At 38.7% G+C, this 69,820-nt stretch overlaps 11 protein-coding genes across 11 annotated transcripts in view; 5 read left to right on the top strand and 6 right to left on the bottom strand.

Moving 5' to 3' along the window:
- Positions 1–625, bottom strand: part of LOC106649100 (chymotrypsin-like elastase family member 1) — a 1,112-nt gene extending 487 nt beyond the window's left edge. The window contains exons 1-2 of the mRNA XM_014366372.2: positions 194–625; positions 1–119 (exon numbers count right to left, since the gene is read on the bottom strand). The exon at positions 1–119 is cut by the window's left edge and continues 172 nt beyond it. Of these exons, the coding sequence (XP_014221858.1) occupies positions 1–119; positions 194–586 (512 nt within the window). The 5' untranslated portion in view covers positions 587–625. The remainder of the gene's footprint in view (positions 120–193) is intronic.
- A 10,154-nt stretch (positions 626–10,779) lies between these two features.
- Positions 10,780–12,234, top strand: LOC111693497 (zinc finger imprinted 3-like). The gene is made up of 3 exons (XM_023458196.1): positions 10,780–10,821; positions 10,895–11,009; positions 11,083–12,234. The coding sequence occupies exons 1-3, from the start codon at positions 10,787–10,789 to the stop codon at positions 12,064–12,066; spliced, it is 1,134 nt and encodes a 377-aa protein (XP_023313964.1). The 5' UTR covers positions 10,780–10,786; the 3' UTR covers positions 12,067–12,234.
- Positions 12,235–13,831: 1,597 nt separating this feature from the next.
- LOC111693503 (zinc finger and BTB domain-containing protein 17-like) lies at positions 13,832–15,376 on the top strand. The gene is made up of 3 exons (XM_023458217.1): positions 13,832–13,909; positions 13,981–14,095; positions 14,163–15,376. Exons 1-3 carry the CDS (start codon positions 13,875–13,877, stop codon positions 15,135–15,137), a joined length of 1,125 nt encoding a protein of 374 aa, XP_023313985.1. The 5' UTR covers positions 13,832–13,874; the 3' UTR covers positions 15,138–15,376.
- A 5,385-nt stretch (positions 15,377–20,761) lies between these two features.
- On the bottom strand, positions 20,762–22,627 carry LOC106649099 (zinc finger protein 90-like). Its single transcript, XM_023458168.1, has 5 exons — positions 22,443–22,627; positions 22,259–22,373; positions 21,591–22,187; positions 21,215–21,328; positions 20,762–20,782 (listed from the first exon to the last, which is right to left on the bottom strand). The coding sequence occupies exons 1-5, from the start codon at positions 22,466–22,468 to the stop codon at positions 20,762–20,764; spliced, it is 873 nt and encodes a 290-aa protein (XP_023313936.1). The 5' UTR covers positions 22,469–22,627.
- A 13,744-nt stretch (positions 22,628–36,371) lies between these two features.
- LOC106649225 lies at positions 36,372–38,064 on the top strand. The gene is made up of 2 exons (XM_014366525.2): positions 36,372–36,562; positions 36,632–38,064. Exons 1-2 carry the CDS (start codon positions 36,544–36,546, stop codon positions 37,594–37,596), a joined length of 984 nt encoding a protein of 327 aa, XP_014222011.1. The 5' UTR covers positions 36,372–36,543; the 3' UTR covers positions 37,597–38,064.
- A 224-nt stretch (positions 38,065–38,288) lies between these two features.
- Positions 38,289–47,428, bottom strand: LOC106649098 (chitinase-3-like protein 1). Its single transcript, XM_023458167.1, has 7 exons — positions 47,420–47,428; positions 46,558–46,618; positions 46,220–46,479; positions 43,284–43,344; positions 39,424–40,010; positions 39,041–39,330; positions 38,289–38,972 (listed from the first exon to the last, which is right to left on the bottom strand). Exons 1-7 carry the CDS (start codon positions 47,426–47,428, stop codon positions 38,312–38,314), a joined length of 1,929 nt encoding a protein of 642 aa, XP_023313935.1. The 3' UTR covers positions 38,289–38,311.
- A 223-nt stretch (positions 47,429–47,651) lies between these two features.
- LOC106649193 (zinc finger protein OZF-like) lies at positions 47,652–49,612 on the top strand. Its single transcript, XM_014366480.2, has 3 exons — positions 47,652–47,903; positions 47,979–48,093; positions 48,165–49,612. The coding sequence occupies exons 1-3, from the start codon at positions 47,878–47,880 to the stop codon at positions 49,365–49,367; spliced, it is 1,344 nt and encodes a 447-aa protein (XP_014221966.1). The 5' UTR covers positions 47,652–47,877; the 3' UTR covers positions 49,368–49,612.
- A 2,477-nt stretch (positions 49,613–52,089) lies between these two features.
- Positions 52,090–53,574, bottom strand: LOC106649194 (endochitinase-like). The gene is made up of 3 exons (XM_023458229.1): positions 53,518–53,574; positions 52,669–52,729; positions 52,090–52,590 (listed from the first exon to the last, which is right to left on the bottom strand). The coding sequence occupies exons 2-3, from the start codon at positions 52,727–52,729 to the stop codon at positions 52,175–52,177; spliced, it is 477 nt and encodes a 158-aa protein (XP_023313997.1). The 5' UTR covers positions 53,518–53,574; the 3' UTR covers positions 52,090–52,174.
- Positions 53,575–54,881: 1,307 nt separating this feature from the next.
- On the top strand, positions 54,882–56,525 carry LOC106649097 (zinc finger protein OZF-like). The gene is made up of 4 exons (XM_023458166.1): positions 54,882–55,029; positions 55,101–55,215; positions 55,287–56,157; positions 56,494–56,525. The coding sequence occupies exons 1-4, from the start codon at positions 55,004–55,006 to the stop codon at positions 56,523–56,525; spliced, it is 1,044 nt and encodes a 347-aa protein (XP_023313934.1). The 5' UTR covers positions 54,882–55,003.
- A 1,909-nt stretch (positions 56,526–58,434) lies between these two features.
- Positions 58,435–63,329, bottom strand: LOC106649095 (chitinase-3-like protein 1). Its single transcript, XM_014366367.2, has 6 exons — positions 63,281–63,329; positions 63,098–63,209; positions 62,549–63,028; positions 60,036–60,096; positions 58,993–59,950; positions 58,435–58,928 (listed from the first exon to the last, which is right to left on the bottom strand). Exons 1-6 carry the CDS (start codon positions 63,313–63,315, stop codon positions 58,448–58,450), a joined length of 2,127 nt encoding a protein of 708 aa, XP_014221853.2. The 5' UTR covers positions 63,316–63,329; the 3' UTR covers positions 58,435–58,447.
- A 3,100-nt stretch (positions 63,330–66,429) lies between these two features.
- Positions 66,430–69,820, bottom strand: part of LOC106649094 (homeobox protein slou) — a 14,238-nt gene continuing 10,847 nt past the window's right edge. The window contains exon 2 of the mRNA XM_023458136.1: positions 66,430–68,823. Coding sequence (XP_023313904.1) covers positions 67,907–68,823 — 917 coding nt within the window. The 3' untranslated portion in view covers positions 66,430–67,906. The remainder of the gene's footprint in view (positions 68,824–69,820) is intronic.

The raw sequence follows: 69,820 nt of genomic DNA, 5'->3' as shown, positions 1-69,820 counted from the left end.
TTGGAAACGCCAAAGCCGAGCATGGTGGCGTCGAAAGGTGATGCCGGTGGGTATGAGAATCGCTGCGCCACTTGAGCTCTACCTAGTCCACTGGCTCCGAGTGGGAATGGTTTTGCCAACTGCAAAATGAAATGTATAAAGTATGAACGAGCATTTAAGAAAAAAATACAACAATTATAAGATTTAAATATACCTTTAACACTGCAATGTCGTGAACCGATTGACCATGTTTGTACGAGTTCGGTATCCATATCTTAACGACCGGCTGCTGATGTCCGCTCTCCTTGTCCTCGAGATTCGTCGTTCCGGCCACGGCGACGATGGGCTCGCGAATGAAATCGCGATTGGGGCCGGGTCGCGTCACGCAGTGCGCCGCCGTCACGACGTACACCCCGGTGACGAGGGTGCCGCCGCAGAAGCTCACCGTGCAACGGTCGGCGCTCTGCAGAATCTGCAGGGACACGTGATACTTGAATCGGCCCTCCTCGGCGAATCTGCTGCCGACCATTCTAGGCTTTCTTCCATTTGCCCGGCCTGCGATGAGACACAAGCCGAGGAAGAGGCACAGGATCGAGCGGGTCTTCATGTTTGATGCGGAGATGGAGAAACTAGACTGGTTTTTAAGTTGGTAAGTTATTTTCGAGACTTCTTTTGTTCTTACTGACGATTTTCGACGTTTATGAAATTTTACAGCATGACATTGGCTTAGCAATACTTATATTTTTTAATGAGACACGACAATTTTGCGTGTTTTTTTATCGAAGTGACGTCGAAGCTATAAATGTAATAATGAACACATTATATACTTACTTACTCTCGTTGAAATTATAGATTTATTTTAAAAATATTTAAAAATGTTTTTTCTAATCTTGATAGTCAAGCTCGATGTCCGTGCTATTTAAAAAGACCAAAAATATTTTAAATTTATGCTCACATTTACACTTCTTAGTTATAGACAAACGTCTGCAAGTCCTCGACCCGACGCGTTCGCCAAAACAAACGACAATGAATCTTGACTAGATTTTGAATAAAAAATGTACGAGTATAGCCAAGAGCGGTTCGGACAACGATTAACTAGACATCTCGGTTCAAGGTCCTCTTGGATTTTCGCATTTTTTTTGCCAGAGTGGGGAAGTTGGTCTATTCGGTCATTCACCGCGCTCGCAGTACGTCTAACGTTTTTCTATTCATTGTTTGATCTATTCATTCGAACGCAACATCAAGAAGCTACATACATCTATTAGCTCTACAAATGGTGAAAGCGTATTTCAATAATATATATATCGTTTTCATCGTACATTGGGAGCGCGTTGCCAAGCCGTATCTCATTTCAGTATAATTTGTAAGTTTCTATCGAGTGGGAGAGGTTTAGTCGATTTGTTATTAAATGGTCTCAATTCAAACGAAAGATTCGTGCATTACGCAACGGTTTTTAGATTAGTTAATAATACAAGTAGAAGTGTTTTTTAGCATTGTCATTTTTAATATTTATTATAACTTTTTTAATAAAAAAATGAAGAAATTCTTAACACATAGAAGTAGCATAATAACCAAAAAATGACAATAACAAATGTTTTTAAATAAATCGCGCTATTGGCATGTTTCAGGGATTTTACTGCTACGGTTATAATACAAATATCAAGTGAATTTTAAATAATCAGAAAAAATAATTTCAATTGTCTATTTTAAAAAATTTCGACTCGTTTTCAATTATTTGAAATCTCTACTACTAGAGGGCGAGTACCTTCATTTATAAACCTGCAAGTGGCAAAGTGCAGACAATTGTATACATCAAAGCATAGTTTTCGATTAATTTGAAATTGTATATATTGCCAACAGGTGGCGTGTACATAAATATTTAGAAACTCACAAGTGATTAACATTACATTCTTATATAAGTGTTTTGATATTAGTAAGTAACCTGTAATCATCGCAATTTTTGCCCAGGAATTTATCCTCAAAGATTCAGTCCCTAAAGTGTCCTTAGGATCCCACAAACGATGCGCATTGCTTCTTTCCAAAAGTTTGAAAATATCATTCATCTCGAGTTGTTGCAAGCACAAACTTCGCGCATACAAATTATGAAATATGTCTTCGATCGTCCATTTTAACATGATTGAAATTTATATATGTTTTTTTCTTGTTCAAGAAAATATTCAGCAGCGGGGGTAATGGACGAAAAATGACGAAGAGACGGCGCCGCGCGTTTGGTAGAAACAAAAGAATCAGAGACGAGATGGAATAATCCTACGTCCGCCAAAAATGTAACGCACGCGTCGTCTACGATAGATGGCAAAAATTCACACGAATGGATTCACGAGCACATGCACACATCGCGAGAGAGATAGACAAAAAAGCTCGCTGGCGCTGCACACACACACTCGTGTGGGTGTATATTATTTATGGAAAAAAAGCAAAGATTCGTGATGCACAATATTACACACGTACACACATACACACACAAATAGACAGGGTGGCGGTGGCGATGGTGAAACGAAGCGAATACGTGCTAGAAAAAAAATGAGAGCGAGGTGGGTACAGAAAAGAATGAAGAATGCGAAAGTCGAAGAGTAATGGTGGAAAATAGAGAATCGCAGATACAGCGGCATCTGCCCAGCTCTCACACCCTCTCACGCCAACGAGCTGCCGCTACTATTACTGGTACGTATATAGCACGTACGTAGGTGGCAGCGAAAGAAGCATCAGCGAAAAGAGAGAGAGAGAAAGAAGCAAAAGGGTAATAAAAAAATTGAGAACAGAGAAAGAGCCGTATCAGGCGTTGAAAAAAAGAATCAACGTAAAAACAACAACAACGACAACCGAGAGAGCAGCAGCAGCAGCAGCCCCGGAGCTTATATTCGTGGATAAATTCGGGGGAAAGGGTATTTATATATATATAGGAGCCCCAGCCTGGTGAGCGAGAGAAAGAAGAGCGAAGATAGGGTGACATGCAGCTAATCAGAAAATGTAGGAGTGCCCCGGCACAGGAGAGCGGAGCGGCGGTGTACTGCGAGAGAAAGAGAGACTAATAGAGAGTGAAAAGGCATCAAATAAACAAACAGCAGCAGCGGCGGCGGCAGTGTGCGGGTGTCGACGAGGTGTATATCTCTTCGCTGTGTAAGTGTGTATGGGTGTGTATATACATCGAGAGGGGTAAAGAAACACAGTTAGAGAGAGGATGGCTTTCGGGAAAATCGCGAGAGATAGGGGGCTATTACTACGCTATACCGCTCGGTCGGGCGCGCGCGCGGGGGGGTCGCTGCTGCTGCTGGAGAGCTACAGAGCACCGCCCCGGCTATTAGAGGGTCGTTTCTCGCTTGCTGCCCTCAGCTGCTGCGTCTCTCTCCCTCCCTCCCACCCCGCTATATAGATATATAGAGCTTGGGCTCGCTGCCTGCCTGCGCGCCTCTAAACATCCACTCGCTCGGTATCTCGCCTTTTATATGCTGCTGCCTCGTTGTGTGTGTGTTTGTATCTCTCTACTGGATGCTACTCGCGTTCGTCGTCATCGTCGTCGTCGTTCAGAGAGTCTCTCGCTTTTACAACGCGGATATTCGAGGCAGCAACAACAGGCAGTAGCAGCAACCCTATGTTTTGTCCCTAGGCTCGTTTAGAGCCCGAGGTTGCAGCAGCAGAAGCTCGCTCTCATTCCATCGTTCTCGCGGGGATGCACACGTACACATATAACAGATACACACACGCACATGGCTCCATTCTCTCGTTCTCGCTTTCGACTCGTCGCTCTGCTACTGTATTCGACGCTCTCTCTCGCATTGTGGCTTTTCCTTGCGTGATCTCTCTGCGGTGTTTCCGGCAACACTTGCGCCCCTGTACATACTATATATATACGTATATATCTCTGCTGCCGCCTGCACACATGCCCGTGTGCGTTCATTAATACTTTGATGGCTCGTGGTCAAATTTTCGATCGCCGCGCACGCTCGAAATTTAGGGAATTAATCCATATATACCTTCTCTTCGTCCCTAATTCCTTCCATCGTAGGCGGTAACTGCATAATTGACTCGAAGCTCTTGCGAGGATTATAAAAATTCACGAGCTAGCTGTATCTCGGCTAAAAGCTCGCGTAGTCGTCGTCGTCGCTTGTCTCGCCATTAAAAATTCCCCATCCTACCACCTTGCCTATATAGCAGCTTCGGCATCTCAGAGAGTATGTGTAAGGGTATATATTGCACCTATAGTAGCGCGAGCATATTATCCATACCACTATATATAGTTGGGTTTTAAACAAGCTTTCCTCGACCGAGCTTGACACTTAGCTGTTCTCTGTGTGTATATAAGTTGTACCTTAAACAAAAAGCAGCATACGCACGTACTTGAAAGACGTAAGTATATACACAGGTGTATATCTACGCGCGTGTGTGTGTGTGTGCGTTCAGCTAGCTCGTGGATCGCGCGCGCAAGTGAGAGAGAGTGAGGATTCATAGCGGAGCACAGCCCTGAAGGACTTGCTGGTTGCCATGGGTTACCTGCAGCAGCAGCAGCACCCCGTGTGTCGAAAGGGGGCGCAAGAGAGCGAGCGAGGCGATATAGGGGAAATACACTGGCTCCTGCTCCGCTGCTGTTGCCTTTAATAGCGTATCTTGCCTCTCTCGCGAGCGACGAGCTCCTATATAGATATAACATGGAAACGCCGTCGGGGCTCTCTCTCTCTCTCTCTCGCGTCGGGATCATCCATTCCCGCCCATATGTCTCTCTCTCTCTCTCTTTATATACGTCTCTGTATATACAGCATCGTCGTCGTCGTCGTCGGTGATGGAGGAAGACGTGTGCAATGCGGACACTGGATTGGGTGGCAATTCAGCGGTCGTCTTTTTGCGCCCCTTGTAGCTCTCTCTACTACTACCTATATCTATCTCTCGGGCTATGCCGTACGTTACGTTTATACCATATAAACACCCATACATACATACAAGCTTTTCTTTATCAGCTACCTACGCGCCGAGCTATGTACTACTACTGGTACTACTTCCAACCCTACGCAGTACGTTGTAACCTTTGACATTTGTAGATGGGTACATTATACTTTAGCGCAATTTACTTCGACTCTTTTTTCCACTTATATAATATACTCCCCTGGCGCGCCTATTTATTATATCGCCGCGCGCGCGTGCGCTTCGGTTAATTACTTTTACCTTTTTTTTCTTTATTCATTCGTATAACGGGTATCGACCGATGAGTGCACGCATCCTGTGACTTTTTCTTTTGACTTTCGTGCCTTTCTTTTTTTTTTTTTATTTATTCATCGAAAGCTCGAAACCGTTGGAAACTAAAATAGGCATAACGCATCAGAGAGAAACGAGCGAGGGTAGAAAGAGAGGTGAGAGTTATAACAGCGAGAGAGAGAGAAAAAAAGAGATAAACTGAGGAGAGAAGCAGAGCAGTCAGACCGTGAAATGCGTACGTGCTGGGAAATGATCAATTCGTACAAGAAAGAAAAAGGGGGAAAAAAGCATATGAATGTACGGAAGGGGGAGGAATCGAAATAATCAAAGCGAGGAAATGGCTATCGGTCGAAAAGTCCCGCGTACCTATACATATAAATATTCCACGTTGATCGCACGTGCATACATATCCGATGCAAGACGAGCTATGTATATAGAGTGCATACAGCGATGCCATGGTGCTGGTGCATATGTATACGATCTATAGTAGCTGCATCCATACATCGCCAGACACTCGGTATAAATAGTGAAAAAAGAAAAAAAGAGAGAGAAGAGCCTCGGGGAAAAAAGATAATAGGAAGAAAGGCATATCACGCGCGCGCGAAAGGGCGTGAGATAAAAATATGAATTTTTTCCTCGTTTTCTTTTTTTTTCTGCCAGATACCCGCTGCTGAAAATAAAAAAAGTTGGTCGAGATGGAATGGAAAATGGGAGCGGAGAAAGGAACGAAAAAAATTGTTGCGAGCTTGTGTACGTGTGTATATTATAAAGGATCGAAAGAGGAGGAGGTGAGTCATTGGAAAATAATAAATAAAAATGCGGATCGAGTGAGCTTGAGCGCAAGCTCTCGCGCGTATATTTACAGAGTTGATCAGCGCTGTATAAAACAGTTAAATTGACTATAAATACGAAAAATCTTTTATTTTTTTTTTTTTTTTTTTTTTTAATCATCATCATCGTTCGTCGGTATACAAGTATAAATTATCACGATTATTTAATAATTTCCATTTGTATCGAGTGATATAATGTCACTGGTATACATACACGTTTCGATTTTCCGCGCGCCCGAATCGAGGTGAAAAATTAACGCTCGCTCGAATTTTAAGGATTCCAGAACACGCAAAGCAACTCGGCACGCGTGTACGGCAATATTATTATAAATAAATCAACGCGTATTTTCACGGCGATGAATATTTTGTGTAACGACGCGGGCGTATTCTCGAATTCCCGCGTGCGAGCGCGCACGTATTTCGGAGCTTTTGTTTTATATCAATTTACAATATCTGCCGGAATAATTTTAATTAATAGCCGCAAAGGGTAAATATGATTCGTTCGAAAAATCTCCGATGTTACGTGTACAAATTTGTAAAGAAGCCACAGATCGAGGCTCCATCAAATACAAAAGAGCGCAAAGAAGTCATTGCGGATATCTTGTTGAATTCAAAACTAAAAAAAAAAAATAAATAAATAAATAAATAAAAACTCCACAAAGAAAAAGAATCGTGCGGGGCGCACGTAACGGCAAGCTATTACACAGCCGAAGCGACGCGAACGAACGAACGAGCAAGCGCAGCAGCTAGCGAGAGAGAAGAAAAGAGAGTCAGGTCGTATAACAAGCCCGGTGAGCTTCGAGCCGTTGTGTGCGCGCCGTTGAGAGTGAGAGAGAGAGATAGTCACGCGCGACAGCTCGTCTAAATGCTAATGGCTTTATCGACTGTGACTCTGAGTCCGGGGGCTGTGTGCAGCGCAGCTCTCTCTCTCTCTCGCTCTTTCGCGAGCTTTCGATTTTTTCTCCACCCGCCCAGCGAGTCGTCGCGAGCTTTTTTTTACCTTATATAGCATGTGCGGTCGATGCATCGGTGCATGGTGTATAGACACACCTGCGAGTATACACGTATCTATACGCGCGACGCGAGTTTTTTTTCTTGCCGATGCTTCGTATAAATATATACCGTAGGTATAGATATACCTTTTTTCGTTGTTTTCATGCACTCGCGCGAGCGTGGAATCTTGTTTACATTTTTTTCATTCCAGCGGCAGCGGGAGTGGCGTACGAGGACAAAAGAAGTACCCGCGTAGATATACGTCAATTTTTTCTCCCTCAACGGTGCGTAGTATACACGAGACACGTATTTATACATAAATAATGTATATGGATAATAATAATAATAATAATAACAATGATAATCTAGTTTTTCTTTCGGGTTGAAAATAATTTTTATTTTCGTTTTCTCGTTTCGATACCTGCATCGTTAATGAATGTTGAATAAAATTTATTATTTCAATCGAGTTAATTCGAGCGGCATACATCATCGACATCATCGATTCGAAACACCGCAAGTATAATATAGAGACTCTACGTGCGTGCGCCTATTGGGTATTTTGCGCTCGGCTAAGCCTCCCCGGCCGCGCGCACATGTCTCTATTTATCTATCTCTCGCGCCTATCTGACGGCATTTATCATCGATTAACTTGTAAATAGCCAATCTGATCTTTCTTTACGTTCATGTACTTGTGTGCGAGTGGGGGGTACAGTCGAGCGAGCACGCGCCATTATATATACGACGACAGATGCGACGACTCAGCTCGAGTAAGTATATATGATGGCAGTGCATCAAGAGATCGTTCGATGAGCCCAAAAGCTGCTTTAGGAAACCTGAAAAGGGTTCACGCCGTGAACTGTGGGGATAAGATCTCGTTTTTTTTTGCTTCTCGTAGTAATATGTGTGTGTATGTATTAATGCGAAGCTCGTTTTGATTGCTGCTTGGAAATGGAGAGTTTTATATACTATGGATCGAAGGCAGAGCAGAGAGCAGCTACTATATAAGCATTGTTAATTATGTCACTGCTCGCGTGGCGCAGGAAGAAAAATGAAAATGTTCAGGAGACGTTTAATCAGAAGTTAACATCGAAGGCAGCGGCGACGCCCCTACAGCTTAAACGTACAGAGAGAGAGAGAGAGTACAAATGTCTTTTCACACATCCGCAACACGCAAAATCAGAGATTACGTCTCTTTCTTTCTCCTACTATACTGTATAAATAGTGTGCGCGTATAGTGCACGAGGCAATATAATGGCAAGTGCGCCCGTGATCGACTGTAATATGTGCTTCTTCGTCGGACGAGTCCTGGTGTATAGCAATATAGAGCCTAACATGTTGTGCTGCATCTCCCGTCTGTCCATCCTATAAATGTAGCTCGTCTGCTCATCAGTGGCGCGTTCGCCAACTGGGAGCTGCTTTTGTGTTTGCATTGACGACTGGTCCGGTGGGGGACATATAAGTAGGCAAAGATCGATCATCTCGCGTTACGAACGTAGCTATTTTTTTTTTATTTTTTGCGGGACACTTTTCTGATTTTACCTCGACAGTAGCAACGAAGGATATAATAATTTCGGAGCGCGTAGATCGCGGGTGGGTGACCTTTAATATTACCCCATGCGCACGCCTCGTTAGCCATACAATATAGATATAGACCTCTCGAGTTTATATGATATAAATGTAATAAAGGTCCCGCCGCCGCAACCTCGTCGTCTTTTTATCGAGCCGTTCGATACGTTTTGTACAGCGAAGAAGTGTATATAGTATATAGGGGGGTTCGCGTCGCTCTCTCTGTCTCTCTGTATGATAGATAGGCGGTAGGTGACATATAAATCGTTTAGTGGCTCCCGAACGCGCCGCTATACAGGACTTTTCGATTAAGATCGCTGCTCGTCTCTAGCCGAAAATTGCCCTGCACACACAACGTCGTCGTCGTCGTATGGTCGCCACCGCCACTAGTGGGTGGTTTGTTTTTACGACTCGGTGCTGTAACAGCAGCAGCAGCAGCTATTTTACCCTTGTGCAGAGTGCTAATGGACCTATGGGCGCGCGCGCGCTCGCAAGCCCTTATTATTAAATATCCAACTGGGTGGGCGTTGTGTTGTGAGTGTGCACGCATTACCGATCCTTAATCATCGTTAATCGATGATCCCCTCCTGCAAATTTAAGAGTAAACGTTAGATATCGAGATTTTTCAAGTACGATTTCTGATCGAAGAATTATATAATGTAAGTCGAGAGTTTTTCCAGAAGGGGGAAGGATGCAATAAGCCGTAAAATAGGCAATTATGTAAAATATTCATGGGCGAATTTCATATTCCCTCGCACATGTCATGCATGAAGTCTGTACACACAACATCCTTTTCGCGCGTGTACATACTCGGTTCACGTAATACGTTCATATGCGTACTTTAATGCCCTAAATCGTGTGCTAGGCACACATGTGTGATACACGTATACATGTGGCGCAGGTCGAGCTCACACGAGCGTCCACGACTCGAACTACTGCTTCGAAATTATACAAGTACAAATCATTATTATAATGCGCGCAAACGCACACAATGCTCGTGTACGTATACTTATTATACGCGTATAGCATTTTGAAACTGATCGTTTGGCTCTCGTCGACGTCGTCGTAGTGTACGCGTGTCGCCTCTAGGATACGTGTGCATATAAACGAATATATACAGATGCCTAACCCGGAGCGCGCCCGAATCGAGTAAGAGAGAGAGAGCGAGAGAATAGGAACCAAAGTATAATAGTGTCGAGTTTCCGTGCGTCGGGGCTTTAACGGGCCGTCGCCGAGTCTGTAACAGTAGACGAGCTGCTACTGCTGCTCGTCGAGGAGTGCATGGCTCGGCAGGCATCTACACATACACACACGATTGAAGCGCGCCTGCTCACGACGGGTTGTTTAGGGAAAATCGCGGCGTTTTATTATAATGCATGCGAGCGAGAGAGAGAGAGATTTTTAGCCTATGAGCGATACTTATAAAGGCAGCTAAAGAGCTTTGGCGCTTGTACGTACATAGTTCTATTTTCTGTTTTTTAATGCTAGTTACGAGTGAACGAAAAGGAGTGTATATCCTGCGGATATCGGACAAAATGCGATTATCGCACTTGCATTTCTACGTTTGGCACGCATAATAATATGCACGCATTATGCTTTTTCTTCTGCGTGCCCCTTTTTTTATATATTTATTGTGAGCTTGTGTACTTGACGAGGGCAGCGACGAAACGATATCCCTCGTACATGTCTCGAATGGATCCGATTCGATTATCGCTCCGACAATGCCTCGCGACATTGCGAGTGTAATAATACCCATCGATTCGTTCTTCGAGAATAAATTAATCTCGAATGAGTCACGTTGAAGCTTAAGTACTTGACTTTTTGAATTTATATGTATTTTTATTTTTTATGGAAAATTGTAATCGACGAGAATTACGTGATTTGAAAGAGCTGCGGTAGAAATTAATGGTCGTCGAGATTAAACTATAACTTAGGTTGAAATTTATGAATGATCGATTTCAATATCGCAAGAACTTGAGCTAGCTGTATAAAAACTAAATCATGCTATTTGAGCATAGAATTTTCTGTATTTAGAGATGTACATACTTTTCGTGCGTCGATAAGTTACTTTAATAGTACAAAATAATTGTGTTCTATTATGTTATCTTGACCAATTTAAAATTTCAAATCTTAGTTAGTAAATATTATTGAGTTCTGTTAGTGAGTATTACTAAATGAAATATCAGTCACAACCGAAATTCTAAGTGAATAACATGGAATCCTACGATTTATTCAACGGTGCTGTGAGGTGATTTCTATTACACAAATGAAAGCATACAAATATTGAGAAATGAAAATTAATTTTATCGGATATTTTCCAGAATCAAAAAAGAGCCCGTGGACGAGTCATTTACAGTTAATGATGGGCACGAAGTAACTGAAAAGACATCCACTATCCACAACTTTGAGGCCTTTACAATTAAGCAGGAGAATTCGGTAAAAATTAATAATTTTATAAAGCTGTTATCGTCATGATATTTTTATTACATAACTTTAAATTTTCTGACAGACTCACAAGCTTCAAAAATGTGACGAAAATCGTAGAATTGACCTAGACGATTTGTCAATTGAATTCGAATGTCAGGAAGAGAAACCCAAGTTTAATTCTTGGCTGAAAATTGAAGATAGTTCTGAAAATTATTTTCAGAAAATGAGCAGAGATTGGACCAATAAAAAAGATGTTAAAGAAGAACGTGTGGTAGAAGTGAAGAAAGAATCTGTTGAAGATAATGCTGACAACTTAGTTACAAATGACCAAGGTGATTTACGTAGCCAAAAGAAATTGAGAACCAGCATTGATACGAGGCCTAAATGTGTTATTTTTTCTTGTCATACGTGTAAAAATACATTTAGACATAAGATAAGTCTTAAACGTCACATCGCATCAGCTCATGAAGGTATCACCCACGGATGTGATGTATGCGGAAAATCATTTGCTCATCAAGGCAATCTCAAAAAACACATTGATTCAATCCATAATGGTGTCACCCATGTATGTGATCTATGTGGAATGATATTTACACGAAAGGATAATATCAAAATCCATATCGATTCAGTGCACAACAAAAGAACTCATGAATGTGATCAGTGTGGAAAGATATACAGAAGAAAGGATAATCTCAAAACTCACATCGATTCAGTACACAGTAAAATCAGGCATAAATGTGATGTATGCGGAAAGACGTTCCCATATAAGTTTTATCTCAAAATCCACATCGATTCAGTGCACAACAAAATAACTCATAAATGTGATATTTGCGAAAAGAATTTCTCACAAAAGAGCAATCTCAAGATCCACATAAATTCGAAGCATCGTGGTATTAGACATTCTTGCGATGTATGCGCAAAGAAATTCACACGAAAGGATGACCTCAAAGTCCACATTGAAGGATTTCACAATGGTATCAATCATTCGTGTAATATATGTGGCAAGAAATTTTTGCGTAAGCGTAATCTCAATCTGCACGTCAAATTGTCGCATCGCAGTAACTAAAAAGACTGAAAAATCTTAAAATGCATATCTAGATACGATGCATATAACAGTGTTAATTTCGCATGATATGTATAAGGACACGATGACAAATTAGTCATTTCAAACTTTAAGTGACGATGCAGTTAGCAGTGGTACCAGCCAGGAAAGTAGAAATTATATCAAATTAGAAAAACAAGCCTAAACTCGATATTGAAGCAGTGTGTATAAACATGTTCTAATGCACACTAAATAAGGATTGTATTGCAGTTTTTTTTTTAATTTTTTAAATAATTTTATTTCAAATACTATACATGTTAATTTGATGCAAATTTTAAGTTATATTTAATCAAGTAGTAATTACATTTCTAAACTGTATTGAAATATGAAAAATTTGAAACTAAACTTAATGAAATAGCTTTTAATAAAGAGAAGCTAAAAAATGTCAAAGAAATTAAAAGTTTAATTTATTTCAAATATTCTATCAAAGTAATATGCTAATAATATTATAAATCTCTCTAATTGAAATTAATCAGTTTATATGCATGAAAAAATTAGAATCATTAAAAACTCGATACAGCTACACTCAATTTACAATTCGCAAAACCAACATCACATCAAATGTGAAAAAAAAATCATAAACTGTTAAATATTTGGTCAATTTATTTAAAGGTCAGCAACGGAAAAATAACATCGTACGCTTCAAACAAATGCAATTAGTTTATCAGCTCGACAGTGGCTCGCAACACTTCGAGTGCAATAATTTTCATCGATTTGTCCATTTCTTGTAAATTGACATCATTCTTTACTTAAGCTCTTTTTTCTTGTTGTTAAAAAAATTAATCGAAAAAATAACCTTATCCAAATGAACCGCAGCAAAAACATACTCGTTAGTGCAGTCACTGTTAATCGTAATTTTAGGATTCGCATCGCGACGTTTTGAAATTGTTCGCTGGTACGCACAATGGCTGCGACGATGAAAACAAAAACCACCCCCAGCACACTCGGACTTGGCTGCAGAAGACACGGGTGCATCACTTGTGCTAAGTGCCGCACCAAAATCAGCGCACGGTGCACCTCACAAATATAAGAGATCATGTAATGCGCTATTATCATTCCGAGCGAATGCGCATTATAAAAATGAAAGCGAGAAGAAGTATTTTTTGAAGATCGTAATATTTTATTAATCGTGCGGAGAGTAATATTAAAACTTCTTTAATTGTACAGTTGTTTTAAAAAAAATTTACGATAAGAAATAATCATTGAGAATGACAGAATAATTTAAAAAGAACCATTTATTCAGGTAAATGCGGGAAGATTTATGTTAAAAATATGTGCAATTTAAAATACCCACGAAGCAAAATGTTTCGATAAATGTATCCAGCTATGTTTACATCTAATAGGTGTATTCAACCATTAACACGGCTAATTTACACAAAACAATTTACTTCTTTTTAAACGAAGTATAGTATAGCATACACCAAAAAACTTTGACATGAAAAACCAAACACTCCGATAGTAAAATACTCTCAAACGAAAGTTACCATAACTAAGATAAAAATTTATTTCAATAGTACCAAAATACCAGCCATTTTTTAAACACTTTGAGGGAATAAAAATGATACAATTAATTGTATGATATGTTTATTGATCATTGTGCGGACGATTCTTTCGATAATATAATAACTTAGTTTTGTTCTGTTCCTATATTGACTATTATACATTTTCAAATCATGATTGGTAAATATTATTGAACTTTATTTGAGTTCGTGTGGAATTTCAAATCAGCACAGAAAAATTATTAGTATCCAACTGAGTTCTATGAGAATAACATGGAATCTTTCGGTTTATTTAACGGTCCCGTGAGGTAATTTTTGAACTAATGAACGCATAAAAATATTTTAACATGAAAATTGATTTTTATTGGATATATTCCAGAATCAAAAAGGAGTCCTTGGACGAGTCATTTGAAGAAAATGATGAGCACGGAATAACGGAAAAGACATCCACCATCCAAAACTTTCGGACCTCTAGATTTGTGCAAGAGAATTGGGTAAGAATTAATAATTTTATACAATAGCTATCATGCTATTTTTCACATTACTTCAATCTTTTGATAGACCTACGGGCTTCAAAAATATGACGAAACTCATGAAATGGAATTGGATGATGTGAGAATTGAAATTGAATGTCAGGACGAGAAGCCCAAGTTGAATTCTTTGCTGAAAATTGAAGATGGTTCTCCAAATTATTTGCAAGTTATGGACAGTGATTGGGCAGAAGGAAAAGATATAAAAAAAGAAGGCGTGGTAGAAGTGAAAAAAGAATTAATTGAAGATAACTTGGTAAAAAATGACAAGTGCGATTTAGGTCGGCAAAAGAAATTAAGAAAAAGCATTGATACGAGGCCTAAAGGTGTTACTTTTCCTTGTCATAAATGTAAAAAGACATTTAAACATAAGCCAAGTCTTAAACGTCACATCGAATCAGTCCATGATGGTATCACCCACAGATGTGATATATGCGGAAAGTCATTTGCTAATCAAGGCAATCTCAAAAAACACATCGATTCAGTGCACAACAAAATAACTCATAAATGTGATGTATGTGGAAAGACGTTCCCATATAAGTATGATCTCAAAATACACATCGATTCAGTGCACAACAAAATAACTCATAAATGTGATATTTGCGAAAAGAATTTCTCAACAAAGCGTTATCTTAAAAATCACGTCAATGTAATTCATCATGGTACCACACATGCCTGTGATATTTGCCAAAAGACGTTCTCACAAAAAAGCTATCTCAAGATCCACATAAATTCGAAGCATCGTGGTATTAGACATTCTTGCGATGTATGCGCAAAAAAATTCTCAACGAAGAATAAACTTAAAGACCACGTCGATATAATGCATAATGGTGTCAAGCATACATGTAATATATGCGGAAAGAAATTCACACGAAAGGATAACCTCAAAGTCCACATTGAAGGATTTCACAATGGTATCAATCATTCGTGTAATATATGTGGCAAGAAATTTTTGCATAAGGGTAATCTGAATATGCACGTCAAATCTTCGCATCGCAGTAACTAAAAAGACTGAAAAATCTTAAAATGCATATGTAGATACGATGCATATAATAATGTTAATTTCGCATGAATATGCATAGGGACACGATGACAAATTAGTAATTTCAAACGTCACGTATCGATACAGTTTGAAGTGGTACCAGCCATGAATAAAGTAATTATATTAAATTGGAAAATCAAGCCAAAAATTAATATCGAAGCAGTGACTACAGGCAGCTTCAACTGCAAAGTATCACGACAAGTAAATTCAACAAAGAAAATAAAAATATCAACAAATCCATCGATATCGTTCTTAAAGGACTGAAGACTTATAAGTTTTGAACAATTTTTTTTAATATCATTCTAATAATAAACCTGAATTGTTACTCTGAGACAAATATTTACTCGACTATAGACTAGTCTCCTGTCCCTCTTACTTCTCCGATATATTAACCAAAACGATACACGAACGTTGACACATTCCACCTCGTCACTTAACAATCCCAACGAAGATCCGCTTCAAAAATCTTCCAGGCATCCACGCGGCTCATTCCTTTTCTTTCATTACAATACATACACAAGGAACTATATGCGTTACGCATATTATAACACACACACCCACACACATCCTCACGTCCTTGGGAATACGCAGCTTCTCGACGATCTCTCGGCGTGCAAAATATTTACGCGTGTATATAAGCAGCTTTAGCCTCTGCGACTAATCCACTTAATTAGACGCTAATAGTGCCCCGGGCGGGCAGCGGCAATCGGAAGTGCAGCTCCCCGCCGCCGCCGCCGCCAGTGCCGCAGCAACGTGCCACCCCCTGCAGGGCGTGCGATCGCTTCGTACAGAGAGTATTATTTCTCTCGCTTTTTCGAGCACGCTACCTACTATACTTTATGAAGCGCCGCGAGCATAATATAGAGAGAGAGAGAGAGAGAGAGAGAGACGAGGTTTTTATGTATTATGATACACACAACGCAACATTTTCCTCAAAGACGCTCGCGCCGGGCCGATGGATTATGTAAGCCGCTCTCTGATCTTTCTCTCCCTGGATGTTTGTGTGTGTGTGCGTGTAAGGCAAGGATTATATAGACATAATATGGCGAAGATGAGTCGAAAAGTTTAGTCGACGATCGTCGTCGTGCCGAAACACGTTCCGCGCGGCCTATTATAACATACAAAAATCCTTAAATGACCGTACGATAATGCGCCGCTACTTTAAATATCTTTCCTGTTTAGCCAGCTATAAGCGACAACTCGAATAACGACGAAGAAACGATCGTTCGAGACGCGTCGCATTTTTAATAAAGACATCTTCCTCTTTGTCGCATCTCGAGGCGATTAGCCGTGAAATGAGCTGTGTAAAACGCTTAAAGGATATATGTATACGGGTACGATTGTCGAGGCTGTGACATCCGAGGTTTTGTTCCCGAAATGACGATGACGATTCGCACTCGACCGAGCAGCAGCTATGCACGAGATGCGACTCGTCGATCGGAAAATTGATATGAAATTACGGCCGATTATCTTTTATATACCTACGCGAGCGCGTCGACGAGAGTCAAAATGCAGCATTGGCAGTACTAGGCCTATTATACAATAATAGACTTATAATGCAACATCATTCCTACTCAACACCCCTGCGCTTCTCTCTCTCTCTCTTTGCACGCGATGGTAATCCTCTCTCGCTGCTCTTGCTTTCTCTCTCTCTCTCTCTCTTTCGTATTAATCGTGATTATATACGAGCACCCCGCGTACACACACGTGTTTGTGTGTATGTGTGTATTTATTCGAGCGAATAATAACGATTCGAGCCTACGCAGCGCACGGACTATTACGTCGTTAAGAAAATTTTCAGATCGTCGCGTGTCTGTATGCGTTACACAAAAATCTGGGCAACTTTTTTTTTCCAGCAACTCGGTCCGAAAGTTTTTTCGTTGTTGTTGTCGTTGTCGTTAACGCTTTTAATTAGAGTTACAGAGAGCCACGCGACCGGCTATTATTCTCTCTCGGCTCTCTTGCTCAGCTTGGCTCGACTCTTGAAATCGAGAGCACTGATGTATTGTGTATGATACACTGCGCGCCTCGAGGTATATTATAAAAGCCATAGGCACCAGGCAGGCAGCGAATGTTAAATTGGAGATAGGGCGTACAATAATATAATACATAAAATGCGAGCGAGCGAGAGCGCATATATAAGTGTACGGCAGAGAGATAGACATCGGTACATTACATATACGACGCTTTCTGAATTGATTGATTATATTATGCTGCCGCTGCTGCCGACCCGTGAACGATGAGTGATTGCTTTTGTTAATTGTTTGATACATTACGCGTGTGTTGCGCTGCCGCTGCATGATTATTCCAATTTGCGCGTATATCCGACGAGCTTTCGAGCGAGCGATAATTTTCCATGAATTGTTTTCGAAGGGATTTGTGCTGCAGTTTCCGCGCGCCGACTGCGGGCGAACAGCAGCAGCAGCAGCAGTAGCAGAGATAGAGAAGCTATATATATATTATTATTGGTATTGTATCAGCTGAAGCAACGAGAGATAGAGATGCTGATTATTACTTTAGCTCGATTAATGAAAATTGGCAGTTCTCGGGCGTAGTGTATACGTATAACGCGCCGCGGCTCATTTTCTGACGATTCTCTCTTGATTTTTAGTGTAAGAGCCATTTATACGTGTGTCCTGTAGCTACTAACCCACGCTCAAAAATATTAATTCGTAGCAGTTTAACGACACCCTGGTTAAATCCAGATAAAATTCTCATATATTATAGTAATTTCAAAGATAGGCCACTAGCGAGTTCTGCCGAAAATCCACGCTTCGCCATCTATCGGTGCTTCATTGACCTAAACGAAGTCACCGAGTTTTGTTGGCTAATGATTACAGTAACATTTCGTAGTGAACATAGTATCATTCGATACTTGCATAGTAATTCTTCTAAAAGTTATTGTAAAAAGTTTCATAATCATCGATATAGTTTTATCGATTACACCTACTCAACGTATACGCGCATATACTCTTGACCATTATATATAACACAGTCGAGAAGAGAAAACGAAACAAAACCGTACGGAGTTAAAAAAGAAATAGAAAACGGAGTGCATCGATTCTCCATCTTTTATCCGTCCGCATGAACGCCAGCTACGAATGAGCGAGCCACCGCCGCCGCGCGTTATCACACATCGCTTTATTACAATGGGCGCGCGCGCCGAGCTGCTTCTCATTTCAGCGGTAAGCACTCAGCAGCAGCAGCAGCAGTAGCTTTATAGCTCTGGCACTACTGCTGCTGCGCGCGGTCGAGTATATGAAAATCACGACACACAAAGTCTCCCCCTTACGTATATACTGTACACGTAGCGCACTCGAGCATCCCCCCGCTATAAACATACGTATATATATACGCACCGCCTGTTTGTATTTGTACCTTATCCTTAATGAAGTGCAATACGCACTTGGTTTCTCTCTCTCTCTCTCTCTCTCTCGTTCTCGCTCTGTGTTGCCTGCAGCGCGGCTGTATATAGCTGCACATGCACGGCGCACTGCATCTACTTATATACTACTGCGAGACTCGGGCATTTATCATCGATTAACAGTCGCGCTGTACCTTCCCTATGTGTATGTGTGTGCGTGGATGTACGTACGTATGTATATGCAGTTTACCGTCGCTGATAGGGAGCAGTAGTAGTGGTGCTGGTAAATAGCGTAGGAAGCCACTCGGGAGTCGTATTAAATGCGCACTCGCGCGTGTAAGAGTGCGAGAGCGAGAAAGATATAGAACGAGAGAGAGAGAGGGGGCAATAATAAGGCTGCTGGATAAATACGACACTCGTTTTGCCTATACACATATATATATACGCGCTTTTCCAGCCAATTAATTTTGTCGTTGTTTGTGAGCTATTGTATATAGTATATATACCTATACGCGCGACGCTTGTTTATTTTCTTCGAAATAACACTACACCTGTATATCAACGATCTTATGGGTGTACTTTGCTACTTCATTTATTTTTCCCTCTTTTTTTTCTTGTTCTTTATCGAAGTGCGCCTGTTCGATGATATATCCTCCCTGGAGTTATTTACTGAATAACGATGTGTGTTTGAATATAATTTTGTCACGTTCAAAAAACGAAATATGCGCATCAAGTATGATCCTTTTCTTGAAAAGTGACAACAGTCCTAAAGCGTGTCACCGCAGTAAAGGTGTTGACGATTAAAATTTTCCTAGTGGCAGAATCGACAAAAAAAAAATGTGTGTAATCTCTCTTAAATCAGCCTCGTCTCTTATACAGATTGTTCCTTGTTTCTGAGTGTTTTGATCTATGTTCCAAACACGCTGATTCTGATTTTTAAGGTATAAATGTAACACTGCATTCAAAACTAATAACTTACAAGTGTCACAATTACGGACCCGGTGCATATTTTTTTTATTACATGCTGATCCAAATTTTACCAATCAGGGGTGATTGACTCCTCTGTATATTATTTTCGAGCTCGTGACGATAAAAATGTTTACAGTGTTTTGCCATTTCCAACGTTATTTACTGTTGCTCATTTTATATATAATTTGAATAAGTAAATTCAAAATTATTCTCTCACAGTTAGAAAATTTTCCCACCATACGAAAAATCGCGCGCACGTTTTGGGATCGTTACCGATCTTTGTTGACAACACGTCGATCCAAACACGAGAGGCGTAAGAGTAGTCAATCGCAGTAGTCAGCGTAACGCGGTGACGTCGTGGAAGCAAAACGGTCCAAAATTTCTCGCATCTCTCGCAGCGCCTCGCCCACGTTTTTCATTTTTACACGCCGTGTTGCATGTGTACAGTCGGCACGCGTTACGACGCCGCAGTGTGAGCAGTTAAAGGGCGAAAATAATTAAAAGAAGAAATTAACACGAGAAAGATCGTATTGACAGGGGCAAGTGATTTCCGTGAAAAATCTGAAAAAAAACTGAAAAATATCTTTTACACATTTAGAGTTGTGTATACAAGTGCGTGGGAAAATGTCCGATTATTATGAAGCTATTTCTGCAGCTTATTGCCAAACTTACTTTGCCGAAGGCGACGAAATATTCGATGAATATCGTGGAGATTTTTCACAAAAATTGGAGCTAATAAAATTACGAGAACAAGTCAATTGGGAGGTAAAAGAAGAGCGATACGTTCTTATCGATCAAATTGATACTTTACTGAAAGGATGGAAGGGCCGAATTAACCTCCACGACATTTTCCTGCCCGATGAAATCGAGACTATTGTCCTGGACTCCATGGAGAAGGCCATGCTTATTTTCGTGGACGAAATTTTGAATTAGATGGAAACAAAAGAGAACAATTAGAGAGATGGACCGTAGCAACTGCTTAAGAATTGTGACATTTTTTTCGAAAAACGATTTTCGTTCGAGATGTCAGCAGATTGCCAGAGAAAGGAACGAGACAACGACGAGTCCGCAAGAGACTGTCGCTCTACGACTTGACCCCATAGCTATCGACTCAAAAAGGCAACGAAACTGCTCACACACATACATATAATTTTGTATATTTTTATCATGTTATATATATCACATTATATAACAAAAATCTTGTATATTTTCGGCACCAAAAGAAATAAATTTGAAACGTGATTAGAGATTTTTTTTATTCATAAGCACACGATACCTGAAGTAAGACATTTCAAATTATTTAATCATTATCGAATCATTCTATAAAAGCATAAATTAAAAAAAAAGATACTACTTTTCGATTTGAATGTGTCTACAAACCCCTAAGGCAGTTAAATGATAATTACAAAATAATTTAACTCTCTATCATTTTTTATCGACGATTACATTTGTTATGTTTATGAAAATCAGTTGTGGAAACATGTTGATGAATAATTATTGCTGTGAGGCCCAGATTTTTACATGCATGGCAAGTGAGTACCGACGATTAAAATCTTGAAGGATAGGTTTAATATTAACACCATGAATAACGAATCGAATAAACTAGTACAGTTTGAAATATTTTATTGTTTTTTTTGAAGATCATGTTTTGTCATAATATGCCTTTTGAGTATATTCTGGTATATAAATGATTTGTGACAAATCTAACATTCGAAGGGTTTCCTTTGATCATGAACTGTAATTTTGTGATGTTTAAGTAGAGATTTGTATCAAAATTATTTGCGACAAATCTAGCATTCAAAAAGTTTGCTCTGGTTATGTACTGAAATCATGTGTCCTTTAAGGTTATCATTTCGTCCAAAAGATGTGTGACAAATCTCACATTCAAAGGGCTTACGACGATCATGTACTGACTTTGTGTGACGTTTGAGAGTACATTTTTGTCCAAATGATTTGTGACAAATGTCACATTTAAAGGGTTTGATATGATTATGTACTGTATTAATGTGTCTTTTGAGGTGAAAAAATAGTTCAAATGATTTGTGACAAATATCACACTCAAAGGGTTTACTATGATTGTGTACTGTATTTATGTGAGTTTTAAGAGAATGTTTTCGACCAAATGATTTATAACAAATTCCACACTCAAAGGGTTTGTTACAGTTATGTACTGCATTTACGTGAGATTTTAGGGTACCTTTTTGTCTAAATGATTTGCGACAAATATCACATTCGAAGAGTTTGCTACGAATATGTACAGAATTTATGTGAACATTGAGGTTGCCTTTTCGTCCAAATGATTTTTGACAAATGTCACACCCAAAGAGTTTATGTTGATCATGTTTTGCATTAATGTGATTTTTGAGCTTACTTTTGTATGTGCACGACGGCTGGCAAATGGCATATTTGTCAATCTCCCATGGAGATTTTTCTAGAAACTGACAATTATTTTCATAATCGAATCCTTTCTTTATTAAAATTATCACTTCTTTATCATTCGGAAGATTGTTCTCAATTTCCTTTTTAACTTTCACTTCAGATGGATAACTTTGATCCTCAGTTTTACAGATGTTTGTCGATGGAAACGGTAGTTCGGGTTTAAAATCTTTGCACTCTACAACAATGAATATTTTTTCATCTAAATTTTTCTGTAACGCCATAACCTCGTGCATGTGAGTTGCCTGAAATGAAAAGTTTGCTACAGACTTTGATACTCGAATAAATTAGAACGTAATTCAAATCGCCAACTCACCGATGGCTTATGTAACGTAAATGTTTGAAAGTTTTTGGCTTCGTAAACGTTCAGCGAACCGATACTATAACCGTGTTCTGCATCTGTCCAAGTATCGTTAGGTTCCTCCTTTACCCTGAAGAATTTTCAAATTTGATTAAGTGATCGCTTAAAAAAATATAGCAAGCAAAAAAAAATGTTTTACCTGACTATGTCCTCACTACTTTCCATTACTCGCTTGATTTTATGTAAAATCACTGTGAATTTTTACGATGTACACTGAGAAAATTTTTGAGGTTAATCGCCTCGAGCAGCCAACACTTAACCTTGATTTCACAAATTCATAAACACTTGCTTTACTCACTGCAGCAGGAATTTCGCTCCTCGATAGCGACTGAACGCACTACTCATGCTTATTTGCGAGAAGACCTCAGGTTTGCTTGCGATAGCTTCTGGGCCAATCGTTCCCCCTCTACCTTCAAATTACTGTTTTCTCAATGTACTGTGATATACAAAGGCATTCGTTTAAGCTACACAGAAATTGTAATGAAAACGTCATTCATCCAGGCGCAAAATTTGCCGACTCAAACATGCGAACTCATATTCATATTCGATTTATGCGGTGAAAAATTTACGAATATAAAAAAGTATCTCAGAACCCAAACTAATACAGTGCGTGCTATTAAATGCGAATAAATGTTATTAAAGTTATTGAAGTTAAACAGAGTAGTAAAATAATTATGGCAGTCACGTTGATAATTTTATTAATTAAATTTTTTTATCATTTTAGTCTTATAGGAATTTTAGTCATATCATTTATTGGTCGCTGAATTAGGGAAAATGAGGTGCGACGTATCGAGTGCGACTTTCGAAATTCATCGAGAACAGAATCATGGTTCATGCTCCCTGAAAAATGATTTCATTTTTATAAAATTCTCCACTCACGATATAATTATTACCCGAAAGATCATTAGCGTAAAATCTCATCAACTGCTTGCAAGCTCACGCGCGCATCTTATTAAATTGCCACTTCTCCTCTCTTTTCCTCGCGAGAATTATGTCTATCCATCTATTACCCTAGCCCTCCCTCCCACCGCCTCCGCGCCGGAATTCAAACTGCGTTTTATAGTGTATAACGTGTATAATGCTAAAACTGTTAAACTCGAGTATATATATATACAGCATAGAGCTAGCTCATTGACGTAACGTTCCGTGATGCGGGTTTTTGGCTTTGAAAAGTCGAGGAGCGAGAGAGATAAGGGATGTGCGGCGCGCTATATACACCGGAGCGAATTAGCAGATAGTAGCTCGAGCTAGCTGCTGCTGCTGCTGCAACGAACTCGCTCAAGGGAAGAAGGTAGAGGACCCCCTCTTATTCCAGGGAGCCGCCTCTCGCGCAAGGTAGTGGCAGCAGAATCTTAAATGTAGAAACGAAGTTTACGTCGTATTATATATACTTACTTAGCCTTTAATTCATTCCAAGCGCTTCGCTTAACTTCTCTTACTCTCTCTCCCTCTCTTTCTCTGAGAGCTCAAAGTTATATACGAAAATTTATATAAAGGGTCCGAGTGTATACTGTATACGTAATGTATACAAACGGACGAGCGCAAAGAAGACTAAGATGAAAAAAAAAACAGAAAATCATCAAGATGTTAAGTACTGGTCATACTTTTGGGTGTATTGCCATTACGGACCAGTAGGGGGTATAAGCGAGTCCTATTCTTGCGGGCGTTTAATTCGCAAAAAGCCACGAGCATCAGCAGCAGCAACAACAGCAGCAGCGGGTCTATACAGCCGCAAAATTTTCAATCAACAGAATAGCGACTCGCTTGGACAGTAGGCATCCACTACTGCTGCTGGTGTCGAGACTCGAGAGCTATATAGCTCAGTCAAACCCACCCTTTCTATATATCTATACACGGATGGCTAGTGCACGTTTCAATGGGCTATCCATTAACGCTCGATCATCTAGACACAGGCGCACACAAACACACATCTAGACACAAGCGGGCAGCGTATAGTGTACACAAGCAACCAACCACCGAGTCGAGAATGACCTTTGATGCGGCTAGTTCGCAATCAGTGCGCGCTTCTTCTCTCTCTCGATGTGTCTATAGCTATAAAGACTCACAATGTATTATATATATACACCGCTGGGCAGTCAGGTCTGTTTTCTTCTTTATTTCTGTATCCACGCGCCGCCGCTGCTGCTGCGGGCTTTTTACCTCGATTGTGTATATACTGTACTATAGCTGTCCGTTTTTCATGTAACAGACGCGCCGTGGCGCGCGTGCGAGGTAAGTAGCCAGAAGTTTTTTGGAGGCAGACCCCCACTGCTTTCCCATTTATTATAAGAAAATGTATATCGATTTGCGCGCCGCGCCGCGTTTTTGGTAACTCGAGTAAACGACTGTACGAGCGATCTCGGCTATTTTATATATTTACATTATTAAAGCTCGATCAGCCGTACTTGAGAAAGTTAATGAAAAGGGATGCTGCCAGCGGCGGCGTTTAGAATTATCTGAAGAGTGAAAAAAAAAAAGTAAAATTCAATCGAAGAATCATCAGCATCTTATTCGTCGTTGTGCGTCTGTTCTTCCGGGCGCTATAACATCGTTGTTGTTGCCGCCGAGTTTGCTGATATTTCATCCCTTGTACGTATATAGCTATACATGACGCAACTTTTACAGCGCGTAAATCTTCATCATTCAAGAAGCAGCAGTAGCAGCAAACAGCGCGTTATACAAGAGTAGTTTAATAAATCAAATCTGCTTGGCGCGCGCGGGCAGCAGCAGCAGCAACGCGTAGGAAAATACGATCCCTAGCCCTCCTCCTCGTCCTCATCCTCCTCCTCCTGCAGCAGCAATTTTACCGGTATAGGGAACAGCCCTCGAGCGGCGAATGATGAAAAAAAAAAAGAAGAAAAAAAAGCTCGATCTTCTCGGTGCAGGATCGAATGTATGTATATAACGACGACAGCGACGACGACTGTGAGAGGCGGTGTTGGACAAGCTGTTTGCCTTCAACGTGAGCATCAGCAGCAACTCCCTACCTCCGTCCTCGGAGCTTCGGAACTTAAATTAGAACGAATCGGGAGGAATATGCCTCGCAAATCCTTCCATTTTCCCCCACAGCTGTATATACATATATAACAGCTACCTACCTACAGACGATCCCCCATTCCGTAGCACACAGCAGTTCACGTCGCGTCGTTGTCGTCTTGAGTCGTAGTCGTCGAGTCTAACAAACACACGCCGAAAGAGAGAGAGAGACAATCTTCGCGCTGATCCGCTACAGATATACACAGCGAAAAGAGGGTTACATAAAGTTTTTTACGATTTTCTTTGCTTTCTTTTCTGCGGCAGAACAGAATGATCCTCCGACCCCACCCTCTATTTCTCTCTCTCTCTCTCTCTCTGTGTCTTGACTTTTGCGCGTGGTGTATCGTATACGACGGTGGTGGTATACGTATATAAAGACCAATCCCTTGTATAGCCGTACACAAACTCGGCGCGCGCGAAGCTCAACGCGTATACACAAACACACACACAAACGCACACGTAATATAGCCTCGACGTATCTAGAGCTCTCACGACTTCTCTCCTCGAGTCCCGGGGCTTGTAAGAGGCCTATAAATTCGTTTGACCTGTCACCTCGCGCTGAGTTTTTCTTGCCTTAAAGCTCCGCTATGGTATACAGAATAGAGAGAGAGAGAGAGAGAGAGAGCTTTAACCCCCTCCTCGAGAGCTATATACGTAGGATAGCACCTCGTATACGTGGTTTAGCACGTCGATATGGTACCCAGGAGAGTGAGGGAGAGAGAGAGAGAGAAAATATACGTATATACGACAACTGAGAGATAAGATAAGGAGAAGTTGACTGGATTTCTCTCGTTGGGCTGTCCTGTTTTGGCTCCGGCGATAGCTGCCAACGGATATGTATGTATAAAAAGTCACCGAGCTGCGAATGGCCTATCGATGTCTTCCTTTATTATACGCCTCGTGTACAACCAGCGTATAAAAATGTGTGTATCGAAGACACATTTAATTTACTCGATGGTGTGTTCCCTTATTTGTTTTTGGTTCGCATCTCGCTGGAAATTCTCGACTTTTTGTGGCTCGTTTTTCAATTAAAACCAAATATGGAATACTAGAGCAAAAAAAAAACGTGAATCGACTTATACATTTAACTTAACTTTGCAACTTGCAGATTTAGGGATATTAAGATACTCGCCATCTAGTGGTAGAGGCTCGAAGTTATATTATCTGCTGCTCAACATTTTACGGCTAGCTTTTGGCCAACTAAAAAGTTTCTTGGACATAAAAAGGCCATTAGAGTTGGTCATATGGTAACTAAAAGTAAACAATTTTTTCGACATTTTTTGAGACATATTGTAAATCAACTTGAAGGATTTACCCTATACATGTAAACTATGAGACAATACCATACAGTGTATCTTGCTTCGACTTATAAGTAAATATTTTTACTTTGCCACTTGCAGGTTTACAGATATTGAGATTCTTGCCATCTGGTGGTGTAAGTTTAACGTGATTTTATCGCATTTTAAGAGGTAAAAATTGGTCTAAAATTTGAAAACAATCAAGTTTAAGATCATTTAAAATGTATTTTATTTTTGTAACATAACGTTAGCTTAGTTTTGTGGAAACTCGTGAAGCCAAGAGGTCCATACCCGAATTTGTCTTGGACAGAGTCAAAATTATATGGAGAAGCTGCGTGTGTTAGTAAACAAAAGAAAATGGCTCGACTGGTATAATGATCGCGCGAAGCGAGGAACTATATTGTAAATTGGCTCACTCTGCCGTCCCTCTACTTCTTGCTTTCAACTTTTTTTTTTCTATATAAATGAATGTACAACTTTTTTTGCCTCGGCTTTACAATGGTTCAAAAATTTTATGATGACAAGCTGTGTATCAGGCTAATATTGCACAAATGTGAACGTGCGCGACTATTTTGCCAAAATTTCAATCGCGAACGAAGCCTCTTGTTTGAACATCATGCCCGTGTTTTTATAATGTGAAAATTTTTAAGGGATTACAGACTACTCGAAGACCTTTATTTTAGTAACACGCGTTATTTGAAGCATATTTTATAACATGAAATTTTGTTGAATTTTTTGCATTTTTCTTTAACATTATTATTTTTGCAACAGATGTTACTACAGTTGTTCTTGGTTGTTTTGTATTGTCACCAAATTTATCGCAATCAAGTGAGTCGTATTTCGATGGTGAGCTTGTTGATGCCACCAACAGATGGAGTGTTGCGAATCCGCAAGTGGCAAAAAAATGTCCAATCAGTACATATGCAACATTTTGTATACGTATTATGTTTAAAGAGCATTCTAATTCGTGTACAATACTGCTCCTAATACTTATACAGTGAAAAATACGGTACTTTTGCCGGGACGAATATCGTGATAATTAGCGGTCTTCGGGATTCTCTCGCGTTTCGAGGGATGTCTGATGATTATCAGACAGAAAAAGTTCTACACCCTTGCGTTCTCAAACGGTAGGCAGTGCTAAATAATTATCGCCAGTCGAGAAACCAATGAGTTAATCACTTGCATGAACCGAGGGCCAACTGAAACTTTTCTCGCGGGTTGGGGTAATCTTACGTGGTTATCAGTGTGCAATAAACACTCTGCGTTTACGCGCAAGCCAAACGAGAGAGAAAACTGAGAGAATCACTGCCACTGTCTTCGCCGCCTCGTTTGCATTACCCCGTCCACCGTTTATACGTAACTTCGGCGTCCATTTAATTTTACACTCGCTCCGAGACCTCGAGCGAACGCGGTACGCGCCTCGTAGCGCGATACACTAAATTCTTTACCCCCCTCGCGAGACGAGCACCACTACTACTGTACACGCGGGGCGAGAGAAGAGAGAAAGGCATCATCGCGGTAATGGACACACAAACACTAGCACAAGAGGAGAATCGCGCTCACCCTGCGTGTACGTCGCAAACGCACACGCACACGCACTCGATGCTAGGGCTATATTGCCTTTATGGCCCCAGCGAGGCGCCGAGAGAAATGAAAAAAGCATCGATTTTTTACTTTTTTCGCTCTCTTTTAGCTCTTTCGGTGTCTTTTTATTGCGCGCCGCGGAATTGTCCAAAGCGACCTGGGTGTAAACAGATCAAAGGGCGCGCTTTTGTCGGGGTATATGCTGCTGCTGCCACTGCGCGTTTTGTACTTGCTCCCGTGTACATAGGAGCAACGGTTTCTTTTTATCATTGGCTATATTACACGCGCGCGCTTGTGTGTGTATAGGTCTCGGCGCGCTTCGATGCATCATCATCGTGTATGTATTTCTCTTTAGCGAAAGGCTGCAAAATATGAAATTCGAGTGTTTTTTTTTTCGGTGAAAAACAGCTCTGTCTCTCGCTCTTTTTTATTATTACACACACCTCGATGATTTCGTTTCGAATGATGATGATTGCGTTTGCAATGCGATCCTGTACGAATAGGGTTGGTTTAAGTAATACATACCCTTGGTACAAAGTTTCATTATATACGAATTTGAATCGTTCTTTGAATCGTTCTAAAAAAGAAAAAGAGCAAATATTTGCTCATTCATAGAATACCATGTGCTTGGATAACTCAGCGAGCCGACGATATTACATTATACTATACCCATCGGGTGGCTCGATCTGCAGGATATATTCCCGACCGCATCAGAGCCGGTGGTAAATCGTACCCCTGCGTCAATTTTTCCTTTATCCACGTCCCCTTCGTACCCGTGCTCGTTAAGGGTAGATTACCACGTGGGACTCGCTCGGGCTAAAGCCTCGAACGATACCGGACAATGTAGAGCTCTTCGTTACCCGCGCGCACAAACTCGAGGGTAAATGCCCCGATTGAGGCTCTGCACTACCCGCGAATGAATTTCGTGTATTACAAATGGGTATGTTATCGTCGACGGTTATTGGCGTTACGAATTTTCGGTACACGATACGAACCACCAATTTGCACCCTACCCCTGGTATCAAAGATAAATCATGATTTTCGCTCGGTGAATGGTAATTTACTCTCTCGAAATTCGTACGACAGATCGCGTCAAGTTCCATCGAAAATCAAAGCTACGTTTCAAGAGACATAAATTCAACCTGCACCCGAGTACAATAAAAGCTGCCGAGTAATTTTCATTCCTCGGACGAGCGACACAATGGATCCTCTCGAACGAGTTCGTTACGCACTTCTTATATTCGGCAGGCAGTCGTCTTCCGTCGTTAAAACTTGACGCTGTAATTCACACGTATTCTACATAATACACACAGCCGCAGCTCGGAGCTTGGAAACAAACTTTAACGGCTCGAGAGGTGAGCTTTTTAAACGTCGTCATCATAATAACAAGCCGGGCGAGCAGCTATTTTATATATATACGCGCTTTATCTCCCTTTGTCTCGCCCTCGAATACTCTCGTTGTTTGTTGTCGGAAGAACGAACGAAGAAGAGCGAACGAAGAAGAAGACGTCGTTGCGAAGCTGCCTCTGTCTCTCTGGCAACTTGGCACATAACTTTATAATCGAGGAGCGCGCGAAAGAGAAAGAGACATTCACTCTCTCTCAGCCGCATAGTAGTCGACTCGAGAAGTTTTCGGAGGGGGGCGAGCAAGATCGACGACTAGAGACGCATCTACTCACGCAGCAGCAGCAGTCGGGGGTTAAAGTGTATGACTATATAGGAGATACGAAGAGCAAAGTTCGCCACTGTGTACAAGAGCCACCGCACCGTATACGTCTACGTCTATTTGTAAACGTGTGCGTGAGCGATATACACATACCTTTAAGGGATGAACGGCGGACGGGGGTGGGTAGTGGAGAGGGAGAGAGAGAATTTCATTTGTTTGGTTGCGGGCGTACAATTATCATTAGTATATAGAGAGAGAGACCCGTTTTGTAAGCGAAGGTAAATAGATCGGTATATATTCACGCGGTGGAGAGAGAGAATTGAAACGGCAGAGTCGAGAGAGAAATTAACGAAATTCGGCTGGTATATATATTGTGTACGATTAATAATGAATAATTAGAATAATGGAAGCTGACGATTTGTCTGGGATTGGGAGATCGCGCGTGTAAAGAGAGAGAGAGAGAGAGACGAGAAAAAAAATCAAACGTTTTATAAAAGGTCAAGAGTGAAAAAGCTCTCTCGATTCTGCCACTACTACTACTTGAACGTTATTGTAAGAGAGTCGAGCTGAGCGATTCTCAGGCGGAGCTTTGCACTTTGTCTTTTGCGGGTTAAGTATAGAGCGAGAGTAAGAGGGAACATAGCTAGTAGCTACTACGCAATCCGTGTACACAAGAAAACACGAGCGACGACTACGACGAACCCTTCCGCCTGTTCCTTTAACCCTGACGTTATGCAAGGGATTTTCGGGGACGACGCAGGCGACGAAGAAGAAGAAGAAGGGAGAGAGAGAGACCAGCTCTATACGGGGCTGCCAAGCTCGCAAAAGCTCCGACAAAACCCAAAGAGAGAGCAGAGGGCTTTTCGATGCGAAAAGTGGATTTTCTATGTTCGCGCTTTACGTTTTATATATATATAAATTCGAGGAGGGTGACAAGCGGAGCTACATCTTTTGCTTGCCTCTTTGCAGCAGCAAGTGGCAGCACGGTGGTGTTTGGGGGCTGGGAAGAATTTTCTCTGTGTACCTTGTAGCGATTTGTTGCTGTTTTTATATACTATGTATCTACGCAAGCTCGGGGGATGTCGCGAGTGCTTGCAAGCTCGAGCTTTTTCTCGCGCTATATAATACGTACTTATATCATAATACGTATACTTACTCAAGTAGAGCCGTACACGTCTGTGTATATAATGTGCGTAGGTGTGTGCAAAGTGAGAAGGTAATTTGGGCGAACCGCAGCAGCAGCAGAGGCAAGAGGTCCGATTCAAGTGAGAGAGAGAGAGCGAGTATATAGCTCCCCCAGCGCGTATACATACACATATACACGACGAAGCAGCAGCAGCGGCAGCGCGCGCGCCTGCCTGGATAACGTAATGGCGTGGCTTTTGCAAGAGAGAGGGAGGGAGAGGGAGAGAGAGAGGGAGGATAATTAACGAGGGTAGGCAACGGGCGAGTAATGCCGCTCGTTACGCGGCTTCTGCGGAACAACCACGTCGAAAATCTCGTTAAAATCCTCCGTTGAGCCGTTTATTCTTGACTCTCTCTCTCTCTGGAGCTCTAGCTAGCTAGCTAGTAGCTAGCTCCCACCCTGTACGCTGTGCTGCTGCTGCTGCTTTTTTTTCACCAACGTGCGAACTAGACGAGAAAGAAAAGTTGCTCGTTTTTTTGTTTCGTTCCTGTTCGTTCATTTTTTTCGGTTTTATATATACGAGAGCTAGAGTAGAGTGGAGCGAGGTAGTCGGATAGTGCGCAAGAGTACTCTCTAGCGTTCGTTGTTTTTTTTTCCGCTGCTGCTGCTTCTCTTCTTTCTCTCGTGCCACCCCCCGATGTAATTGATACTCTAACCAGACCTGATTGATTTCGGATTTATATACATCGTTTCGATGTCCCTTATAGATATATATAACCCGATGCCCTGTACCGCACGCGTTTTATTTAATTGAAAAGCATATATTTTTGTCGCTTATACAGTTGGATATATAGAAAAACTCGCATCGCCAATTTCCTTTTGTTATTTCGTCGCAGCGTTATCATCATCGTCGTCATCATTATTATGCTACCGCAAAAGAGCGAGAGAGAGAGAGAGCGAAAATGGCCTCAGTTTTATGGCCTTACGCTGCTGCGCGGTGACGTTAATTGACCGGCAAGATTACACGAGAGCCACCGACGCGCCACGTATAGCTGCTGCTGCGAGCGGCTAATAAATCATTCAAGTGTATGGTATCGCACGTAGTTGAGCGCGTCGTTTTCCATGATTTCGTTATCAGATATAGCTCGGCGTGAAGCTGCTTCTGCTACGTGAGAGAGAGAGAGAGAGAGAGATCCCAAGAGACGCATGTGCTGCTGCTTCGAGTATCATCCTCGCACTCGCTGAAATAATGACCGAGCGAGCTGCGATACATACGTATAATATAATACGTGCGTGTGTAAATTAACGCAGATTTTCTTTCGCGATTATATAAAGCCGACGACGAGCGATATGTACGCATTATGTACGCGCGATTCGCTTTCAATTATGCTTAATTAGGTCAATTCATTGTTTTCGGGCTTTTGGCGTCGATCGTCGTCGTGTACAAGATGTATGGGCTGTATTATACTGTACTACTACAGCGAGCTATATCCAGTCGTTTTTCGTTTTATTTTATTTACAGCGCGTACGCGCGCGCAGGAATCAAGACGTCACGGCGTTTTCGCACCTTATTTCACGTAGTCTCGAGCTTTTCCTTCCCTTCTCCTTGCGTGTGCGCGCCTCGTTTAAATCCCGCACTAGCTCGCTCACCCGCACCCACCCACTCACACACACACACACACGTACACCGTATTCAAGAGCTTGCTGTGGAGCTGCGGCAGCTTTTCGAGTTTGCTCACTTTCTCGCGCTTGAAAAAGTATGCGTCTTAACCATATAATACAGCTATAGCTCTGAGCAGCAGCAGCAGCAGCAGAAGCTCCGCTCGCTGCGAGCGAGAGAGAGGCGAGCGTCGGCGGCGGCAACGACGGCGTTGAGTGCTGCCTAGTCTAGTATATCTTATATAATGTAAGGAGAAGGGAGGAAAGCGATGACACGCCTACGAGAGTGAGAGAGAGAGAGAGAGAGAGCGAGAAGGAACAGCGGCGGCGGCGGCGGAAGCACAAAGTTGCTCTAACCCCGGTGAATAATGCAATCCGGGGTAATGGCGCTATCTCGGAGCACATCTTTTATTAAAAGACCCGCACCTCGAGAGTCTGAGCTACATGCGTATGTGTGCATGTGTGTGTGAGTGAGTGAGGAGCGAGGCAGGCGTACCTACGTGTGTACGCGCCTTGATTCTTTATAAACACAGACGAGCGAGCGAGGAAAAAAGCTCCTTAGGTATAACCAATTGCTCGCATCGTGCTTGGCACATACATACACACACGAGAGTATTTCATGTGTCGTGTATATAGGTTTGAGTGAGCTTTTTTCACACTCGAGCTAGCTCGGTCGAAATGTTCAACAATATGATAATGGCCTAATGTGCGAACACAATAATGACGATTTAGAATTTTGTTTAAAATAAAATCGTACATTCGTTCGTTCTTGGCAATTATCTGAAAATTATGTAACCAATGTTGAGCGCATTTTAAATTGATTTTAAATGACAGTTCAAAAAATTTAGACCAATTTTAAACCGCTTCGAGTCTCCACCGCTAGATGGCGAGTACCTTATATCCGTAAATCTGCAAGTGGCAATGTCGAAATTATTGTATAAAACATAGAAAATGATAAATTCACACCCGAATATCGATTATCTAAGCAACATGTAGTGTAAAAATGGATAATTCGAAAAAAGATGCGAGATACGTACGCATATAAGCGGTTAAAGCGCTGCATTTTATAATTTCGCATTCATCGATCGCGCGGCGCAGCTCGACGCACAAGATGAAAAAAAAAAGCAAAAAAATTACCGGATCGCAAGCCTCTCTCGGCCACAATAATGATAATATGCAATTAAAAACTCGAAACCCTGTGGCCACGATTGTGCATATAAAAAATACATAATACATATCCGCGCGCATGCGATATATCGCGCGTATAGGTCGACGCGCTTTAATACTTTCCTGATTAAAAGAATATTTGCCCACGCGTCCCTCTCCCTTTTTGTTATTGTCTTTCTCACGCTCTCAGCGCCTGTCACACTCGCTCCAGTGTGTATGTGTGTGCGTGAGTATTGTATTATATATAGACGCGTTCGCGCACGCTCGGCCGAGCGATATTCATAGCTCTCGCTCACTTCAATTATACCCGCAGTTACCGAAGCCGAATAATTAGTCTTTCACTTCGTCCTCGTACTCGTCGTCGTCGCGTAAAACTTTGATTTTTTTTCGTTCGTTCGTTCGTTCGTTCGTATTTTTACATTTCAACGCGCCCACCCACGCGACGACGACTCATCGGTGGCGTCAGCGGTGCAATGGATATATATTATTCTATACTTGACAAAAAATAATAGAGTAAAAAAAAAAAAGAAAAAAAGGCACGGGAGAGAAGAATCGAAACGCGCGCGATGAGCTTCGCGTCGCGTTATATATCGCCGCATCGCGCACCATACACACACGCGTATAGTTTGTATCAGCTCGTTAAATAAGTTTGCGGCGGGTGTGCTATATTTTCACGTACGCTCGCTCTCGTTTTCTCGCTCTCTTGGCTCCTCTTTGTGGCGGATCGACGCTCTCTCGCGCGAAAATGCTTCTTCCTTTTATTTATTTTTTTTTTCGTTGCCACCTATACAGACGGATATAGCTATGCGAGGGGGGTGGGCGCGAAAGTATCCATATATCGGATATATATATACCTATACACAAAGTCGAGTCTTGTTTTGCTTGAGCTTGCACACGCAGAGGTTGCTGCGATTTTTTCTCTTTCTCTCTCTCTCTCTGCCGTACCATCGTGCAAAAGCTCGATCCCGCCCTCCGCGGTAAAAAATAATCCTCCCCCTTTTGTGCAGCGAGCGCGTGGCGTGAATTCGCTTCCTCAAATCACTTATATATATACAGCAGCAGCACCTACGTATAGCAGTAGTAGTTATATAGAATCGCGATACAGCGATATCCGAGCGAGCGCATCGAAAGGCGTGGCGGCGGCGGCGGGCTTCGATCTTTCTCTCTCTCTCTCTCTCGCACACTCATACACACGCTGTATATAGATTTGAAAAACCCCAAGCTCGCTCGAGCGATATGTGTGCAGCAATAGCAGCAGCCACCCTCTCTCTCTCACACACCCTGTATAATATATTTTCTCGATTTGTGCGCTTCTTCTTCTTTTTATTTTTGCCGCCCGTAACGTACACAGGTATATAACCGATACACAATGCGTCTTTTTTATACCTTTCCTTTCTATCGTTCGTTCGCATCTTCTCTCCGTTTTTGTGGCCTTTCATTCGCGGCTCGAGTCGAGAGCCGAGCCGAGCCGCCACCTTTTGTTTCTTTATTCATACACCGATATATCCGGGCTTGATCGTTGCTGCGGCTTGTGCTGTTTCATTTCCACCTTATTCGCGCTACTGTGCCCGAGCCTTTTTCTAATCCCCGGGCTGCAGTTGCGATAAAATCGAATTTCATTCTACTCCGCGATGCGTGATGTTAATAATGCTCCTCCTTTTTTCCTAATGCGGAGTATATTTGTTTTTTAGAAAATAGACGCAATAGTGAAGTAATATTAGAATGCATCTCGTATTCGGAAATACTAGATTTTCACAAAGACAAAAGAGTTGAAAATTTCACTCATTCTCTGGTAGAAATCGAACATTTTTCGGCATTAATGAAACGATTTTTGGACTATTTATTGCCAACTCCCTGAATTGGTCATTTAATGGTCAAGAAAACGTTTCATTGACGTTCTGAAAGGTTAAATTTCTACTAGGGTTGTAAATCATCTGTGAATTCAATGATTTTTGATTATGTTCTGTTCATTTGTTATTACAAACTAACCTAATATTTTCATTTCAGACAAACCAACGTCGCTCAAACAGAGACGTTGGATGAAGAAAAATTTACAGATTTTGAATGTGAAGATCATAAACCTGATATGAAATTCAATACCGAAAATGCTTCTGAGCGTATCAATTTTCAACGAGTTGTTAAAATGGAAAACGAGAATCAAACACATGACGAGACTGAAAATTTATCAATACAGATGAAGAAACTAGGAACTCTCTGTGGAAAAGCTGAGTATGGTTCACTTATACGATTATTTTGACTTTGCCATATACAGATTTACAGATCAAGGGTACTTGCCATCTAGCGGTAGATGTTGAGTTTATTTGTGATCGAGTTTCCATACATTTTTGTACAACTTAGCCGAAACTATATCATCGTTAAAATCTAATTTTTTCAAAATGATCAATCGTTGTCACCATAATTATCCAATAAAAAATTATCATTCGATACAACTAATTTATTTCCTAGCTTTCACTCGATACTTATCAACTATCGATCTTTATTTTCGCCTCGCTCACACTTTGTGTACAATCGTAGTCAAACTCACGTCAACTGTCGCTTTTGTTTATTATATATTTCATCGGTCGACGTTACAAGGTATACATGACATAATAGACTCACCGACGCCAGCAGCCAACAGTCATTAATAATCGACCAAACATCCTTCTTCCTGTAAATCCAAAACTTGTCTCATTTTCGTCTCATAATGGATGACGATGCAACTGGTAAGATGCAAGGATAACATAATTCTATAAAACGCTTCTCATCTTTAACTCTTTCGATCGTTGTTTCAGATAACAGCGGCGCCACCCTCAGCTCAGGCGAATCGAGCCCCAGGACGATGGTCTGCCTGGAGGTGTTCAAAGTGGACGATTATCCGACTCAGTTGGAGCTGCGAAACAGCCCGGATCACGACGTTTTCTTTCAATTCGACGATCGAAGCATTCCCTGCCACAGGCGCGTCCTGCAGAAATGCAGCGACTTTTTCGACAAACTTTTCAAGACGTTCAGCGGCGCGACTCACATTGACGTCGTGGGCATCAATTACGAGCTCATGAAGTCGCTGTGTAATCTGCTTTACTTCGGCTACGTCATCGTCGAACCGCAGTACTCGTACGAGCTGGTGAAAATGCTCGACCTCTTTCAAGTGAAGAAGCGGCTCGAAGCAAGGGTTTTCGAGAAAAAGTTGACTTCTCGGGAGACGTACGAGTACGAGGGAAAAGATTACGAGGCGAAAGAGGCGATCTTCGTCATTGTACGAGTGCGCGGGGAGGCGGACGAATTACACTTCGTTGACTCGCGCAACGGATTGCACTCGAAACCGCTGATTCTGTTTCCTCCCGATGTGGCGGAGCGCAAACGAATGGCGGAAAGGACGAAAAAAAATAATTTAAGACTTTTACAGATGCGAGAGGCTCAGAGCATCAAAAAGAAAGTCCGTACCGTGAAAAGAGCCCCGACTAAATTCGTAGAGCCAGGTCAATTCGCGGGGTTTGAAAAAGGGGATTCGACGTCGTCGAACGTCACGAATCGGAGTGAAGGAAGGTTGATTTTTTTGAAGAAAGTGAAAGTTGAACCTGTAGCGTCCGAAAAAGAGGATTCGAGTACGCGGGAATCCGAAAACGAATCATCTGTGTTGAACGTCGCGAATCAGAGTGAAAAAAGCACGACTGTTGTGAAGAAAGAGGTAGTTCCTTTGGATGATGTCTGTGAAATCAATGATAATGAGACGCGGACAGTGATAGAAAATGATTCGTAGCTAAAAGATGGATAAATTCACATCAAGTTCATATTATCATAAAGATGAAGCAATAGAGATGGAAAGTTGGGATTAAGATTTACATACTTTTAAGTAATTGAAAAAAGAATGAAGATAGTTGGGATCGAAATCAGTATGATAAGAATCTGCAGGTAGTATCCTACTACTGACGATTGTTGGAAGGGTGAAGTAAATTTGTATTAGATGAATCGATGAAACTACTTGTAGAAAGTAAAAATCAAGTAATTTTCATAAGAATATTTAATTCGTCAAAATAATAAAAATAATAGAGAAGTCAATTGAATTGAAGTGAATCGAAACATCAGAAATATTTTGAAATATTTTTTCATCAATATGTTTCTTTGAAAACAATATCATGTAATTTTAACTGAAAATTTATAGGTGAATACTTATGTATTATTACATAATTTTGTATTATAATCACTGAATAATATGTTTTATATTTAATTTAAAAGTGGCGCTGATTTCGATTAAACTTTAATTTACTTTTTTTAATTGAATGTAACAAAGATGAGTAAATTAATAATTTTACATATGATTAAACGGCAGGAGAAATAATTTATTATATTTTCAACTAAATTTCGTGTACATTTATTTTTTATTCTCAACATTAAAATAATTCTAAAAATGATTTATAGTTACATAAAAATTAAAAACCAGATACGTCGTATTTATCACCTTGTCTATGTCTTCTTTAGCATTGCACCGATTGTGCCCAATTGCATCCTTGAATGCTGGCATCGAAAAGTGTACCAGGAGCGCAGTTCATTTTATAAGACACGAAGCCACCGCTTCCGTTGGACACGCACTGGTAATAAGTGCCGCAGCTGGCTGGATCGCGAACCAGTCCTTCCTGCACGCAGACGTTCGAACTCGGACTGTTTCCGTTATTTTGAGCGGGCATTCGTTTGAATACTCCGTTGTTTTGATTAGGAGGTGCTGCATTGTTTTGATTGGGGGGTGCTACGTTATTTTGATCAGGGGATGCTATATTGTTTTGATTAGACGGCTGTCCTGGATTTCCAAGGTTGTAGTTTGGGCTCGCTTCGTAATTTTGATTGTACCCTACATCGTTTGGCCTCACTTCATTGTTGTTGTAGTTGTTATTGTCTTGAGGTATCGCATTTGGCGGGTTTTGATTACCCCCTTGCGGTGGTCTAATATTATTATCAATTACTGGTTGCTGGCCAGGAGGAGAAACTCCACCTCCCGAAGATCCATGTATGTTATTTACAGCTTTGAGCAGAGCATTTTTTTCTCCGCAAACACCTTGAACGTCATCCTGATGAATAGCCCAGACCATCATTCCTCCGAGTCCATTTTTTTGGGCATAGTTGACTTTTTCATTAATAGATCTAAAATAATAGTAGTAGTTGTTTAGTTTTATAAAAAAATTTTCTTTACTCGATTTACTGATTAATACCTTGGGTTGTCGTAACCAACCCACTGGTTGCCTTTCACGGCATATGGTACTTTCTGTGATTCTTCGAAGAATTCCTCCCAATGGTCATTCTTTATATTGCTACAAATTTCATTGTAATTGAGAACTCCTCCTTCCTGTGAAATTGGACCTGGAGCACCCGGACCACTTGCTGGAGTGCCGACTCCTTTAGATTGACCATTCGTGGTAAAAGCGCGACCATAAAAGGGTATACCAAGTATAAGTTTTTCAGCTGGTGCTCCACTTTTCAACCAATATCGAACAGATCCATCCTAAATTTATTGAATCGTATAATATAATTTGGTAATCATTAAAATTAAAAATAACATTTTTGACTTTTTCTTATTTACAAAAATTATACATACCACGGTGATTTCACTGGATCCGTCATAGAGAGGAGCATTAATTTCCGTAGCAGGTGCCCAAGCTCCACGCAAATCATATGTCATAAGATTGATAAAATCTAAATTTTTCGAAATTTCTGGAATGTCGTATCCACGGCCATGTTCCAGATTAACTGAATATACCGCAGCACTGAGCAATAAATTATCTTGACTAAGACGCTCTTTCAATTTTCTGGTCAATTGTGAGAAATTTTCTTTCTCTGCTTGACTTGGATACTCCCAATCCAGATCAATACCATCGAGTCCGTATTGCTTAACCAAATTATAAAGATTGTCGACGAAGCGTTGTAGCACATCAGGGCTACTAACGGAGGGAGAAAAAGATCCTGATGTAGAGGCTCCACCCACGGCAACCATAATTTTCAAATTTGGATTTTTATTCTTTAATGAGCGGAGTTCATCAAGCATATTTTTGTTTGGTGCACTAACTCCACCGTTCCCATCTGGTGCCACGAAAGAGAATATTATATGCGTGCAGAGATTTGGATCAATATTTTGGGGAGGTAGTTGCGTGGCAGACCAATCGCCATAGTAACATACAACTTTTTCTATTGAAAAAAAATTATATTAATTGCTAAATGTGATAGATGAAAAATTTTATTTTAAAAATTATATACTCACTTTCATTTGCCGCATAAACAAAGGCTAAAAAGCCAATAAATAATATCGTTGCGATATTCATCTGCAATCGAATATTATTCAATCAAAAATTCAAAATATTAAATAAGAACTCGTACGAGACTGTAGATAGTTTTGTTTCTAAAACTAACGCGTTGAAAAATGTAACTTTAAGAATTGATATTTTTTATATCCTTACGTGGCTCAAGTTTGTAGACACGTTTTGATATGAATCACGCTGCTTATTATTGCTCCGTGACGTGATAATTTGCTAGCACATTACTGAAATAGTTAAATTTTACCTCAGGGGCCTGTATTTACTCAATTTATTTTGAATTTAAAGGTGATTCAAAAGAAATGTCTTTCCTCATTAGATAGATATTTGTTTAAGTGTTTCTATGCCAAACTCAAATGTTCAAAAGTAATATGCTTCAGCAGCTTAATTTTACGCAATTTAAAAGAAAAAACTATTCAATCTATTTTAGCTTATTTAACGAATGAAACGATACAATTTTTACACAATACTACTATTTTATGCTGCTCAGTTTACTTGATTTAACTTTATAAAAGATGATGCAGACAGGAACAGTAGATCTTCAAGAATGAAAAAATTACGTAAAATTGATACTTTTGATTCTTGAAAAATTTGAGCTGCTCCAACCCTTCATTCAAAATTCTCTCCAAATAAAGTTTATTAGCTTGATCACTATCATGCAATCATACATATCGTTCACTCAATAATGTCTCAGCATCCTTCGAAATTCATGTTTCAATAGCGTTTTATTACATAATAATGAGCTTTAGTCATTGAATGATTTGTTTCATTTAATTTAAAAATGGTATTAATTTCGATCAATTTTCAATTTACCTTTCATATATATTCTTAGCAATATAATAATTTTACAAATGATTAATAATTTATAAAATCATAGTTAGTATATAGTAGTTCATAAAAATTAATTTATAGCACTGCGTGGCATAAGTTCACATCTATGGCACGCTTTTCGGTGGCATAAGTCGCACATTCTGGCACCGCTGCGTTCGCATCACACTCGCATACGCTCGTGCGCTAACCTCACTTCGCGCTACCAGAAAGTGCGACTCATGGCTCGGAAAAGGGGGCATAAATGTGAACTTTGCACAGTACTATAAAATGTTGTTCGATACTCGGGCCATAGGGGACACTTTTCGGCCCAGCTATTAGGACCCTCGCTGCGCTCGGTCCCTAAACTACGCCGTGCCAAAAAGTGTTACTTATGGCACTTGTATCGAAAATTACTATTTTATATATGTTTATTCATAAATTTTTCAATTACTCTTAATACTTTTATGTGAAAATTTCGTTGTCATCATTCAACTTATCAACTAAATTCTTCAACATCTCACGGCTTGTGCCCAGTTGCATCCTTGAATACTGGCATCGAAAAGTGTACCAGGAGCGCAGCTTTGACGATAAGGCGTGAAACCACTTCCGTTGGACACGCACTGGTAATAGTTGCTGCAGCTGGCTGGATCGCGAACTAGTCCCTCCTGCACGCAAACGTTCGAACTCTGTCTGTTTCCATTATTTTGAGCAGGTTTTCGTTTGAATGCTCCGTTGTTTTGATTGGATGACAGCCATGGATTTCCAGGGTTATAGTTTGGCCTTGCTCCGTTATTTGGATTGGATCTTCCGTTGTTTTGATTGGACGACAGCCATGGATTTCCAGGGTTATAGTTTGGCCTCACTCCATTAATTGGAGCACTTGGATTTTGAATGCCTCCATTGTTTTGATTGGGCCGCAGCCATGGATTTCCTGGGTTGTAGTTTGGCCTCACTCCATTGTTGTTGTTGTTATTAGGTCTCGTATTCGGCGGGTATTGATTACCCCCTGGTGTCGGTCTAATATTTTTGCCAGTTCTTGGTGACTTGACAGGTGGAACTCTACCTCCCGAACTGGCAGATCCACGTATGTTATTAACAGCCTTCAGCAGAATATTCTTTTCTCCGCAAACTCCTTGAATATCATCCTGATGAATTGCCCAGACCATCATTCCTCCGAGTCCATTTTTTTGAGCATAGTTAACTTTTTCATTGATGGATCTAAAATAGTTATCGTAGTTTATAATAACAGTCAAATGATAATTGTTTCATTCCTCTATTTAGTCATCAATACCTTGCGTTGTCATAACCAACCCACTGGTTGCCTTTCACGGCATATGGTACTTTCTGTGATTCTTCGAAGAATTCCTCCCAATGGTCATTCTTTATATTGCTACAAATTTCATTGTAATTGAGAATGCCTTCTTGCCGTGAAATAGGACCTGGTCTACCTTTACCTTGTCCTGGAGTGCCAACTCCTTTAGACTGACCATTCGTGGTAAAAGTTCGACCATAAAAGGGCACACCAAGTATGAGTTTCTCAGCTGGTGCTCCGCTGTTCAACCAATGTCGAACAGATCCATCCTAAATTGATTTAATCGTATAATTTAACTTAATAATCATTTATCATTAAAAATAACATTTTTTACTTTTTCTGCGTTTACAAGGACTATACATACCACAGTGACTTCACTAGCTCCGTCATAGAGAGGAGCATTAATTTCAGTAGCAGGTGCCCAAGCTCCGCGCAAATCATAGGTCATAAGGTTAATAAAATCAAAATATCTTGAAATTTCTGGAATATTGTATCCATTGCCCCTTTCAAGATTAACTGGATATACGGCAGCACTGAGCAATAAATTTTCTGGATTAAGACGCTCTTTCAATTTTCTAACCAACTGTGAGAAATTATCTCTATCAGATTGACTTGGATATTCCCAATCCAGATCAATCCCATCGAATCCGTATTGTTTAACCAAATTATAAATATTGTTGACGAAGCGTTGAATCATATCAGGTGTTCTTACAGAGGGAGAAAAAAGATGTGATAGACCGTCTCCGCCAATGGCAACCATGACTTTTAAATCAGGATTTTTAAGTCTTAATGAATTGAGCCCGTCAACTACGTCTCTTTTCGGTGCACTAACGCCACCATTGCCATCTGGTACCACGAAGGCGTATATTATATGGGTGCAGAGATTTGCATCGACATTTTGGGGAGGAAATTGCTGAATACTCCAATCGGTAAAATAGCACACAACTTTTTCTATTGATAAAAGTTTATGGTTAATAATAAGCGTTACTTCAAGAGAAAATTTTATTTTAAATATTATATACTTACTTTCATTTGCCGCATTGGCAACAGCTAAAAAGCCAATGAATAATATCGTTGCGACCTTCATCTGCAATTAAATATGCACAGAATATTAAATAAAAATTTGTATATGGTTTTAGTATTGTTTCTAAAACTAATGCGTTGAAAAAATATCACTCTAAGCATTAATATTATTCATAGCACTCAAACCTAAAAATCGCTATTCTGCTGCTATTTTTAGGGTTTTGTGCTATAAAATATTGTGCGCAATTAGTGTGAATAAGCTTTTTCAAACAAAACTGGTTTCAGTACTCTCCTTCAGCTCATGCTGCTACCCCTCATTTTGTAGAAAAGCATATAGACACCCACTGCATAATATAGTATTATTATTTAAATTCACATCTAAGGCACGTTTTGAAGAGACTTGAGCTGCTCATTATTGCACAGTAGTGTGCAGTAATGGGCTACACAAGTCACACGTGTCATAATATACTAATACGTAACTCAAATTATCAAATTTTACCTTCGAACGAAGACGATCAATTTCACTTGTAGTTTGCAATGAGAGGTGAAATGGAACTACCTACTTTCGCTTAATTTTTATTGAATTTATATAGTATTTTTGGAAACACAGCGTTTATATTAAAATTTATTGTATTTTATTCGTGCTTAATGAAGATAAACATAAACATAAACATCATGCATTTTTTAAACCAAATTTATCATTTTATCCATTGTTTCGTATGTCCGAAGGTTATTTCACTCTGATTGCAATAAAGTCTTGTTGACGCAAATGTGATATAAAGTCATTGTTTCTAGCAGAGATGCTAAGAGTTTTGTAATTTATATATTGCTAATGAAGTGAGTTGGATAATTAACAATGAGTAGTTACAACTTCGAATTTTAGGAACAGTGGTTATTGAACATAATTATTATTAAAAATCGGGAGGTCTCTTTTCGATTTGACTTGACTAATTTAATCGAGGAATTCCCCGAAATTATATGACTAATTTACATCGTAAAAATATTTTTTATTTTGTAAAACTTCCACCAACGAAAGTATTATTAAAGCTTCTGGTATCAGCCGATCAAATAAAATTTTGGTTTCAAAAAGTTATAACATGTAATTATAGTTTACCAAAAATGCAATCGATTTGTTACAGTTGATTTGAAAATGATGAAAAATTTACTTTTACAAGCAAAATAATTCAAATCTTACGCTTCAAGTAACGATTATATGCGAGTATCGCATCGAAAAAATGTATTTTATAGTGCACGGACATTAAAATGCCATTTTAGATTTGAAAATGTACTTATTATAAAAAGCCTTTTTCTGCATCAAGTAAATCTTGATGTAAATGAATTAGGACTTATCATGTTATATATAAATTGCCACTGCAATTTTTAGTGTAATTGTACAAACTCAAGTGAGTGGATAGTTTAATTGAAAAATTGTTTTAATATGAATATAACAAACTTTGATGCAATCGATCATTAACTCGATTCATTCATTATTTCAGATAGCTGTTATAATACAGTGTTCATAAAATTTTTTACTCCCGAACACGATTTTTACGTTATTGATGGTGACATTAGAAATTTCCATTAGAATTGAAGCCTTATTTGAGCCTTTCCTTTATAAAAATCATACCAAATCATACCAAATATTTTTTAAAATTACTAAGGACTTTTATTGAAACGATTTGTAATAAAAAAGAGGAAATTAATAGTTTTTTAATAGTTCGATGTGAAAAATTTTAATATACTTTTGTAGGTAGGTTCTGTTTAACTCATATTTGAAAATATTAGTTAAAAAGTTGGTTTTCCATCATTCTAGTCTTGACATCCTCTTGATCAAATGTTAGATATTTTCTTATATAGCGTGTAAGGAAAGTATTAGCTAGTACAAGTGGCTAGTAGGGGGCTTATCGTTATATTACTTACATTACTAGGTGTAACTTGACAAAAGATGATGCAGAAATGATCAGTACATCCTCAAGAATGCAAATGTTACGTAAAAATGATACTTTTGATCCTTCAGAAATTTGAGCTGCTCCAGACCTTGATTCAAAATTCTCTCTAAATCAAGTTTATTGGCTTGATCACCTTCATTCGATCGTGAGTCTCGTCCAGTCAATGATGCCTCAGCACCCGTCGAAATTCATGTCTTGAAAGCATATATTATCATTTTATCGCGATGAAAAAATTGATTAAAAAATTACAAAGTGGTTTAAAAATTTGATTGACATCTTTTGTTATTAACTAAGACCTATAATCATAAGATTTCAACATCAGTTCCTTTTATTCCCACGTAAAAAGCTATTGTAACGTCATATCTGTGTTACGTTTTTTGGATAATTAAAGTAACTGGATAATTTGCAACTTAAAAATTTTGCACTAAATGTTGTTTTTAAAACTAAGCTGCAATGAGTTAAAAGGGTTGCTTCGTAATTTTTAGTTAAACGACTTTCTTCTTTATTTTTATTTTGAAAACACGTGTTCTCAAAAATATCGTGTTATAAAATTGTATGAAGATGAAGGTATTTTCATAACTGTTACACTCGATTTGAAACAATTGAAAAATGTATAATTCCCGTTTAAAAATCACTGCCTTTTCTTTACAATTGTTTTATAAAATGTCTTTGAAATGTGGGGATATTATGAATAATTTTGGTATCGAAAAGTATTGGATTAAGATTGATTTATTTTTTTCTTGATATTTTACTTATTTATTGTTATTTATAAGTCACAAATCAATATAAACAACGATTTTTATAGGCATTTCGGTGTAAATAGAATGAAAGCTTTTTTTTGAATTCTTGTTACATAATTAAGGATAGTAAATATTCAAAAATCCTTTTTATTTCATACGAAAAACATAAATATATTCGATCGTTTATATTTAATATCTAAAAAATTTTTCTTTTTTTTTAACATTGTACATTTTGTGGCCAATCGCACACTTTCAGTTCTTCATTGAAATATAATCCAGCCGGACATTCCATCAGATACGGAACATGTCCAACGCCACAATTGTAAAAAGTACCGCAATTCTCTGGATTGCGATAAAGTTTTGATTCGGTGCAATATTCGCTGGATCCTCCACTATTATTACTATTTTTCGGCATGACATCTTCTACTTCTGAAATACCATTGTCTTGGTTCTCTACGGGTTCGGGTTGATCGATTTCGGTCGGTTCTGGTAAATATTGATCGGGCTCTCCTATAAAAAAAACATTTAATTTTCTTGTATCGACAAAATGCTCTTATTGTTTTTCAGTTATTACAACGTGATATGTACCTTCGTTCTGTGCGCTAGCAAAGGCTACAAGGCCGATGAAAAATATAATTGCAATCTTCATCTGAAATTAAAAAGAAAACTATCCGTTGAAAATGATTCAAATTTTTAATATCAATTAAATTAAATTTGATAATAACAAGTAAACGGCTGCAGATTGCTTCTAAAATTATTGTATTAAAATTATCACCCAACAAATATTTCATTATAATACTCAGATTATTAAATATTACCTTTGAAATATTATCAAACTTGAATTAAGAATTGCACCTTAGAAGAGAGTTGAAATGAAACTACCTGTTTTTCTTCAATTATGATCGGACTTATATAGTAATTTTGAAAAAACAGCTCTCAGATTTGAATTATTTTTTTTATTCATAATGGACGAAAATCAAATACAAACAAAAATATGATTCAACTTCTGTTTAAAATGTACTATTGTATCGATTGTTTTGTATCTCTGAACGATATGTAATACTGATAACAATAAAATTTTCTTAACTCAAATGTTATGTTAAGGCATTGTTTCTGGCAAAGATACTACGGGACTTTCAAATTAAACATTATAAATGAAGTGAGTTGGATAATGCACAATAAGTAGTTATAACTTAAGATTTCAAAAACAGTTGTTATTAAAAATTAATTCAAGTTATATAATTTTTTTTACAATTTTTCCCTTGAAAACTATTAGATTAAATTCAAATTCATCTGAAATAATATTGTGTAAAAATGGATCAAAAAATGTCTCTCTGCTTCGTCCATCAGCCTTTCGCTTATACTGCGTCAATAATTTTAAAGTAGGGGCCACTCCTTCAGTGTCGAATATTCGGATAGTAAACGAATAAAATGAACGATTTTTTTATACCATGCTCATTTTGATAATACATATTTATCAATAATATTGAGTAAAATTGAAAAAAGACTAGCACTTTTTCAACGCACTCCGTGCCAACAAATCATACCTGCACGGTGCACGCTTCAGCACTCGTTCAAAAATTTAAAAACTCCCGCTCGATACATCGTACGCTCTCAACCACGAGGCATCATGATATGCGAAATGCGAATGCCCTTATTATTGCAGTACATAACTGCACATGGCCAGTCAACGGTAACAGGGCAAGACATATCCAAGAAGTTACAACGATCGCGGGTTAATCTCGATATTTTACCAGTTGTTTGTTTAGTTGCTATCGATGAGTTAAATTCTTAACCAAGTGTTTGCAAATCAGGGAAATCTAAATTCAGTGTTGTTGGCTACTCGAAGGTGTATAACCTCGAATATTTTCTCAAAATTCTCAGTGATGATATTTAATTGAGTCAGTCATGGTGAGCAAAGAGGACACAATCAGGTATAATATTTTGTGTGCATACTGTAATAGACTAATTAACGATATGGCTTTATCCAATTTGATATTAATCTTCAGGGTGAAGGAAGAGACAAATAATACTTGGCTAGATGAAGACGACGATTTTAACATCGATTCGGTTAACTCTTACGAATCCAGAAACGTTGAAACATCAAAGTTTTGTAAATTATCAGTGAGTAAAATTTTTCAATTACATTCCGTTTTTCGATTATCGAAAACTATAATAAAATTTTAATTTTTTAGGCTAATCACAGGAATGATGATATAAATTTACAGAAGAAGTTAGATGAGAAAATAATTATTGATTTCGAGTGCAAAGATGTTAAACCTGAACAAATGTCTTTATCGACAACCATATGCAAAACGGAGTATCAGAATTATTTACCAATGGTAAACGTAAAAAACGAAAATCAGACCAATGACGCGAATAATAATATATTCATTGGTTTTGAGTGCAAAGATTTCAAATCAGAACCGAAAGCACTATCGACAACCAACTGCAAAATTGAGAATCAGCTTTGGCTACCTATTATGAAAACAGAAATCGATGAACAGAATAATGACGTAAATGAAAATATATTAATTAACTTAGTTGTACCTAATTTTGGCAAGCCTTTTGCCTGTGACATTTGTCGCAAGTCATTTTCAAGCAAGAGTACCCTCCATAGGCACCAAAATACTGTTCATGTTCGGAGCCAACCCTTTGAATGCGATATTTGTCGCAAATCATTTGCACGAAAAGGTACCCTAAAAGCTCACGTAAATACAGTACATAACTGTAGCAAACCCTTTCAATGCGAGATTTGTCACAAATCCTTTGGTCAAAAAGGTACCCTAAAAATGCACACAAATGAAGTACATATTCGTAGCCGACCCTTTGAATGTGATATTTGTCATAAATCTTTTGGTCAAAAAGGTACCCTAAAAATGCACACAAATGAAGTACATATTCGTAGCCGACCCTTTGAATGTGATATTTGTCATAAATCATTCAGACGGAAAGGTTACCTCAAATCTCACATCAATACAGTTCATGAACAAAATAAACCCTTTGAATGTGAGATTTGTCATAAATCATTTGGACAAAAAGCAAACCTGGAAAAGCACATAACTAGTGTACATGATCGAATCAAACCCTTTGAATGTGACATTTGTCACAAATCATTTGGACGAAAGCAAAACCTCCAAACTCACGTAAATGCAGTACATGATCGGAACAAACCTTTTGAATGTGATATTTGTCACAAATCATTTGGGGATAAAAGTAATCGCAACAAACATATTCATGCAGTACATGATCGGAGCAAACCTTTTGAATGTGAAATTTGTCGAAAATCATTTGGCCGCAAAAGTGACCTCAAATCTCACCTAGTTTCAGTGCATAATTTGAATGTGAGATTCGTCACACATCGTTTGCACAAAATGGTCACCAAAAAAGACACATAAATTCAGTACATTTTTTTAGTAATTGCCCCTTCGAAATTGAGACTTTTCATAAATCATTTTGCCGTCAGGGAACTCCAAAAGTTCACATAAATACAGTTCTTAATAGTAGTAAAGAAGGTTCGTGAGATTCGTTTCGAGACATTCGAACCCAATAAAGACTTCTTGGATTCGACGCTTACTACCTTTACATGTGTACGTTAAGTAATTTTGAAAAATCATTCACATAAATATCCTTCAATTTTGTAAAAAACTAATAAAATATTTCACACTATTATTCATTTTGTTTTTAAATTGTCTTATAAAGAGTCAAATATTATCACAGCTATAGTTTTAAATTCGCTCTTTATAATATTGCACCAATCTTTCCAGATTTCAATGATCAGTTGAATGTTTTTTGCAATACCTACTTCTTATAGGCACCTTAGTAAAAAATCCTAACTTTGAAGCAATAATTGTAATTGTAATGTAATGTAAATGTAAACTTTCACTAAGAAACATCGTAATTAATCCCCTATTCCTATCCACTTGAGTCGATATCAGCGATCGGTGCGGCAGTTTTACTTCGTGAACGAACCCTGAAATCAGACTAAATTCAGTATAATCACAGAGATAAAATCGTCTCGGATCGGATAGACATCCTCGCAGAGATATCGATGTGAAAGAATTCATAAAAAAGTAAAAATCAAATAAATAATTTTTATACCTATGACACATAATCAAGAATATTTTAAGAATACTGGTAACTTTAACGCACTGCACGCACCCAAATCATATCCGCACGATAGGTCACGTTATCAATAATTTAAAAACTCGCGCTCAATACATCAAAAGCCAACTAACCTTAATGACAACAACGACACGTGAGCGCCTTGATATGCATTTTACACATACTTTGTAAAATATCATTATATACAGTCTGTTGACGGTGGAGACGATTGAGAGATAGTTTGCTAATTTTGCTAGTGCACAAATATAAATTCGTTCAGTTGCTGGTGAGGAGCTAAATCCCTAAGCAAGTGTTTATAAATTGGCGGAATTAAGGTATGGTGTTTTTGAATACTCAAGGCGTTCAACCTCGAATATTTTTTCTCAAAATTCACACTGACTGTATATAATGAAGCGAGTTATGGTGAGCAAAGAATACACAATCAGGTATACTCTTTTCTGTTAATGTAACGATAGGTTAATAAGAGATGTCTTCATCAAATTTATGATATTAATCTTCAGGGTAAAGGAAGAGCTAAACGATACTTGGCCAGATGCTAACGACGATTTTAAAATCGATTCGGAGGAATTCCAGTAAAGACAAAAGCTTTGAGAAATTCCCATATTATGAATCATCGGTAAGTTCAATGATGAGAAAATGAATGATATAAATACGTTCTGTTTTCAAACTATCGAAAACTATTGAACGATTTTAATATTAGGCGAATCATATAAATGAGGTTGTAGCGTTGAAGGAGGAGGAGGAGGAGGAGGAGGAGGACGTAAATGAAAAAATATTCATTGATTTTGAGTGCGAAGATGTGAAACCTGAACTAAAGCCCTTAACGATTACCACCTGCAAAAATGAGTATCTTAAGGAGTATCGTAATAAGTATATTAATGACAGTACATGATCGTAGCAATGGAACAGCATGAGTTTTGACACAAACCTCACGTAATGAAAACTTATATGCTATTTTGAAAAATCTTTTCCATAAATCGACGCTGTTAAGGAAGAGTAGCACGTTTCTATACATTTTTAAATGTAAACGTGCTAGTCTTCCTTAACAGCATCGAAATATTCTTCAATTTTTGGAAGAACGACAAATTACATTTATATATAAACTCAAATATTAACAGTTTTTCATTTTCAATTTGCTAGCCAAAGTATTACTGTTGATCATATCGTTCGAAATTCAAATTATCAGTCATAATTATCATTTATAATTATACACAGAAAATATCTTCGTTAAAAACGAATCGTATTTTATTAGCGGCTCCAATGCACGTCACAAAACCATATAACATTCTCGCAATTTCAAAAATCATATCATTTTAACTAATAACGGATTCATTTATATAATCACGATGAATGGATTCATTATGAATTGGAAAATTCGTACTTAATGTAGATACCACCACAAAAATTGTAATGACCAAGGACGACTGCAGTGACACAATAAGGCCATGGCACTTTTATAAGAAAAAAATAATTCAGGAAGTATATCATTACAGTTATGATCCACATCACATATGTATAATATTTATCAGAAGGAATAATCTAATTAAATTTTTTTCTAAACACATTTTTTATTTGAAAAATCGACCAATTCTAATTTTAAAATCACTGTCAATATTTTATATTTGTTTTTCATTAATATACGTAAGATTAAACGACTCTATAAATAGTTGTAACAATTATTAAAAAATGTTGTCCATATTCATTGCAGCGTATTTATCAATCCTACAGTAAATTACTTCAAGGGCTATGGGGCCCCAGAAAAAAGTTATAAAAATATGTATTAATGGATTGAAAAATTAATAGATTAAAAATAATTATTAATGAATTTTCAATCAAAATCCGTTTAATTTATCTCATGATGATTTATTTTTTTTATCCAACCAAAGATTTTTCAAAATTATTGTTTCATTGAAGAAGAATAAAATTAGATTTTTCGTTCATTTATTTTACAAAATTAGTAATGGAAAATATTTAGAAAAGCCTTTTTTACTTTGTACAGAAAATTAATAAAGAAATTCCTTTGTTTCCTTCCTTTGCATTGCAAAACTTCTATTTATTATTTAAATTATCTTCCATTTTTTTAACATTGTACATTTTGTGGCCAGTCACAAACTTTCAACTTTTCATTGAAACGTAATCCAGCTGGACAGTTCATCAAGTATGGATAATGTCCAATGGCGCAACTATAAAAAGTACCACAGTCCTTTGGATTACGATATAATTTTCCTTCCTTGCATAATTGTTTAGATTCTTCTTGATTATTCCTATTTTTTGGAATAACATCTTCTACTTCTGACATGCCTTTGTCTTGGTTTTCTAAATTTTCCATCATTTCATTGACTTCGTTTAGTTCTGGTACATTTTCACTGACTTCGTTCAGTTCTGGTACATTTTCACTGACTTCGTTCAGTTCTGGTACATTTTCACTGACTTCGTTCAGTTCTGGTACATTTTCATTGACTTCGTTCTGTTCTGATAAATATTGATCGGGCTCTCCTGTTAAAAAAAAATTAATAAGCTTACGTCTTCACAACTGCTTTTATTATGTTTCAGTTTTAGAAACATAATATTTACCTTCGTTTTGCGCATTAGCAAAAGCTACAAAAGCGATGAAAAATATAATTGCGATCTTCATCTGGAATTTGAAAAAATAAACTGACTGTTATAATTGTTTCGAATTTTTTTATCTTATAATCCGTTCTTCAATGATTACAATGTTAACTTCTAATTCAAAAATAGTTCCACGAAAGTGTTATTTGAATAATCGACTATAAATATAAGAGCAGTTCCGTTGATTTCAACTCTGATCAATAATAATGAATTTTAAAATGTAGTTGAAAGATTCGAGACGCGTAAAATGTTTAAGTAACTTGAACATTTTTAATTGCCTATGTAATTTTAATCGCTTTTCTATTTAATTTTAAATGCATATTAATTCTAATTGCAATTCTAATTGCATTTTTTATTGCCCAAGTAGCCTTTTTCATTATACAAAATACAACAAAATTCATGAAGAAATAGAACGTCGTCATTTTTATTCAATGAATTAACGAAAAAGAGTTTTTTCTCAAAGTTTTTGTACTTTTTAAACCTAAAATGCAGCAATATCATAACTGCATAAATATAGAAATTTTTCTTCAAACTTAACTGACTTTCGTAGCGATTGATCAGAATTAATGAAAAAACCCTAGAACTTTTTGAAGTTTTTGAAAGCCACGAAAGAGAAAATTTTCCATTGAAATACTGAAAAAAATTGACAATTTCATTTTATAAACTTCAATACATTTTTAATATGAAAAATTTGGTTGAAATACCATTGTTTTTGTAAAAAATTATTAAAATACATGTACGTACTATTCAGGCTATGGATATTTTTGAAAATATCGTTTTAAAAATGACACAAATATGACAATTAAATTTTACCTCTGAAATATTCTCACTTCCAATGAAGGCAAACTGAATTTCACCCAATGTGTAGAATGAAAGCCAAAATGAAACTATATTTTTTCGCTAAATTCTCATTGAATTTATATAGTAATTTTGGAAACACAGATTTACGATTTTGACTCTTTATTTTTGATTCATAACCGACAAAAATCAAACATAAACAAGGTCACTTTACACTCTTGACAATACATTTTTGTTGACGTAAATATGACACGAAGGCATTGTTTCTGGCAGAGATTCTACGACACTTTATCATTCTAAATGAAGTGAGTTGGATAATGTACAATAAATTTTTATAACTTGGAAGTTCAAAAACAGTTGTTATTACGAATAAATTCAAGCCATATGAGATTTTTTCGGTAATTTTTTTCTAAAAAACCATAAGATTAAATCCGAATTTTTCTATTATAATCTTGTCTGGGTTTGTATCGAATAACGTCTCGATATTTTTTCATCAGTTCGTTTGTAAGTCAGCATAAAAATCGTGTCGTTTACTTATTAATGGGTTAATAAACTTTTGATCTTTTTATAGGCTCTAATATTTGACTCATTTCAAAGAACGTGAGTCAGAATTTTCTTTCATTTTAATCGCAACATCCTATTTATGAATAATAAATAAATGCAATAATAATTAGCAATAATAGTTTCATTTTGTACACTGTTTATTTTAATTAGTATAACTTGATAAAAGATGATACAAAAATGATCAGTGCGTTTTCGAAAAGTTAACAATTATATAAAATTATTACTTTTATCAATTCGAAAATTTGATCTGCTCCACGTATCGATTCATAAATCTGTCGAATTCGAGTTTACTAGCTTGATAATTTTCATGATCTCGCGAGTCTTGTCTAGTTTATATTATCATCAGGTTGCGAAGTTTAGCCGTAATTAAAAGATGACCAAAGAGCAAAGAGTTGTTAAATTTTTATTGAAGGGTTTTTATATATATTAACTGAGTCATTTTAATGGTTAAATGCCTATCTTTCCATTTTCATGTAAAATGGTATCGCTATGTTTTATAAGTATTACGTATTTTGATAAATTTTTGCTTGGAAACTTCGCAACTCAGATAGGTATGATATTGCACTCAGTAGCCAAAACTATGTTATAAAGCCAATTTCGGTAGATCTGGTTGCAGAAATATTAGTATGAAAAATATTTGAATAAACGGGAAAATTAGATTACGTTATCAGGAATATAAAAGCTCGCGCTCGATACATCGTGCGCCGTCGCCATCTACTGAAACATGCGTATTGCACACATTACTGCGCGACGGAGGATTAAGGAATCGACAAAAAGCTAACCTAAACGCGAAATCATCTCTTAAATTTATACGAACAGCCTATATTTATAACGTTCTAACGAGATTCTGTGTTGGCTGCTCGAGGCATATAACCTTTAATATTTTCTCAATGATAATAGTGTAAATATACAGTGCATACATATAATCAAGCGAGTGATGGAAAGTAAAGTGGACGCTTTTAGGTATAACAGTTTTTGTGCGCGATATGATATTTTATAAAGCAATCGCTTACACAAATTTTCTTGTTCTTCAGGGTAAAGAAGGAACCTAACGATACTTGGACAGATGCAGAATACGGTCACAATATCGATTCGCTGAACGTTTGCGAAGCCAAAAACTTTCAAACATTTACCTTACAAAAACCATCGGTGAGTTGGCGATTTGAATTACGTTCTAATTTATTTGAGTATCAAAGTCTATAGCAAACTTTTCATTTCAGGCAACTCACATGCACGAAGTTATGGCGTTACAGAAAAATTTAGATGAAAAAATATTCATTGTTGCAGAGTACAAAGATTTTAAACCTGAACTCCCGTTTCCATTGCCAAACGTCTGTAAAACTGAGGATCAAAGTCATTCATCTGTAGTGAAAGTTGAAAAGGAAATTGAGAACAATCTTCCGAATGATGAAGAAGTGATAATTTTAATAAAGAAAGGATTCGATTACGAAAATAATTGTCAGCTTCTAGAAAAATCTCCATTGCAGATTGACAAATATGCCATTTTCCAGCAGTCGTGCACATACAAAAGTAACCTCAAAAATCAGACTAATGCAAAACATCATCAAAATAAACTCTTTGAGTGTGACATTTGTCAAAAATCATTTGGAAGAAAAGCAACCCTCAATCAACACATAAATTCAGTACATATTCGTAGCAAACCCTTCGAATGTAATATTTGTCGCAAATCATTTGGACAAAAAGGTACCCTAAAATCTCACGTAAGTATAGTACATTACTGCAGCAAACCCTTTCAGTGTGAGATTTGTTACAAATCATTTGGACGAAAGGCTTATCTTAAAACTCACACAAGGACAGTACATAATCGGATTAAACTCTTCAAATGTGATATTTGTCAGAAATCATTTGGTTACCGAAATAATGTGAAAAAACACACGATGACAGTTCATGATCGAAAAAAACCTTTTGAATGTGATATTTGCCACAAATCATATGGATACCAGAGTGATCTTAAAAGGCACATAAATACAGTACACAATCATAGTAAATCCTTTGAGTGTGATATTTGTCACAAATCATTTGGTCAAAAAAATTCTCTTAAAACTCACATAAATACAATACACAATCATAGTAAACCCTTTGAGTGTGATATTTGTCACAAATCATTTGAACTATTGAGTCACCTCAAAAGACATATTAATACAGTACATAATCATATCAAACCCTTTAAATGTGAAATTTGTCACAAATCATTTGGACAAAAATGTACTCTCAAACGTCACACAAAGTCAGTACATGATCGTCGTAAGCCCTTCGAATGTGAGATTTGTCACACATCTTTTGGACAAAATGATCACCTTAAAAGACACATGAATTCAGTACATAACCAGAGCAAACTTTTTGAATGCTAGATTTGTCACAAATAATTTTGATACAAATCTCTACTTAAATATCACAAAATTACAGTTCATGATCAAAGGAAACCCTTCGAATGTTAGATTTGTCACAAATCATTTGTATACAAACCACCAGTCTATTGAAAGCCATAAAAATTATAAAATACAATACTTTATCAAACCCTTTGAATGTGACATTTTTCACAAATCAATTGATTTAAAACAGTATACGCAATCATAGTAAACATTTCGATTGCGAGATTTGTCACAAATCATTTAGACGAAAAACTACTCTTCTCACGTGAGTACTATACATGATGTTACAAATTCAGTTAGTGATCGTAGCAAAAAGAGATCGTGAGATTTTCTCCGAAACATTTGAACCAAACCACAATTTCTACCTACAACTTTGTGTGCTAATTTAGAAAAATTTTTTTATAAATATCCTTCAATTTTGTAAAAAAAACAATAAAATATTTCAAACTGATATTCATTTTGTTGTGTCTATTGTTGTACATAAACATGTTGAACCGATCTTTAAACATTCCAATTGTTAATTGAACCTTTCCTCATGCACCACCTCCCTATTTAATTGTTATGCGAATAAAAATCTTGGCCTTGAAGCAATAATTTATTCATCAACATCGCCAAACAACCGGGAAAGGTAATTTTTCCACACGTGAAAGCATCCAAGATTTATAAAAAAATCTCTGCAAGTATCTACGAGGGAACATTTGTATGAGAGGAATCTAAGAAGTGTTATTAAAAAATCGAACAATTTATATTTTAAAATCACTTTCACCATTTTATCTTGTTTAAAACAAATTGTTTCGATATCTACTATAAAACCTCAAAAAATTCTTATAGAAATACACTCGGCAACAAAATTATCGCAACAAAAAAATTCATCGAAATTTTGTCGATTTTCAAATGCTTCTATCTTGGGCTAGATTTATCGTATCGACACGCCTTTTTTTTTTAATTTCTTGGAAATTTTGTCCTCTTTAAATCCATATAAATTAAGATAAGATTTGAGTTAATGTTGAGTTACCAGTAGTATTTGAGCGTGACCCTAAAAATTACTGAAAAAAAATGACTGTTTGAACGTGTACCAGTACCACAGTGATTTTTTTATCGAATTCTAACATACACCATCGCAAAGTGCTCTTTTTAACGAGTAATTTAAAAAAAAAGACTTCTCTACGATTTTTTTAACGCCCTGTAGGTCGATTTGAAGGTACGGTTTATGTACGCAAAATGCCCAGAAAATCGTCTTGATTTCAGGTAAACGGGGGATTTTACGTACTTTGAATAGTATCTTCAAATCGACCTACAGGGCGTTAAAAAAATCGTAGAGAAGTCTTTTTTTTTTAAATTACTCGTTAAAAAGAGCACTTTGCGATGGTGTATGTTAGAATTCGATAAAAAAATCACTGTGGTACTGGTACACGTTCAAACAGTCATTTTTTTTCAGTAATTTTTAGGGTCACGCTCAAATACTACTGGTAACTCAACATTAACTCAAATCTTATCTTAATTTATATGGATTTAAAGAGGACAAAATTTCCAAGAAATTAAAAAAAAAAGCGTATCGATACGATAAATCTAGCCCAAGATAGAAGCATTTGAAAATCGACAAAATTTCGATGAATTTTTTTGTTGCGATAATTTTGTTGCCGAGTGTATAAATCTCTTACTAATTCATCAATAAATATTTCTTGCTCATATATTAATGAACATTTTTATTGAAATTCATTTAATTTTTTCTTCAAATATTTCATTTCTTTTGTATAGAAATCACTTAAAAACTCAATCTCAACAAAGATTCTATCATAAATATTTCATGCAATTAGAATAAAATTAGTTTTCTTCTTTATTTATGTCACATAATTTGTAATAAAAAATATTCTAAAACCTTCTTTTACTTCGTACAAAAACTTCATAAACATATTCAGTAATTATCAAAAAAAATCCTTAAAATAAAAACTTTTACTTATTTTCTAACATTTTTTCTACTTCTTGTCTCAGCATTGCACATTTTGTGGCCAGTCGCAATATTTCTGATTGTTATTGAACAACAATCCAGACGGACAAGGCCTCAACATCGGATAATGTCCGGGGGAGCAGTGATAGTAAGTGGCGCAATCGGCTGGATTGGCGAACAAGTCCCCGTTGGTGCACAATTCGCCGGATCCTACTTGATTATCATTATTGCTATTGTTTGGTATCTCGTTATTTTCCTCGTACGAAACTTCATTGTTCTGTACGGGTTCATCCTGTTGGATTTCATTCAGGATCGGAGCGTCTACCTCGTTGTTCTCGACGCCGTTTTCGTAGGAGGGAGCCTGAACGCTCGTAGCGGACAGTCCACGAATTTTGTTCAAAGTTTTCAACAGGGGGTATTTTTCTCCGCACAGACCCTTGAAATCGTCGGTCTCGACGCTCCAGACCATCATTCCACCGAGTCCGTGCTTCTCGGCGTAGCTCACTTTTTCAGCGAGAGAACTGCAATAAAACAATTGTACGTTGAGTAAAAAGTCAAAAAAATTTTCTCGCGTCCCACACGTACTTGACGTCGTCGTAGCCGACCCACTGGTTGCCCTTGTACGCGTAAGGCACTCTCTGCTCCTCCTGGAAGCGAGCCTCCCACTTGTCGTTCTTCAGCTTCTCGCAGATCTCGTTGTAGCCCATGAAACCGTCCTCGCCGGTGTAGGGGCCCCTCTGGCCCGCAGTGGCCGGCGCGCCGATCTCCTTCGATTGAGAATTGACGGTGAAGGTGCGTCCGTAGAACGGCACACCGAGGATGAGTTTCTCGGCGGGTGCGCCGGCGCTCAGCCAGAATCTGATGGCCGCGTCCACGTTGTTCTGCCTCTGCACGCCTCGTTCCCAGGAGCCCGCGTAGAGGGGGGCGTTGATGCCGGTCTTGCCGTCGAAGCTGCCGTGAAAGTCGTAGGCCATGATGTTGATGAAGTGCAGGTACTTGGAGATCTCGGGGATGTTGTAGGACTGCCTGGCCGCGGCCTCGGGTGCGGCCACCGCGGCGCTCAACAAAAGATTCTCCCGATCGAAGCGCTCCCTCAGCTCTTTGCACAGCTGGACGAAGTTATGGACGTCCTTGGGTGTGCTGCCTCGGTCCGATCGTCCCGGATACTCCCAGTCGAGATCCAGGCCGTCGAAGCCGTAACGCTTGACGAAGCTCAGGAGATTGTCGACGAAGCGTTTGCGCGTCTGGGGCGTGCTCACGGCCGGCGCGAAGTAGCTCGACGCGGCGTTCCAGCCGCCGATGGCCAGCAGAGTCTTGAGCTGGGGATTCTTGGCCTTGAGCTGATTGAAGCGAGCGAAGCCGTTGAGATTCGGCGAGGCGAGATCTTGCCACGGGTCGAAGGCCTGAACCTCGCCGCTGGGGCTGGCCTTGATGAAGGCGTAGATCAGGTGGGTGCAGAGCTTCGGGTCGATGTGCTCGATGCTAAATCTGCCGTTGCCGACTCGGTACGGCGACCAATTGCTGTAGTAGCACACGATTTTTTCTACGGGGATAAAGATACACGTTTAATTAAGAGTCGCATCGTCGCTGCGCGAATGTTGATATTGTTTTTCGTGGATGATATTTACTTTCGTTAGCCGCACTGGCGAAAGCCAGGAAGCCGAGGAACAATAACGTTGCGATCTTCATCTGAAAATTGAAAAAACAAACTTCGCCGTTAAAATGGGATACAAATATTTTTCTTAAATTAATTCATTCGATAATATTTATATCGGCAACTGACTGTTAAACAATCGCCTATGCCTCGATCAAACACAATGGTAATAAATTTTACAACGAAGTATGCGTCACTGGAGATACGGTGAAATGATTTTAATTGCACATGAAACTTATTTTCTTAACTAGGTCGATCGATCACTCGTTTCTTCGAAAATTTTTAGTTCACTTTTACCTTTGCTGCAAGCCCAACACGAGGGTGGAGTTGAACCAGCCGGTACAAGACGTGCAAGTCTATCTGGCTCGTTTCGAGCCTCGTCGGGATATATATAGCATTTCGGAAAACAATCATCACGCGACATAAATCTTTGATTTTCGATTCGAAATTACTAATCGAGGAGTAAGAGAACATATTATCGATGTAAATATTTTTGTAGAGTATATCATACTATCAATTGTTTCTCAAGATTGAAGGTGAACACGCAAACTTGATAATAAAAGAGACTCCTTGTTGACACAAGTGCTTTTTTACGAAAAAAAAATTTTTTTCTCAATCGAGACTGTAATGTGACATTTATTTTGTTGACACAACACGTGTTCCGATTGGAATGCCAAAAATTGTTATTTTCTATTGTCTATCGGTTATACCATTTAAGAAAATAGATAAACTTAGTTTGAATCGTGATTAAAACGAATTTAGGTCAATATCTTGCAGTTATTGGAATTCTATATTGATTGTATAATTTTCGAAAATATCTACGTAATGATTAATGCACTTTAGTTTAACATATCTAGTTCATATCTTTCTATCATAACATATCTTTCTATCAAAAATAATGATTTAACTAACATCTTTCTGCAATTTTTAAGTATATACTACGATCTCAGCCTGAACATTTAATTATAAAAAGTGCAAACCGTTTTCAAAAGTAAAATTGATATTGAAAGTAAAATTTCAATCTTACAAATAACATAATGAATTCTAGTACAATCGTGCAGTGTCAATAGTCATTTTTCATTACAGCAAAAACTTAATATTCTAAAGAAAATGAAAATATTGCTTTTACTCTTTTATTTTCAGTATATTTTAAATAATCAGTTGTAATAACAAAAATATACAGTAGTCGATCAAACTGTCAACACACCGTGTGGGTAAAATCTTGACGTCAGTTCGCGCAATTTTTTTATTTATTTAGAATTATAATTTTCCGGAGTTATTAACTTTCATGTGAGATGGATAATTATGATCGATACATTAACCGATTACAAACCTTGAATATTATAAAAATCATTTGTAATAATTGAATCATTAAGTATTATTTTTGTCTCTCGGCGTGTATTCGCAATTTTATAATGCACCATTACGCACGGAAAATTGAAGTTCGATTATTAACAAATTTTTTTTTATCTATATCATTGATCACGTTCAATAGCTGTAAAGTAAAGCAGTTACGATCGAGACACTGATTTTGATTTCCTTGAAAGAAACCAATATTACTTCAGCGTAGTGAATACATCATTTATCTATTCAAAAAGAATTAATTATATAATCGGCCTCATCGATAGTAGCCGAAATCAAGCTAAATATTTGATTTTTGAATTAATATAATCATAAATTTTCCATTGTTTTTATCAAATCACATGGAAATCAACAGTATCAGCGTATTTCATGGTATTTGAGAAAAGAAAACAATAATCATAATCACCTCAAAGTGGTGTGGGCTGAATGGCGTAAGGAGTTTTAAAGCGACTCAGTTTTTATTATAGGTTTAGTAAAGAAAAAAAAACTCTAAGCGTGCTAAAAAGTTACTAATTTTATAAAATTGACATACACTTATAGGGTTTAACATATTATTAGTCGACGATTAAGAATGATTTTTACTTTCCTCCAAAAGTTTATCAATTTTTTCAAAACTTATACATTCTTTTTACATAAAAAAATAATTTCGGAGAAACTCATGATTTCACCATTAAAAACATTCTTCGAGTAATCTTCTGAATGTACACATTAATTTTTAAACATTTAGCAAGTTACTGCCCGTGAGTGATGCGCTATATCAACGTGTTTTTTGAGATTAAATTTAGCTGTAAATTTTTTTCCGCATACATCGCATGGATGTGTGATACCATGATGGATTACATCGACGTGCCTTTTTAGACCTTGCGTACTTTCGAATTTCTTTCCGCATAGATGGCATGCAAGTATGACACAATTATGCACATCATCAATGTGTCTTTTGAGACTTGACTTTACTGAAAATTTTTTTTTGCATATTATGCACGCATGTTTGATACCTATATGCACTCTATTGATGTGGTCTTTTAGATTATCTTTCCATCTAAATAAATTTCCGCATATATCACATGCATACTTGATACCATTATGCTTCGCATCAATGTGGTTTTTCAGACTGGTCTTACTTACGAATGTATTTCCGCATGCGTCACAAGTAAACCTGATACCATTGTGCAGATTATCGGCGTGTCTTTTGAGACTACCCTTACATGAGAATTTCTTTCTGCATATGTTGCACTTGAGGGTCTTATCGTTTTGCGTCGCATCGATGTGTGTTTCGAGTCTGTGTGCGTTGATAAACCTTCTTGTAACTAATCCTTTTTTATTATGTAAGACAGAGTCACAGTCCAAATTCAAATTTAATTCTTCTGTGACGTCATCAGAAATTTCTTTCTTCACTTCACTCACGGTTTCTGTTTTGATTTTGTTGCAAGTTTCGTAAAAATTGCCATCATTTACATCTCGGGGGTAATTTGAAGAACAATCGTCAATAGTCTTAATTTGCAATAAATTAATTTTAGGTTTGACTTCTTTACATTCAAAGACTATATCTAAATCTTTATGAAATTCGCTTTCATGATTTTCGTCACGTTCTTTAAATGTTTGGGTCTAGTAAAAAAATGAAGTTGTATGGTAATTGTCGTTCAAAATATTGATCAAAATTTTGTCAGCACTTACCGAACTTCCTGGCAGAAACCTCGAATATTGAAAATTTTCAGTATCGGTTACCTTGTCAATTAATTTAGAATCACTTTCCGTAAACGACGTGTCGTAAGGTTCTTCTTTCACCCTGTAAATTAGTCCAACGAGATCAAGTATTATAAAAGTTTCATACTCACATTTCAGTAAGATAAAAATTACCTAACGGCGCAATCGAACAAACCGCTGGACTTCATCTTACACAGTTGAAATTTTAGAAACGACTGATATTTCCCTCATAATATTATTACAACATACACATCACACGTCAAGCTCAGTAATTTGAATTTAATAATATTTACTAATCATGACACAGTAAACAGAGCAATATCGAGTCGCTATATTATTATATTATTGGCTAGAAATATTGAACATATTACCATCTATGATCACGAAAAAATGGCAAATTATAAAAAAAAAAAAATATTAAAAGGTCCTAGTAGTTGCATTTATATGCAAAATTTCCAGCCGAAATCTCTGCTACTGCTCTCTCTCTCTCTCTCTCTCTCTCTCTCTCTCTCTCTCTCTCTCTCTCTATAAATGCAAGGGAATTACTCTCGGCGGCAGCGCCGTTTACGAGTTTATTGCACTCGAGTGCATATCGATCAGAGCGATTTGCTTTGATATTCCCGGGCTCGCTTTGCGCGTCGCCGTACAATTTAATCGACTGAAGTGAATAATACTTACCAGGCGGCTTTCCCAAATTGAAATTAATTGCGTCAATTTTGCGCGAAACCGCAGCTAGACGCGCGCTCGATATTATATACATCCAAATAGACGAAAGTTTTTTATTTATCCTTTTTTTTGTTGTCAACATTTTCTGCGAGCGTCGCGTCGTATCCTCGCTCGACAAAACGACGGGTTAAATCCGGAAAAAAGAAGTCATTCAATCTCACGCATTAGGGGTAGGAGTATACAGAGATATACACGGAAAAGCCAGAAGGAGAAAAAAAAATTTAAGTGCCACGAGAAAGAGATAGCTGCTTGCGCACCAGAGAGCTAAGGAAAGCTCGAGCCACTCGCGAGATTAAGTTGTTGGAAGACTTTTTACAGTTGAGTCCTTATCTCTCGCCTTTTTTTGCCCTCCCTCCTTGCGTCATGGAGTGGGACGAGGCGTATGTACGGGACGAGCGACGAGCGCGAAAGGGAATATCGATGGGATCGTTACAGTGAAGATCCCGGGCTATTGAGCTACGTATAGGTATATAGAGGTGCCGTCACGCCCGAGTACACGCAACTCGCGTGTGACGTCTGACCTCAACTGAACACAGCAGCAGCAGCAGCAGTATAATCCCTCGATCTCGATATCCACCTTCACGAGCACGGTTAAGTATTTAATTTTCTTTTTAATTTTTCAAGCTCCTTTGAATAAAATTCCGCAGCAGAAATCTGAACTGGCAACATCGGAGTTACAGACGCATATAAATACACGTATAATGCATACACGTGCATAAAGAGAAAGAGACCGTTCAGCACGTCTCGCGCGATTTGTACGTAGTGTATACGGGGCTCTGCTGCTGCCGCTGCAAAAGCTATATCGTATTTGCGAGACTGCGTGTGTGTCTGTACGCTCGACTGTCGCCCGTGCTTCGTTCTCTTCTCTCTTCTCTCTCTTAGGTTATTTCACGGTCCACTCGTCTCACTCGGCTCACACCCTCGGCTCGCAAATCTAAACCCCCTCCGCTGCCATCCACCCCCCTGCACCCTCGAAGAATTAATTCGAGGAGTACTGCTGCTGTACGTGTACGCGTGCGGGCCTTACATTTTATCGACTCGCAATTGTTTTATCAACTTTTTCTTTTCATACATACACGCGCAACGGCGTGAGTTTTGTATTTAGTTTTTCTGCATAAACATTTCGATCTACGTACAATAATAATGCGCGTTCGGGCCAAAGGACCAAAGTTAATGCGTCGAGTGGATAAGGGTGTCGAGAGAGAGAAACGAAGCCTAATCTCCGTGAAACAGAGTTAGGCCTATATCTCGGGGACATTCTTTTGTCGAGCGCGTACTACTACTGCACGTTCCATCGAGAGAACTCATTATTTTCCCATTGAGCCGAGATTGCCACTCGAGGCGCGTTTTGTACTTTATTTATTTATGCCACACCGAATTCGAAGTAATAATAATAATAATAATTTGCGCGATGGTATCGACACGCGCGCATGCGACTCTTTGCTTATCCGCTTATATACGTTATGTATGCGCGAGCGGATGATTTTTAGATGCTTCTTCTTATATTCTCACGGATTTGCGGATGCAACTTTATATACACTGTGCGTCGTCGACGACGACTGTGCCGCTACGAACGTAAACACCGGCAAAGGCCTCGGCGTCGAGGTTTACGCCGCAAAAGCTGCTGCTGCCGCTGCTACTCGGGGTTTAAATAAATAAAATCTCAATTTGCAGATCCTCTGCGAATTGCCGCTGCTGACTACGACGACGACGACGACATTCGAGCAAAGCAACTTTGGGATTCTCTGTTTGCCGGGGCTGGCTTCTAATTCGGTCATCAAAGCGAATTCACGAGTACATTGGGAGTTGCGATGCTGCTTCATAGCCCTCTCTCTCTCTCGAGTTGCGATGTGTATGTACGCGCGAGCGAGCGGTATATAGAGAAGTACATCACAGAGAGAGAGAGAGAGAGAGAGAGAGAGAAAAGACGAGATATATACTCCGAAACGCGTAGATGAGTGCCTGGCACTGTTCTCGACCACCCGCCCGACTAATGATCGCGCGCGCTTTATATATTACAGTATATAGTATCCGCGGGTGCAGACCGACTCATTAGACCCGAGATGCGGCAAATTGCCCCGAAAATTTTCCCCTTTCATTTTTTTGCCCGCTGCCGGAGCCAAAGAAAGTTCATTGCTGTATGCACCAAGCAGTGCACTCGCCGATTATTTTAGTGGGTGCGAAGAGTCGAAGGTATCCGGTTGTACATATAGATATCGCGCGTGTGCTGTTTTTGCAACGCGATTTGATTTAACGTCGTTGTTTTGTTGCGCGGCGTCGAAAACGCATATTACACGATCGATAAACACCGAGTTTATTTGTGGCAAGAGAGAGATAAGATCCGCGTGCAGAGTTCGAATAAACAGATCGACGCGTGCACTGGAGATGTGAACAAACTTTGCGTTATTTATCGTCGACACGCGCGAGATCGAATGTAATTGTAACGATCGACTGGGACACGAGTGGCTGTAACATTTCTTAATCCTAATGCAAATCGATATCGAAATCGTGTGTGCGAGATTCGAAAAGTTTCCAGGATTTTACGTATGGTGGGTTGGCTGAAAAGAAATAATCATCACGGAAAATCGACTGATTTTTTTTTTTTTTTATGACTTCGATTTATTTATCAATTATATAATCCCATATGCAACGGGTACGCAGTGGTACCCCGAAGTTGGCGCACGCACACGCAAGCACGCACATTTACACAATTACAATATACTTATATCACACTTTTGCAGTTTCGATCGTTTTGCCTCGTACACTCGAGCCGCGCGGAACGGCGGAACGATCATTTTTGTTTATTTTTTTTTTAAATACAACATAGTAAATTTAACAAAATTTCTTCGATACAAACAAGCGAGAAATGTTTTCTGTTTATCGATAAATTTTAATTCTCTTTGGTATTCTTCGTGTAGCAGTGTACGATTCGTCTTTTTGTTCGTTTATTTTTTTTATTATATACAATAAATCTTAAATCTTTACTAGTAGAGTGAATATATTTTTTTAACTAATCTAATTTTAAAAGGTTTTGTTCTGCTTTTTTTTTTCTTACATCGGTCGCTCGATACACAATACACGAATCGAGATTCTCAAATTTTTGATACCGTTAGAATTTGTTATCTCTTTATTTACAGATTTGATTGTTTTTTATTTACATGAAAAGTTTTTTCGCAATAGGCAGAAGATATCCGTACGAGCAGCAATTATGTTACATTTTCATATCCACATAATTATAAAAAAATTCGATCCCTATGCAATTTATTAATGATAAATTTAATTTTTACATTATTGCACTAGTGGCCAATAGAGAAATGGAAACAAGTTGAGCAGGTATGCCAATGCTTGACAACCGTCGCAATCTTGTTCCAACGATATGGCAAGCCAAATTGCCTTTTTTCACAATTAAAATTTGACTGAAAGCATCGATGACCCTCGTGGAAATGCTCAATACTTCAAGGGCTAGCTTTAAAAGATAAAATTGTGTATAAGTAGGCACTGCTGTGCTTGACTTATATACCATACTTCGACTTTGCCACTTGCAGATTCACAGTTACGAAACTACTCGCCATCTAGCGGTGAAGGCCTAAAAATTATCGTATTGAAAGTGGTCGAAACCCGACCTAAAGTTTTTTCAATAATTTAATCGTCCGGTTTTAAATTATTTAAGATACGTTTGATAATTTTAAAGTAATTTATATGAAAAATTGTCAAAAATATGTCAATGAATTGTTTATTGAGCCCGTATTAATATTGAGCATTTCTACCTGGGAAATAGAAATTTTAATAACCGATAAATAATAAAAAGAAAACAGTAACTATCACACTCGACAATGCGTTCAGTGAACCGAAATTTCAGCAGTACGCTAAATACACCGTGTCAAGACAATAATCTCCCGGTACACTTGAATTTCATAATCAACTATTTACATCCGTGCAGCGAAACTACTCGTCCGCTTTCGAATCACGTTTTTTGCCGCTCCAATTACTCGGGGGCTGCTGCTGATGCTGCACGATCACGCGCACGGGCTTGATCCGCTGCTGCTGCTGCTGCTACGCATGCGTGTGAGCGGCGCTAGTGGTCACGTTCGGCGTAGGTGTCGCTGCCGTCGTCGGCGTCGACGACGTCGTCTGCTGCTGCTGCTGCTGCACGGTGGACGCAGCCGCCGCCGTCGCCGCGCTCAGATGATGCCCGAAGAAGCTCGGAGCCGAGGCGCCGTAGGGCCCGGGCGCCCCGGGATGATGATAGTAGCCCGGCGGCGGGGGCGCGTGATGCACGTGCGCGTGCGGATGAGCGTGTGGATGCGCGTGGCCGTGCGGATGCGCGGCGAACAGGAAGGTCGGCCCGTAGGGCGACGGATGCGGCGGCGTCGTCGGCACCGTCGGACTGTTGACGTCCAGGCCCGGGTTCTGCTTCTTCCACTTGGTGCGGCGATTCTGAAACCAGATCTTGACCTGCGTCTCCGTGAGGGATAGCGACAGGGCCAGGTTCAGTCGCTCGCAGACCGACAGGTAGCGTGTGGTCTTGAACTTGTTCTCCAGTGCCACGAGCTGCTCGTACGTGAACGCCGTGCGAGCTCGACGAGGTTTTCCTCCGCTACTGCCACCACCACCGCCACCGCCACCACCGCTACCGCCGTTGTTTCCGTTGCTCTGGCCGGAGGGGCAATTCTGATTCTGTCCGCCGGACAGGCTCGAGTGGCGTTTCTTGCCGCTGCCGCCGCCGCTGCCGTTGTTGTTGTTGTTGTTGTTGTTGGTGCCACTGCAGTTGGAGGGCGTCGAGGCGTTGCTGTCGTTGATGTGCGACATCTCGTTGTCGGGCTGGTCCGAGGCGCAGGTGCGCATGTCGACGTCGTCGTCCTCGTCGTCGTCGAGGCCGTCCTCGTCCATGTCCATGTCGAGCTGGTCGGACGTGGCCGCGTCGTCCTCCTGGCCGCTGCCGTTCGCGAATTCGCCTCGCGAGTCGCTGTCTGAAATCATCACACGATGGGTTGAGTAAAAGTTTTTTCGAAAAAACGATTTATTTTATATAATTGATAGGTCAAAAGGTACATTCAAAGAGTGTAAAAATGCATATATGCTTAATGTCAATGACTCTACGTGACTATATGCATGTTTGTCAATAAAATTTTTTCAATCCAATAACAATGACATATGGTTATTGAACATCGGAAGATACGCATTTTTTGAATGGGACATACAACCGAATTTTAAAGCTGTTTGATTTGGTGTATCATTGTAGATATTTATTGATGTGAGTAATCTCAACAAAAGTGACGTGTATCTAAAGGGAATTTTCGTGAATTAATCAGGGATAAAACCGTAATTTTCATTGATTAAAAATAATGTAATAGTATGAATCACTTGTAAAGTCATAATTATGTTTTCATTCACCTTAAAAGATTCATCAAATTTTTATCATTTTATCATCATTATAACATGATGAACTGTAAAATTGATGTTACGATTTTTTTTTATACAAATATTCATATGAATTTATAATAATTCAAATTTTGAACTGAATTAAAGCTGCCAATGATAAACAATTTGTAACCAATAATATCTGCTGAAAGGAAATATACGGCTTGTAGACGCAGACGTATATTCTCCACGACGACAATGTCTGCCACTTCGCTCTTTTCTTTCTCTCTCTCCCGAGCATTGAGAAAATATATATATCGGAAATTCAATCAGTGCGCAGATGTCTCTCTCTCTCTCTCTCTCGGACAGATCCGTACGAAGGGTTGTGTGAGCAGACACACACACACGTACACATACACGTGCGAGCACCAGTGTACCTACTACATGCGCGATACGAAAGAGCGTTAAAAAGCAAAAGAAGCGAACGAGCGAGCGAGCGGGTAGGATGCAGATTATCCGAAATAGCTTCGCGGAGAGGGGAAAAAAAAGAAGTAGAAGAAACGGGAGGAAAAGAGAGACACAGAGAGAAAGAGAGCCACCAAGTGA

The sequence above is a fragment of the Trichogramma pretiosum genome, unplaced genomic scaffold (genome assembly GCF_000599845.2).
Source record: "Trichogramma pretiosum strain Unisexual culture from Peru unplaced genomic scaffold, Tpre_2.0 scaffold17, whole genome shotgun sequence".
In the NCBI taxonomy this organism is placed as follows: Eukaryota; Metazoa; Arthropoda; class Insecta; order Hymenoptera; family Trichogrammatidae; genus Trichogramma; species Trichogramma pretiosum.
The sequence above is the reverse complement of the archived record's forward strand: the minus strand, read 5'-3'. Positions and strand labels throughout refer to the sequence as shown.

Bases quoted from the DNA above. Each gene is read 5' to 3' on its own strand.
- LOC106649194 (XM_023458229.1), bottom strand. From the start codon at position 52,729: ATGAAGATCGCAATTATATTTTTCATCGCTTTTGTAGCTTTTGCTAAT. The intron at 52,591-52,668 runs GTAAATATTATG...TTTTTTTAACAG, and splicing joins TGCTAATGCGCAAAACGAAG to GAGAGCCCGATCAATATTTA.
- LOC106649099 (XM_023458168.1), bottom strand. From the start codon at position 22,468: ATGGAAAGTAGTGAGGACATAGTCAG. The intron at 22,374-22,442 runs GTAAAACATTTT...AAAATTCTTCAG, and splicing joins AGTAGTGAGGACATAGTCAG to GGTAAAGGAGGAACCTAACG. The intron at 20,783-21,214 runs GTTAGATTTGTC...GTCTTACTTCAG, and splicing joins TCAAAGGAAACCCTTCGAAT to GTATCGTGTGCTTATGAATA.
- LOC106649098 (XM_023458167.1), bottom strand. The intron at 46,480-46,557 runs GTACATATCACG...TTTTTTTTATAG, and splicing joins TGCTAGCGCACAGAACGAAG to GAGAGCCCGATCAATATTTA. The intron at 40,011-43,283 runs GTAAGTATATAA...TTTTTTCAATAG, and splicing joins TGCCAATGCGGCAAATGAAA to AAAAAGTTGTATGTTACTAT.
- LOC106649095 (XM_014366367.2), bottom strand. From the start codon at position 63,315: ATGAAGTCCAGCGGTTTGTTCGATTGCGCCGTTAG. The intron at 63,029-63,097 runs GTAAGTGCTGAC...TTTTTTTACTAG, and splicing joins GGTTTCTGCCAGGAAGTTCG to ACCCAAACATTTAAAGAACG. The intron at 60,097-62,548 runs GTAAGTAAGACC...TTCAATTTTCAG, and splicing joins ACGCATGCGGAAATACATTC to ATGAAGATCGCAACGTTATT.
- LOC106649193 (XM_014366480.2), top strand. From the start codon at position 47,878: ATGGTGAGCAAAGAGGACACAATCAG. The intron at 47,904-47,978 runs GTATAATATTTT...ATTAATCTTCAG, and splicing joins AGCAAAGAGGACACAATCAG to GGTGAAGGAAGAGACAAATA. The intron at 48,094-48,164 runs GTGAGTAAAATT...TTAATTTTTTAG, and splicing joins CAAAGTTTTGTAAATTATCA to GCTAATCACAGGAATGATGA.
- LOC106649097 (XM_023458166.1), top strand. From the start codon at position 55,004: ATGGAAAGTAAAGTGGACGCTTTTAG. The intron at 55,030-55,100 runs GTATAACAGTTT...CTTGTTCTTCAG, and splicing joins AGTAAAGTGGACGCTTTTAG to GGTAAAGAAGGAACCTAACG. The intron at 56,158-56,493 runs GTAAACCCTTTG...ACAAAATTACAG, and splicing joins AAATACAATACACAATCATA to TTCATGATCAAAGGAAACCC.
- LOC111693503 (XM_023458217.1), top strand. From the start codon at position 13,875: ATGGAATCTTTCGGTTTATTTAACGGTCCCGTGAG. The intron at 13,910-13,980 runs GTAATTTTTGAA...GATATATTCCAG, and splicing joins TTATTTAACGGTCCCGTGAG to AATCAAAAAGGAGTCCTTGG. The intron at 14,096-14,162 runs GTAAGAATTAAT...ATCTTTTGATAG, and splicing joins GATTTGTGCAAGAGAATTGG to ACCTACGGGCTTCAAAAATA.
- LOC111693497 (XM_023458196.1), top strand. From the start codon at position 10,787: ATGGAATCCTACGATTTATTCAACGGTGCTGTGAG. The intron at 10,822-10,894 runs GTGATTTCTATT...GATATTTTCCAG, and splicing joins TTATTCAACGGTGCTGTGAG to AATCAAAAAAGAGCCCGTGG. The intron at 11,010-11,082 runs GTAAAAATTAAT...ATTTTCTGACAG, and splicing joins CAATTAAGCAGGAGAATTCG to ACTCACAAGCTTCAAAAATG.